This window comes from Zeugodacus cucurbitae, chromosome 6 (genome assembly GCF_028554725.1).
Source record: "Zeugodacus cucurbitae isolate PBARC_wt_2022May chromosome 6, idZeuCucr1.2, whole genome shotgun sequence".
NCBI classification, from domain to species: Eukaryota; Metazoa; Arthropoda; class Insecta; order Diptera; family Tephritidae; genus Zeugodacus; species Zeugodacus cucurbitae.
In genome coordinates, this window is record NC_071671.1 from 16,955,985 (window position 1) to 17,017,048 (window position 61,064).

The 61,064-nt window shown below is 37.1% G+C and overlaps 10 protein-coding genes across 10 annotated transcripts; 1 reads left to right on the forward strand and 9 right to left on the reverse strand.

Annotated features, from left to right (window-relative positions):
* Positions 1 to 11,845: 11,845 nt before the first annotated feature.
* On the reverse strand, positions 11,846 to 12,564 carry LOC128922717 (uncharacterized). Its single transcript, XM_054234197.1, has 2 exons — positions 12,492 to 12,564; positions 11,846 to 12,393 (listed from the first exon to the last, which is right to left on the reverse strand). The coding sequence occupies exons 1-2, from the start codon at positions 12,492 to 12,494 to the stop codon at positions 11,959 to 11,961; spliced, it is 438 nt and encodes a 145-aa protein (XP_054090172.1). The 5' UTR covers positions 12,495 to 12,564; the 3' UTR covers positions 11,846 to 11,958.
* A 2,198-nt stretch (positions 12,565 to 14,762) lies between these two features.
* LOC105213279 (nematocyst expressed protein 3-like) lies at positions 14,763 to 15,512 on the reverse strand. The gene is made up of 2 exons (XM_011185988.2): positions 15,373 to 15,512; positions 14,763 to 15,274 (listed from the first exon to the last, which is right to left on the reverse strand). Exons 1-2 carry the CDS (start codon positions 15,373 to 15,375, stop codon positions 14,846 to 14,848), a joined length of 432 nt encoding a protein of 143 aa, XP_011184290.2. The 5' UTR covers positions 15,376 to 15,512; the 3' UTR covers positions 14,763 to 14,845.
* Positions 15,513 to 18,203: 2,691 nt separating this feature from the next.
* On the reverse strand, positions 18,204 to 18,879 carry LOC105213258 (LIM domain-binding protein 3-like). Its single transcript, XM_011185958.2, has 2 exons — positions 18,770 to 18,879; positions 18,204 to 18,631 (listed from the first exon to the last, which is right to left on the reverse strand). The coding sequence occupies exons 1-2, from the start codon at positions 18,770 to 18,772 to the stop codon at positions 18,251 to 18,253; spliced, it is 384 nt and encodes a 127-aa protein (XP_011184260.1). The 5' UTR covers positions 18,773 to 18,879; the 3' UTR covers positions 18,204 to 18,250.
* Positions 18,880 to 20,507: 1,628 nt separating this feature from the next.
* On the reverse strand, positions 20,508 to 21,267 carry LOC105220557 (cyclin-dependent kinase inhibitor 1C-like). Its single transcript, XM_054234106.1, has 2 exons — positions 21,130 to 21,267; positions 20,508 to 21,022 (listed from the first exon to the last, which is right to left on the reverse strand). Exons 1-2 carry the CDS (start codon positions 21,130 to 21,132, stop codon positions 20,588 to 20,590), a joined length of 438 nt encoding a protein of 145 aa, XP_054090081.1. The 5' UTR covers positions 21,133 to 21,267; the 3' UTR covers positions 20,508 to 20,587.
* Positions 21,268 to 22,972: 1,705 nt separating this feature from the next.
* Positions 22,973 to 23,712, reverse strand: LOC114805262 (nematocyst expressed protein 3-like). Its single transcript, XM_054234180.1, has 2 exons — positions 23,613 to 23,712; positions 22,973 to 23,514 (listed from the first exon to the last, which is right to left on the reverse strand). Exons 1-2 carry the CDS (start codon positions 23,613 to 23,615, stop codon positions 23,059 to 23,061), a joined length of 459 nt encoding a protein of 152 aa, XP_054090155.1. The 5' UTR covers positions 23,616 to 23,712; the 3' UTR covers positions 22,973 to 23,058.
* Positions 23,713 to 27,508: 3,796 nt separating this feature from the next.
* Positions 27,509 to 28,146, reverse strand: LOC114804109 (cyclin-dependent kinase inhibitor 1C-like). The gene is made up of 2 exons (XM_029040997.2): positions 28,071 to 28,146; positions 27,509 to 27,946 (listed from the first exon to the last, which is right to left on the reverse strand). Exons 1-2 carry the CDS (start codon positions 28,071 to 28,073, stop codon positions 27,572 to 27,574), a joined length of 378 nt encoding a protein of 125 aa, XP_028896830.1. The 5' UTR covers positions 28,074 to 28,146; the 3' UTR covers positions 27,509 to 27,571.
* A 1,543-nt stretch (positions 28,147 to 29,689) lies between these two features.
* LOC105213256 (uncharacterized) lies at positions 29,690 to 30,371 on the reverse strand. Its single transcript, XM_011185954.2, has 2 exons — positions 30,299 to 30,371; positions 29,690 to 30,198 (listed from the first exon to the last, which is right to left on the reverse strand). Exons 1-2 carry the CDS (start codon positions 30,299 to 30,301, stop codon positions 29,770 to 29,772), a joined length of 432 nt encoding a protein of 143 aa, XP_011184256.1. The 5' UTR covers positions 30,302 to 30,371; the 3' UTR covers positions 29,690 to 29,769.
* A 1,358-nt stretch (positions 30,372 to 31,729) lies between these two features.
* Positions 31,730 to 42,251, reverse strand: LOC105213280 (uncharacterized). Its single transcript, XM_054235290.1, has 7 exons — positions 42,143 to 42,251; positions 41,363 to 42,065; positions 36,298 to 36,338; positions 35,754 to 36,149; positions 34,489 to 34,603; positions 34,082 to 34,227; positions 31,730 to 32,251 (listed from the first exon to the last, which is right to left on the reverse strand). The coding sequence occupies exons 1-7, from the start codon at positions 42,143 to 42,145 to the stop codon at positions 31,823 to 31,825; spliced, it is 1,833 nt and encodes a 610-aa protein (XP_054091265.1). The 5' UTR covers positions 42,146 to 42,251; the 3' UTR covers positions 31,730 to 31,822.
* LOC105213255 (nematocyst expressed protein 3-like) lies at positions 39,618 to 40,199 on the forward strand. The gene is made up of 2 exons (XM_011185953.2): positions 39,618 to 39,738; positions 39,809 to 40,199. Exons 1-2 carry the CDS (start codon positions 39,736 to 39,738, stop codon positions 40,130 to 40,132), a joined length of 327 nt encoding a protein of 108 aa, XP_011184255.1. The 5' UTR covers positions 39,618 to 39,735; the 3' UTR covers positions 40,133 to 40,199.
* Positions 42,252 to 45,191: 2,940 nt separating the features above from the next.
* On the reverse strand, positions 45,192 to 46,575 carry LOC114804108 (uncharacterized). The gene is made up of 2 exons (XM_029040996.2): positions 46,416 to 46,575; positions 45,192 to 45,869 (listed from the first exon to the last, which is right to left on the reverse strand). The coding sequence occupies exons 1-2, from the start codon at positions 46,416 to 46,418 to the stop codon at positions 45,324 to 45,326; spliced, it is 549 nt and encodes a 182-aa protein (XP_028896829.1). The 5' UTR covers positions 46,419 to 46,575; the 3' UTR covers positions 45,192 to 45,323.
* Between the last annotated feature and the right edge of the window lie 14,489 nt (positions 46,576 to 61,064).

Below are 61,064 nucleotides of genomic sequence, written 5' to 3' on the forward strand. Positions count from 1 at the left end.
GGTTATTTCCGGTGACCCCTCGGAAAATAGATACGTACGCATTATCAGCTCCTGACAGGATTATCCAAAATGAAAAAAAACCATAAATAAGTGTTTTAGTTAAGACCATAAACTCGTGCTTGAACCTAAAAAAAGACAAAAAAGTAAATATTGGAATTATGGCGGACATTTTTCCAAAAAAATAAAAATTTCGCCAAATTTGACACACATTTTGTTTTCTTTTTATACTCTCGCAACAAAAGTTGTTAAAGAGAGTATAATAGTTTTGTTCACATAACGGTTGTTTGTAACACCTAAAACTAAAAGAGTTAGATATAGAGTCATAAGTGGGCGTGACCCTGCCCACAAATCGGTTATTTGTATTTAACTCGCAAACTAAAAAGCTATATAAGCCAAACTTTCTGCAGTCGGGTCTCTTACATACCCCACCACACACCATGAAAGTAGAAATCGGATAATAACCACGCCCACCTCCCATACAAAGGTTAGGTTGAAAATTACTAAAAGTGGGTTAACTAACTAACGAAAAACGTCAGAAACACTAAATTTTGCAGAAGAAATAGCAGAAGGGAGCTGTACTCAAATTGGGTCACCATATCTCTGGAACTACTCGACCGATTCGAATGAAATTCGGTATATAATATTTTCTTGACACCCTGATAACACGGACAATGGGTGAAATCGGTTCACAACCACTACTACTTTCCTTATAACTCAATTTTGAAATCCATCTTATTCCTTCACTTTATAATGTAAACATAAGGAACCAATGAAGATAACGGAATTAAACTTTACACAATTAGTGCATATCTCTGGCTTCACTTGTGAAAAAATTGTCGAAAACGGACCATAACTTTTCAAGGCCCCAGATATCGAACATGTTGAACTCAGCGCCTAAGGATAAATTTTAACCGAAAATATGGGTAAATCTCTCAGATATCTCAATTTAATTCAGAGGTAATTGTTTTCTTCTAATAGTGTGTCTCTGTTCCAAAAATTATTAAAATCGTGTCATAACATTTCCATAGACCTAATTATAGGTTTTTCAAAAATACGGTGAGCTTTATTCCGCATATATGTATTGGTTAAATTTCTTCAATAATACCTGACTTGGAGCGCACACCTTCCAAAGGCTGTATCTCCGAAACTACTATTCGGATCGACTTGAAAATTTAGGATAATATTCTTGAGATGTTGTAGAAATTAATAAGCTATCGATAATTAATCGATTTTTTGAACCCACGAAACCCATGTAGCCTCTTAGATGTTGTACAGGTGAGTTCTTTATAACGGTTTCTTTTAGACCCAATTATGAACAGAATTTTCCATAATCCTCCCTTTAATTATGATTTTATCTTAGAAGACATTTATTGCAGTATTCGACCTATAAAGACTGATTCTGTTTATTCATTTTGAACTCATTAACCTCTTTACACAGCTTTAGAACTTGACTGAATTGGGGAGTTCTTATGTAATGACAAAACTCAAATTTCCAGAATTTCTGACATGAATCCTCAAATAATCCATCAAACTATAGAAATGTGCTAAACCTTAACTTAAAAAACTTTACTGTTATGAAATTCTATTACACACCGAATAGGCCACGATTCCATTATTATATTGTTCCAAAAATACTTTAACACAACAAACAGTGACAGAAACAGAGAAAAGTTCGTACCATTTTAAAAGAAACTGTGAACCTGATACGAAAAATATGATGGATTCAATTCGAAACACTATTCATATAATATAGTAATCGTTTTTAGTTGTTTGTGACACCTTCTTGAGGTAACAATGCTTTCTTCAAATAAGAAAGATGATTTAGAATAAACACAACTCAAATGTAAAGCTCTGGCGGGCAACTATATCTCAAATGTTCATTGCTCATCATTTTCTTAAGTCTCGTTAATTTATGAAATTTTCCTATAAGCTTATCTGATCTGTTTATAAGTAGTCAATCATTGGTCTTAGATGAAAGTTCGAGACTCGTTGCATCAACTCAGAATTTTGGTTGATATCTACGATGTATTATAGTCTCTCGCGAAGTAAAAGTAATTAAGTTAATAAACACATTTTGTTGTTAAGAAGACGACATCTTGTATTTGAAATTTTTCCCCTTTTTTGAGTCTGAAATCTTTCTTCCACTTGCCTTCCATACGAATAATGTACTTTGTGTTCGCATTAACCACGCTAAACTACAAAACAAAACAATTAAAAACCCGAAACATACGTAGTAGTACAAGTGGAAGCAACTAATAGTCAATAAATTTATAAGTGTGAGTAGCTTAATGAAATTCGTATAATGCAGCTCGTGCCATAAAATATGAATAAATATTTGGAAAGATACGAGCAATTAGACTAATGGCATTTCAATGCGATGGAACAGGTTTGCCAACGTGTAGTATTTAATTAAACATCTTTTAGCAAATTAACAGAATCTTTCAATTAATTTATTTAAAAGAAAGAACTAAAAATTACTTGCTTTTTGGGAAAAAATAATAAACAAACTAAGTAATTCTAGTGTACACCAAAGCTTCCACGGATAATACCTTATCAAATATATAAATCCACTGTTTGTCTAATTGATCAATTAATACATTCAAATTGTATCAAATTAAATGACAGTCATAGTCAAGGCCTTGTAAATAACTGCCATATTCTATAGCAATTTATGACAACATATGTCAGTAAAGTCTCAGATAACAATAAAAATGATAAATTTGTTTGTTATTCAAGGAATTAATCTTCCCGACGAAGTGGACACAATGTTGTAGCAATTGTACAATTGTCAAACTAGTGTCATCAAATTTGGCATAATGAAAAGAGTACATTAGTCTGAAGGCAGGAAAGTATTTATTCAAAATAATATGACTCCAGCCGTCAGTGCTTTTGACAATGACAATTTTAGGATTGATGAAATTTGTACTAGTCACTGAAGATTGTCATGCGACCTGAAGAAACAATTGATTAACAATTAAATAATATTTTTTCCATGTAGTAAAATATTCTGTCAACGAAAGTGTATTAGTGTCAAATTAGCGTCATTAAATTTGACATTATGAACACCGCGCATTCTTTACGTTTATCATAACGTTTGCATTGTTACCATTCACTGGACAATATACTGGTCAATTCAGACAGTTTTTGATTTCTTTTCTTAACACATATCGTATATATAAAATAGAATTGCTATAGATATCAGGAAAGAACAGTAAGTAACTCATTCCCTCTAGATACTTATCTAATACGGAACTGAGTATACAGAAGCAGAGGCAACTCAATTCACTTTTGATTCCAATAAAAAATTTTATTGTACTTTTTATTTCATTTTTTATTTTATTTTTTTTTACTTTTTTTTACTTTTTAATGTTTTTTTTACTTATTTTTTTCTCTCGTTTTCCATCTTCTTTTGCAATGAAATGTTAATTAAACCAATACAATTTATACGCGCAAGCCATTTATTTGATTAAAATTAACTTGTTAGCTGTCGAAAACGTAAAAAATGTATTTTTGAGCAGCAGCAAATTTGTTTGGATTGAAAGGAAATTGATGATGCAAAATAAACGATGAATGGCTGACCTACAATAGCGCGCCGCTTGAATGGCCGAATGGCAGTGATTCACAAAAAAAGGTAAAAATAAGCAAACAAAAAAAAAGAATATAATGCGTGCGATTTTTTATGCGGAGTTTTACCTTTAAATATTTTTTCATATTTTTTTTTTTGCTTGTGTTTCTCAAAGTCATGGCCGTCATGACAAGCGTTGAAAGGCACGGCTTATTGATGAGGGCATAAAAATAAGTTAATTATGTCCGAAGTGGTGGAAGTGTAAAATAGCTGAAATTAGTAAATATGTATATATATAGTATGCAAATCAACCTTTTTATAAACTTTTATAGAAACAACCACAAAAAATTAACGACAACTAAATCTAGCGGAATAAATTTGTGAAAAGTGGTATGCAAGTCCATTATTCACTATTTGAAGTAGATGGAAAATCTACTTTGATTTAGTTTTTAATTTTGCAGATATGAACTTGCAAATTTTTGCAAATAAAATCTACATATTAAATGTCATACTTAAAACATTTCAATAGATTATGTTTATTTAAGCTATCTTTATCTATGCAGTTTTAATACTAAAATAGATACTAAATGTCGCATAATATTTTTTCTTAACCCCCTTCATTTTGACACCCATATTGCGATAAATCGATTACATTATCAATTAAATTGAATACAATAAGTGGCAACCCTTCCCAAAACTATTCTCAATTATAAGCTCTCTAAAAACACTTCAGTTTGATACCCATTTTGCAAAATATCATTAATTTTTAAGTTTTATTTAAAAACTATATATACATTATTGCAACCCCTCTCGAATTCATTTTCAACCTCCTTGAGCCTCTTCAGTTGGCAACTCCTCTCAAAAATATTTTCAACTCTCAACTTTTTCAAACCGTTCAGTTTGAAATCCTTATTGCATGCTTCATTAATTTACAATTTTTTATGCTTTGAAATTTCAAATAAGTGACAACCTTCAAACTCTTTTATTATAATGAAAAACCATCCCATTCTCACACCGAACAATAATAATTATATAAATTTAATGAATCAAGTCGGATAGTATAAAAGTCAACATCAAAGAACACACTAGTCACTAACTAAAATTAGGAAAAGAACTAAACACCTGCGAATGATGTTTGTATAATAATAACTAACCGTGAACATAATTCAAAGATAATAAATAACAATTTGAAGTTAACAGAGTGTGAAGCAATGAACCGAAACGAGGAAGGGGAAATAGCAGTTGATTAATAGCCGTTCGGAAGAACAAAGCGAAAAGAAATATTGAATAATGTTGAAAAGTAAACAGAAGAAGAGTGAACGGAAGTCAAGAAGCAACAGCTTCTCACAGCAAACGGTTGAAGTTAAAGAATTACCACATTTTAAGAGCGCAATTAAATGCAATTATGTATTAAAGTAATGCAGTCAAGGCAATTGCAATGGAAAGCAAAGGTTAATAGCCTGAAATGAGTCAATGGAGGTTAGGAGTTTACGAACTTCAAAACGAAATCCATCTTAACTTAAGTTTTTGAATATAATCTTACGAAATTTTCGGTTTCCTAGTTATACTCAATACTATTTTTTTACTCTAACTAAAAATTTAATTCGGAATCAAAAAAGGCTTAATTGAAAATAAAAACTCAATTTTAAAAAACAAAAATAAAAAAAAAACAAGTAAGGAAGGGCTAAGTTCGGGTGTAACCGAACATTTTATACTCTCGCAATTTATTTATTTAACTTTATTTATATTATATAATAAACAATTTGACCCACATATTCGTCATATATATTGTATAACGTCCAATGAAAGTTGGAAACCATAATATTAGGTTAGAAGCACCGAGGTCCTCGTGTTCGATATATGGGGCCTTAAAAACCTATGGTCCGATTTCGGCGATTTGTAGAATGGGGCTGCCACACTATTAACATAGTATTTGTGCAAAGTTCTGCACCGATATCTTCACTAGTGCTTACTTTATATATTGTAAAGTAAACGATTCAGATCGTCTTCAAAGTTCTGGTATATAGGAAGTAGGCGTGGTTGTGAAGCGATTTGGCCAATTTTCACAACATATTATTGGGAGGTAAGGAAACTATTACAAACCAAGTTTCATTGAAATCGGTCGAGTAGTTCCTGAGATATGGTTTTTGACCCATAAGTGGGCGATGCCACGCCCATTTTCCATTTTGTAAAAAAAATCTGAGTGCAGCTTCTATCTGCCATTTTTGATGTGAAATTTAGTGTTTCTGACGTTTTTCGTTAGTGAGTTAACCCACTTTTAGTAATTTTCAACCTAACTTTTGTATGGGAGGTGGGCGTGGTTATGATCCGATTTCTTTCATTTTTGGACTGTATTAGGAAATGGCTAAAAAAACGACAGCAGAAAGTTTGGTTTATATAGCTTCATTGGTTTCCGAGATATATACAAAAATTCTATTAGCAACCTTCCTATGGTGCCAAGAAATAAGTGTGCCAAGTTTCATCAAGATATCTTAATTTTTACTCAAGTTACAGCTTGCACAGACGGACGGACGGACAGACAGACGTTTAGTTAATTCAAACACGTCAAACATTAATTTAATTCCGAGCATAGCTCAAGCAAAATACTCAATTTTAATTCTAAGAAGTATTGACTCAAATAATTCAATCCTAATACCAAACTAAAAGATTATTCCCACTCAATCCCAACTCAAGCTAAATATGTTTAATTTAAACTCAATATCAATTCTAACAAAACTCAATTTGCAAAATAATCAAAACAAAATGTATGTAATTGCGTCGAATGCATAAATATTGATATCAAACATATATTAAGGATGAGATATAAGAGGATGGGATCATGTGTTGAAGTTCACGCAAGTGAGGAAAGTTTTTGATTGTCATTCACTTGGGAGTGGCCAGAAACGATTCTTCTCCACATGGTTCAAGCAGCTCACGACTTCCGGTTTTAGACCAAGTATCCTCTGGGTAGCCAACAGACATCCGTTTGAAGGCGAGCTAAAGTGAGAAGGCGAAGCCCGCTTATGCGGTTGTGCGTAGGGCTTGGGACCCACCACATAAAAACGAAGTACCAATGAAATATCTACGAAAGCCTCGGATGAGACACCCCCCTTTTGATGACGACCCCTGCAAACGTTTTAAGGATAATGATATAAGGGCATGCACCTGGAATGTCCGGACCCTTAATTGGGAAGGTGCCTCTGCCCAGCTGGTTGATGTCCTCATACGACTCAAGGCTGACATCACCGCCATCCAAGAAGTGCGATGGACGGGACAAGGACGGAAGAAGGTGGGTCCTTGTGACATCTACTACAGCGGCCATATAAAGGAGCGCAAATTTGGTGTTGGATTTGTGGTGGGAGAGAGACTCCGTCGCAGAGTCCTGGCATTCACCCCGGTGGATGAACGTCTTGCCACAATCCGCATCAAAGCGAGGTTCTTCAACATATCGCTGATTTGCGCCCACGCCCCAACGGAAGAGAAGGACGATGTGACCAAAGATGCTTTCTATGAGCGCCTAGAACGCACCTATGAGCGCTGCCCCCGCCACGATGTAAAAGTCGTGCTTGGCGTTTTTTAACGCCAGGGTGGGTAAAGAAGGTGTATTTGGCACAACAGTCGGAAAATTCAGCCTCCATGACGAAACATCGCCAAACGGCCTGAGGCTGATCGACTTCGCTGGGGCCCGAAATATGGTCGTTTATAGTACCAGATTCCAGCATAAGAAAATACATCAAGCTACCTGGCTGTCTCCTGATCGAAACACGCGGAACCAAATCGATCACGTTGTGATAGACGGAAGACATGTCTCCTGTGTTATAGACGTGCGTACGCTCCGAGGACCAAATATAGACTCGGACCATTATCTGGTCACAGCGAAGATACGCACCCGCCTCTGTGCAGCAAAGAATGCCCGTCAACAAACACAAGGAAGGTTCGACGTCGAAAAGCTGCAATCGCAACAGACAGCCACGAAATACTCTACTCGACTTGCACTCCTGCTCTCTGAGAGCACTCATCAGCATCTCGGTATAAGGGAACTGTGGAACGGCATCTCAAACTCACTGTGTACCGCTGCAGCCGAAACAATTGGTTTTCGGCAACGACAAAAAACAAGCTGGTACGATGAGGAGTGCCGTCTCGCAGCGGAGAGAAAACAGACTGCCTACCTCGCAACGTTGCAAACGACCACAACACGTGCGGGATGGGATAGATACCGAGAGCTGAAGAGGGAAGCGAGACGCATCTGCAGACAAAAAAGGAAAGAGGCCGAAATGCGTGCGTACGAAGAGCTTGAGAAGCTGGCAGACAGAGGTAATGCTCGAAAATTTTATGAAAAAATGAAGCGACTTAACGAAGGTTTCAAGACCGGAGCAGCCTCATGTAGAGACCAAGGTGGTAATCTGGTAACCGATGTCCAGGGCATACTGGGATTATGGAGGGAACACTTCTCCGACCTGCTGAATGGCAGTGAGAGTACAACACCAGGAGATGGCGAACCCGATCCCCCAATCGATGACGATGGAACAGATGTTCCATTACCCGACCATGAAGAAATTCGAATAGCAATTACCCGCTTGAAGAACAACAAAGCAGCGGGGGCCGATAGATTGCCGGCAGAACTATTCAAATACGGCGGCGAAGAACTGATAAGGTGCATGCATCAGCTTCTTTGCAGAATATGGTCGGAAGAAAGCATGCCTGGCGATTGGAATCTCAGTGTGCTCTGCCCAATCCATAAAAAGGGAGATCCCACAATCTGCGCCAATTACCGTGGGATCAGCCTCCTAAATATCGCATACAAGGTTCTATCGAGCGTACTGTGTGAAAGACTAAAGCCCACCGTCAACGAACTGATTGGACCTTATCAGTGTGGCTTTAGACCTGGAAAATCGACAACTGACCAGATATTCACCATGCGCCAAATCTTGGAGAAGACCCGTGAAAAGAGGATCGACACACACCACCTTTTTGTCGATTTTAAAGCTGCTTTCGACAGCACGAAAAGGAGTTGCCTTTACGCCGCGATATCTGAATTTGGTATCCCCGCAAAACTAATACGGCTGTGTAAATTGACGTTGAGCAACACCAAAAGCTCCGTCATGATTGGGAAGGACCTCTCCGAGCCGTTCGATACCAAACGAGGTTTCAGACAAGGTGACTCACTATCGTGCGACTTCTTTAACCTGATGCTGGAAAAAATTATAAGAGCTGCAGAGCTAAACCGAGAAGGTACAATCTTCTACAAGAGTGTACAGCTCCTGGCGTACGCCGATGATATTGATATCATCGGAAGCAACAACCGCGCCGTTTGTTCTGCTTTTTCCCGCATGGATAAGGAGGCGAAGCGAATGGGTCTGGAGGTGAATGAGGACAAGACGAAATATCTCCTGTCATCAAACAAACAGTCGACGCATTCGCGTCTTGGCTCCCACGTCACTGTTGACAGTCATAACTTCGAGGTCGTAGATAATTTCGTATACCTGGGAACCAGCATCAACAACACGAACAATGTCAGCCTCGAAATCCAGCGCAGAATAACTCTTGCCAACAGGTGCTACTTTGGACTGAGTAGGCAATTGAACAGTAAAGTCCTTTCTCGACGAACCAAAATCAAGCTCTACAAGTCGCTTATCATTCCCGTCCTGCTTTACGGTGCAGAAGCTTGGACGATGTCAACATCAGATGAGACGACACTAGGAGTTTTCGATTTTGCGCAAGATTTATGGTCCTCAGAACATTGGCAACGGCGAATACCGCAGACGATGGAACGATGAGCTGTACGAGTTATACGACGACATTGACATAGTTCAGCGAATAAAAAGACAGCGGCTACGCTGGCTAGGTCATGTTGTCCGAATGGACGAAAACACTCCAGCCCTGAAAGTGTTCGATGCAGTACCCGCCGGAGGAAGCCGAGGAAGGGGAAGGCCTCCACTCCGTTGGAGGGACCAGGTGGAGAGCGACCTGGTTACACTTGGGATCTCCAACTGGCGCCGAACTGCGAAGGAGAGAGAGAGGTGGCGCACTATCGTCGATTCGGCTATAACCGGCTAAACGGTTGCAACGCCAATCACATACACATACATTGCAAACTGAGTCTAAGCGCAAAGTCAACACTTAATTCACTCAAGAATAATTCGACATCAATTTAATTTAATTTTTTCTCAACATTAAACTTAAATTACAATACAAAAATACACATACATCAACAGCCACTCGACTCTTAGGGCGGAATAAATTAGCTCAATGATTTTTAAGAAATTAAATTAAATTGTCATCATTAAAAATGTGTAAAATTTTAATTAGTTGGCCCGCGCAACAACAGCACCGTGCCTCGCATGAGTGTAAATCAAATAATTAATAAATTTTACTTAAAAATACTTTATAGCCGCAAGCGACAAATAATGGTACACACGCGTAACGCGCGGCATAGAGGCGGTCCACAGCTGGCGGCAGCGCGTGGCTAAAGGCAGAGTTGCTTATTTTAAAGCATTTAAAACGAATTTAAATGCAGAAGCGGAGGGAAAAACAAAATAATATGCTAAAATGAAATGAAAGTAGAAAAACCACGCACGGATGCTGACTGGCTGGCTGGTTATGCTGGTGATGATAACGATGGTGTTGGTGTTGGAGCTGAAAAGCTGATATTGTTGGTGCGCAAGTCGTTGCTGTTGGTGGCTGGTGAGAAAGGCAGCGGTGTTGGTGCGCTGCGAGCGGAAGCTGCGAACATATAAATTTAAAACCGATTTAGAATTTATGCAAATCGCAAGCAATCAACGCCACGAACCGGCAGCAGCGTCGCCATCCGCGCGCTCTTCGCCCACACCTTCAGTCGGAGTTTCGCCGTGGTTTGTATGGTTGGTATGACTATGATTGTTGCTGTTGCTGCGTCGTCGCTGGTCGAACGCGTGAAACAATTGGAAGCTGTTCGCACTTAATGAGGCAATAAATTAGTAGTCCGCCGTCGATTTTACGAGGTCCGAAACTAATTTAGTGTTATGTTGTGGTGTCGTGTTTGGTGCGTCGCATCCGCAGTATCCGAGCAGCAGAGCATCAACAATTGGCCAATGATTTTGGCATATTGCTGGTGTTGTTGTTATAATTATTTATATATTTTTTGTTGCTTGATGCTATCATGTTGCATGTTGCGTTCAAACTGGCTGCGGAATATGCTATTAAAAGGCACACACACACACAAACAGACTTCTATTGCTATATACATATGTATGTGCTCAGGTACTTATGTTAATTGCATTGAAAGCTTCGGGCGATTTGAAAACTGAAAAGGCGGAAATTATTGGCAGCATCTTTGAAAATATTTTCGTACCTGTTTTAGCCCGTAATCGGTGCGAAAATCAGAAACCAGAAAATAGAATTAAGAAATAATTAAATAATTAAAGAAGATGACAGGGAGGATAAGCGAGGAATGACTATAGCAAGCTTTCGATTTTCTTAGCTAGCTTTATGAGTTTTATTAGTTCACGCTTTCAAATACACGTCTAATTATAGCTTGTCAGACAAGCAGAAATAATCTCGAGAATAATTTATAACAACATGCTCTTCGGCTTTGATTTGAAGTTTGTGTTCTTGCATGAAATATTTGAAATTTGAAATATTTCGAACTTTCGAGTTCCTTGCAGGTCTCATGTGCTCTTCTTGCAGTCAGTAACTCTTTCGGTATATAACCACTTTTCTTTGCTCCAAAAAGAGACTACAATTGCAAAAACCACACGAATGTTTAGACACAATCAGTTCTTTCTTTTTCTGTTCATATCAAATCCACCTTGCAGTTTGTTGCTGAATTAACCGAACCTGACTTCTTTGATTTTAAAGCTAATATTTTTATCTGAAATCAATTTTTTCGTGAGTTTCAACAGCTTCTTACCCATAATAGAATCTTAAAACATCAGCTGATAAGAATAAGCTTCATGTTTCAATAAAGTCGGCGTAGAATCTACCTGGGATTCTGAATGAGTTCTGAAATCGTACAACTTCTTTTTTAAATAAGCTATGATTAATCATGTTTAAATGCTTTTAGAGTAATCAGTTTCGTGCTAGACGATCTCTTTTAGATAACAAATATGCCATAACCGAACTTTAGCTTTAAATATTCTTTAAATCAGTAAAAAATAGCCTAACTTATTTCAACCTGATCTCTATTCAATAATTAAGATGAGACTCTTGATAGTTTAAGTTCCCTTCTGGTTCAACTATTAGAACATATGGACAAATATTTCGACTAAGATTTTACAGAATTTCCATGAAAAATACACACAATTTTCAGTAAAATATAATTTTTATTTTAGCATTAACACAAGAGGAACAACAATCAATAGCACAAGTCTGATGAGTCAAATAAAATGACTACTCAGGAATCTTAATAAACGAGCTTAGAAGCGACGTTGTTTGTAGACACGACGACGGACAGTGCGGTATCTGTAACCATCTTGAGCGTGTTGCTCATAGACTTCAGAGGCAGCGGGTTGTGGTGCAGGTGGGATGTAGGATGAAACTGGAGCCGAAGGTGCGGGTTGGTAGACTGGAGCTGGAGCTGGAGCGGGGGCTGGAGCATAGGCTGGTTCAGGTGCGTTGGCTGCGGGTGGAATGTAGGATGAGACAGGAGCTGATGGCGCAGGTTGGTATACTGGAGCAGGAGCTGGTGCAGGTGCTGGAGCGTAAGCTGGTTCAGGAGCATTAGCTGCAGGTGGGATGTATTGGTTTGATGGTGCGCTAGCAGCGGGTTGATCGTAACCATAACCCAGGTGGGAGACATCAGCGGAGACGAAAGCCAAAGTGGCGATGAGAGCAACGGCGGCGAAAAGTTTCTGTGGAAAAGGAAGTAGAAAATTAGTTTTACTTCTTCCATTTGGACAACTGCTGTTCTTTATTGCATATCCTTGCTATCGAAGAACTAGATACTCACCATTTTTACTATGCTTGGTGTAGTTTTGTTGTTCTTGTGAATGTTTGATCGTTGAAGCCGCACACTGTATATATGATTTTCCCCTCTCGAATGCAATATTATTTTTAGTGAACGCAGCATTAATGATTTAGCTTCACAACTAGAAATTGCTGTTAGAATAAACAAATCAATTATGGCAAACTCACGCACATATTTCCTCATGGAAGATATGCACACGTTTCTACAAAGAAATGGAGAAGTATTAGTGCAATGGCTAGAAAAGCTCACACTCAAATATAATGAGCTGGTCTTTCGTAGAAACATGTTTTCCATTGAATTTAAAGTATTTAAAAATTTGGCAAAGAAGTATAGTACCATGTTTTCAGCGAAGATATGAATAAACATTTGACAAGGCGATATTAATTCTATAATATACTCGTATATTCGACTCAACTGATCATTTTTAAAACTAGCGTTGTTCAGGCATATGACCACATACTTCAATTTTGCGCCGTTTTTTCATGCTAACCAACCAAGCCTTAGGAGCTTCAAGAATATTTTCTCATCCCACTACTTCCGTTATTATGACAGCTGTTTCGACAGATAAACATCATTTTCTAAAAGATTATCAACTGAGATGCAATTTTCGGGAGAATCTAAAGTAATGTTTATAGAGTTCACAGAAGATATATTTTCCTACAAAAAATTGTTCGTAGATTACACCTGATATTGAATTTGACATCATTATCCACACATAATAAAAGAGCTAACCAAAATATAATAATCATTACACACTTAAGGTTTGCGAGTTACTAATCGACTTCAGGGGGAGATAGGTATGGAATATAGACTGGAAGTGGAACTGTATCATAAGTTCGATCGGGATCGTTCGAGACGGGAAGAATATAGAATGAGACTGGAGCCGATGACGCAAGTGATAATTTGGAGCTGGAGCCGAAGTGTAAGTTGGTTCAGGTCATTAGCTGCAGGTGAAATGTAATGCTTAGAATTTAGTAACCATAGCATAACTCTGAGGTCATCGCCACTTTGGCGTAGAAGTAATGAGGTAATGTTAAAGAATTTCAGTGGATGGAAAGAGTATTTCACTAAATTACATATGTGTGTAACATTATTGAGCTTTCCCTTTATATACAATTTTTCTTTACAGAAATAATGAAAATGAGGATCGATTAAAATATATATACAGTGGAACTTCCATAACTCGAACTTCTATAACTCGAAGATCTTCATAACTCGAACACTTGCATTGGCAATAGCGTTTAGAAGCCAAATTTCATACAAATCTCCTTCCCTAATTCGAATTTCTATAACTCGAAGTTCTTCTTACCTCGAACTTTTGAAGTGGCAATAGAAGACAACTTTCATACAAATTTTCTTCCATAAATCGAACTTATTGGTCAGGGCATAATACAAAATTTAAAATTTTTTACCGAGGTAGAATTTTAGAAGAGTCCCTATATATCTTATGGAGGCGAACAATAAGTATGATATTACACTTATGAATTGCATAAATCATGTAACAAAGGCGTGGAATACAAACGTCAAGAGCCAAACAATTGCAGCAAACAAAATTCAGAATACATGTTTTAACGTATGAATATAAAACTTTTTGCGAATTAAATAAATAAAACTGGGTATAAATCCATATTTTACTGCTTTTTGAAAAATTATATTTTTTAATGAAAATTCTATAACTCGAAGTCTCTCTAAATCGAAGTTTTTTGTGGATTATAGTGATTCGAGTTAGAGAAGTTAAACTGTACTTGGAAGTATTTAAATATCATAGCCTATCATATACTGGTAGTGTATAATGTATATTTAACTCGAATATAGGTATAATACTCCTTGAATTCAAGGGCTCTAACTATAATGCGAAAAGTCAATATCATAGTTAGGGTGTCAGGGCGCCACAGGGATTTTGGTTACTGGGAAAGATTGAAGATGTTAAGCAATAATGGAGATTTTGATTCACATTCTGTTATTATTTTCTTTCGGTTGTTTCTGAGGTATAGTAAGATGGCAGTTGGAAAAGTATGTGTGATAAACTTGCCAATATTGTGTGACATTCCAGATAGATCAATAACGTGGGGATACTAGATATAAGCAGGCTAACAAATTTGGCGTGAGTTACTAACCACATAATATACATGATCGTATAAATAATAATTTGTAACTTGAATAGCTTAGCTGAGAGGACAACTTGAATCATAACTAAAACTATTCGACCATAATTTTTGAGGAATTTCTTAAGTTAATAAAAATTTAAAGACACTCTTAACTTAGTAAAAATTTATTTATTTCAATATAATCACTAACGAAATCAATGAAATCTTCAACAAAAATCAGTCACGAGCTTAGAAACGACGTTGTTTGTAGACACGACGACGCACGGTGCGGTATCTGTAACCATCTTGAGCGGGTTGCTCATAGACTTCAGAGGCAGCGGGTTGTGGTGCAGGTGGGATGTAGGATGAAACTGGAGCCGAAGGTGCGGGTTGGTAGACTGGAGCTGGAGCTGGAGCGGGGGCTGGAGCGTATGCTGGTTCAGGTGCGTTGGCCGCGGGTGGGATGTAAGATGAGACTGGAGCTGATGGCGCAGGTTGGTACACGGGAGCAGGTGCTGGAGCTGGAGCATAAGCTGGCTCGGGAGCATTAGCTGCAGGTGGGATGTATTGGTTTGATGGTGCGCTAGCAGCGGGTTGATCGTAACCATAACCCAGATGGGAGACATCGGCGGAGACGAAAGCCAAAGTGGCGATGAAAGCGGCGGCGGCGAAGAATTTCTGTAGAAAAAGAAGTAGAAATTTAGTTTTACTTATTTTCATTGGACAACTGCTGTTTTTTTATTGCATATCCTTGCTATCGAGTAGGAGATACTCACCATTTTTACTAAGATTGGCGTGGTTTTGTTGTTCTACTGAAGTCCGTTCGACTTGTGAATGTTTGATCGTTGAAGCTGCGCAATTTATATATGATTTTTCCATTCCGAATGCAATAGTATAGTGAACGCAACAAATAAACATATCAATTAATGCAGACTCACACACATTTCTTTATAGAAGGCATAAATACGTTTCCACAAATAAATAGAGAAGTATTAGTTCAATGCACTTAAGGAAAAGTCAACATACAAAAAACATTAGCTGTTATTTCGTAGAAACAAGTTTTCCAAACAAATTTAAATATTTTTAGAATTAAAGAAGATTACACGCTTTAAAGCGAATATATGAATAAACATTTAAAGCGTCGAAATTAAATATATGAGTATATTTGCATATAGTTAAGTAAAAGTGGATCCGTATTTAATGACGAAGTTATAAATAATTAGTTAGAAGCTGCAGTTTATTGCTGAATGTGAAACGTACTTTTTTAAAGGTGATTATGATAATAATATTGAACTTCAAACAAGTGGCAGCATGTTATGGGGACCAATTAGAACCACTTTTAGTTTATAGCATTTTATTCGGTTAAAAATTGGACGAACGCTGGTTTCCAACTGGTTAGTCACAGCTGGGTAACTACAAACCGCACGAATTCGGAAGCACCACAATGGATGTTCGGGCTATACATTTTAAACATACATTCTAAAAAGCCATAGAAAAAGGTAGGTATTTATTCTATATAGCGTCGTTCAAGATGTGATCCGGATCTTCTTTGGAGTACATACTTATAACCAACAAGAAAGGAAGGGCTAAGTTCAGGTGGAACCGAACATTTTATACTCTTGTAATTTATTTATGAAATTTTATTAAGATAACACACAATTCGTTCCGTATGTGTGTGTGTGATTGGCGTTCAACCTTTTAGCCGGTTATAGCCGAATCGATGAGAGCGCGCCACTCCTCTCTTTCCTTCGGAGTTCGGCGCCAGTTGGAGATTCCAAGTGTAACCAGGTCGCTATCCACCTGGTCCCTCCAACGGAGTGGAGGCCTTCCCCTTCCTCGGCTTCCTCCGGCGGGTACTGCATCGAACACTTTCAGGGCTTGAGTGTTTTCGTCCATTCGGACAACATGACCTAGCCAGCGTAGCCGCTGTCTTTTTATTCGCTGCTATGTCAATGTCGTCGTATAACTCGTACAGATCACCGTTCCATCGTCTGTGGTATTCGCCGTTGCCAATGTTCTGAGGACCATATATCTTGCGCAAAATTTTCCTCTCGAAAACTCCTAGTGTCGTCTCATCTGATGTTGACATCGTCCAACCTTCTGCACCATAAAGCAGGACGGGAATGATAAGCGACTTGCAAGGCTGACATTGTGTGTGTTGTTGATACTGGTTCCCAGGTATACGAAATTATCTACAACTTCGAAGTTATGACTGTCAACAATGACGTGGGAGCCAAGACGCGAGTGCGCCGACTGTTTGCTTGATGACAGGAGATATATCGTCTTGTCCTCATTCACCTCCAGACCCATTCGCTTCGCCTCCTTATCCATGCGGGAAAAAGCAGAACAAACAAATTGCTTCCGATGATATCAATATCATCGGCGTACGCCAACAGCTGTACACTCTTTTAGAAGATTGTACCTTCTCTATTTAGCTCTGCAGCTCGTATTATTTTTTCCAACATCAAGTTAAAGAAGTCGCACGATAGTGAGTCACCTTGTCTGAAACCTCGTTTGGTATCGAACGGCTCGGAGAGGTCCTTCCCAATCATGACGGAGCTTTTGGTGTTGCTCAACGTCAACTTACACAGCCGTATTAGTTTTGCGGGGATACCAAATTCAGACATCGTGGCATAAAGGCAGCTCCTTTTCGTGCTGTCGAAAGCAGCTTTAAAATCGACAAAAAGGTGGTGTGTCGATCCTCTTTTCACGGGTCTTCTCCAAGATTTGGCGCATGGTGAATATCTGGTCCATAGTTGACTTTCCAGGTCTAAAGCCACACTGATAAGGTCCAATCAGTTTGTTGACGGTGGGCTTAAGTCTTTCACACAGTACGCTCGATAGAACCTTTTAGGCGATATTTAGGAGGCTTTCCCACGGTTATTGGCACAGTTTGTGGGATCTCCCTTTTTATGGATTGGGCAGAGCACACTGAGATTCCAATCATCAGGCATGCAAAATCGTTCCGTATATTCCATATATAAAATCTACCAGAATAACAAAAATTATTATATATAGTATACGAGGGCTGAAGTAATTTCTGAACCGATATCACTCATTTTCATCATCAAGCTACACTTTATCCAAGTCTATAAGGTAATTTAATTTTGATAATATATCTCACACATAAACCGATATATGCGGTATAAATCCCACCGGATGTCTGATAGCAGATGGATGAGAGTTATGACCCGATTCCCTCTGAATTTCTTTAAAATATCTGAGACATTTACCGAAATTTTCGGCAAAAAATTAGAACTTGGGTCCACGTGTTCGATAAATGGGCCTTTAAAAGTTATAATCTGATAACGGCGAATAATAACGTTGAGGTGCCAAGCCTGCTAGAAAATGATGTTTAAGAAATATTTCGTATGAGGACAGAAAACGGTAATGGGTTAAAACCATAGGTCCTTAAGAGCCACGTACTCACCCTTATCCACATATGGCTACAACAAAGCCAACCTAAAGATTGGTTATGATATTAACCAAATTTCATATAGCTCCAAATCCACAGACTCTAAATATCAGAATCTTATAAATCAATATTTTCATCTACATTTATGTCAGACCCTCCACCTTTTGTATCAAAATTTCAAAACAATATGCATTTCGGGTTAATTAACAATTTATTTTGGAATATTCCTTAGTTCTAGCTTAGAAACGACGTTGTTTGTAAACACGACGACGGACTGTACGGTATCTGTAACCATCTTGAGCGGGTTGCTCATAGACCTCAGAGGCAGCGGGCTGTGGTGCATAGGCGGGAGCAGGAGCTGGAGCGTAAGCTGGTTCAGGAGCGTTGGCGGCGGGAGGAATGTATGATGAGACTGGGGCGGATGGCGCAGGTTGGTACACTGGCGCTGGAGCTGGAGCTGGAGCTGGAGCGTAAGCTGGCTCGGGAGCATTAGCTGCAGGTGGAATGTATTGGTTTGATGGTGCGCTAGCAGCGGGTTGTTGATAACCATAGCCCAACTCTGAGACATCAGCGGATACGAAGGCCAAGGTGGCGATGAAAGCGGCGGCAGCGAAGAATTTCTGTGGACGGGAAGAAAATTTCAATTATTGATATGTTCCAGATTGAGATTTTTTACGGTTAATTTAAGCGGTGTCCTTGGAGGATGTGTCCCTGGAGGATATTTCCTTTTGTATAAATACTTAGTACGAAATATTTACCATTTTTAGTTTTATTGAGTTGCTCTGTTGCACCCCGTTCGACTTGTGAGTATTTTATCACACTTACTTCTCTGTTTATATACAATTTTTTCTTTACTGAAACATCTATTAAACGAAATATATGTGAGTATGTTAGGTTTGTGCAAATGCAAATTAATTGCAATATAGACATTTCAACTTTCCGCTTTTAATGTGGTAGCAGTTTGAAAGCACTTAAATGAAGAATCAACTGATAAGTGTAGCTAAAGTGATTAAAACTTGCTTGACATTTTCCGACTTTCAGATGGCACGCTTTTGAATATATTAATATGAATAAACATAAAGATATCAAGTCATCACATATGCTCGTACATAACATATATAATGGGGAATCTAAAAAACAAAGTATATTTGGAATTTTGATATGTTATATAAGATTGCGTCCCGAAAACTCGCTACCGGATTAATTTTTATATGGTGTAAATTTAGTTAAAGTGTTGTTCCTTGAACCCCATGTAAAGTAGAAGATCTACGTAATTGATTGCGGTGCATACAACCCATGAGATTGCAATTCATAATCCTTAAAAGAGGCCTATTTTGGACATAAATGCTCACCTAGACCACCTAGAGGACGTTGGTAGTTGTCAAACTATTATATGAAAGTGTGCAGACTGCTTCAATTCATTGTAAGTGATGAATTCTTGACGAAGATTCACATTTCCAAGACATTGTATAATGACAAATGGAACGTTGTGATAAAGAGAATGAATGTTTGTCCTAAGTTGGGTCTGTTAAACTCACACCAGAAGGACTGGATCGCTAGTTACCAGAAACGGAATTTCAAATTAACATCACTCTAACCAAAATTTATTTTATGAGGCATCTAATTTCATAAAATTTAAAACTATAATACCAAATTCGTTATTAATAGAGTCCGACCGATTAATCGGCCTTGGTATCGGCAGTGACCAGTGTCGGCCAAAAATTAGATATCGGTCGGCACTAGTTATTAATACTCAGCGGAGTTTTTAAAATATCCGACTTAGGTCGATACATATGTAAACTTCGATCAGGCTAACAAATCCATAATACTCGACTTTGGTATGGGCTCTAACAGGCAAAAAGGTTCACATTCGCCTTTTTACAATTTTTCAGTATTTCATAAGGTGCTACTTTGGACTAAGGAGACAATCGAAAAGGAAAGTCCTCTCTCGACAAACCAAAACCAAACTCTGCAAGTCGCTCATTATTCCCGTTCTGATATATGATGCAGAAGTGTGGACGATGTCGACATCTGATGAGACGGCAATGGCCCTTTTAACGGCGAATACCGCAAACAATGGAATGATGAGCTGTACGAGTTATATGGTGACATTGAGTCGAATAAAACGACTTGGCTAGGTCATGTTGTTCGAATGGATGAAAACAATCCAGCTCTAAAACATATGATACAGTACCCGCCGGTGGAAGCAGAATAAGAGGACGACCTTCTCTCCATTGGAAAGATCAGGTGGAGAGCGATCTAGTATCAATTGGTAGTTCCAATTGGCGCCAAATCGTGGGGAAAAGAAACGAATGGCGGGCTATTATTGATTCGGATAGAATCTCTTAAGCGGTTCCTGGAGCCAATTACATATATAAACGTTCAGAAACGTTGCATATTCTTTAAGTATCAAGGACAGTTACAACAGCACAACAAAAGCCGTTCGTTCTTAATTTTTAGCGAATTTCTTAAGCTAGTAATAATTGAAAGACAATCTTTACGTACTAAAAATTAATTTATTTCAACATAATCACTTACGGAATCAATGAAATCTTCAACAAAAATCAGTCACGAGCTTAGAAACGACGTTGTTTGTAGACACGACGACGCACGGTGCGGTATCTGTAACCATCTTGAGCGGGTTGCTCATAGACTTCAGAGGCAGCGGGTTGTGGTGCAGGTGGGATGTAGGATGAAACTGGAGCCGAAGGTGCGGGTTGGTAGACTGGAGCTGGAGCTGGAGCGGGGGCTGGAGCATAGGCTGGTTCAGGTGCGTTGGCCGCGGGTGGAATGTAGGATGAGACTGGAGCTGATGGCGCAGGTTGATACACTGGAGCAGGTGCTGGAGCTGGAGCTGGAGCGTAAACTGGCTCGGGAGCATTAGCTGCAGGTGGGATGTATTGATTTGATGGTGCGCTAGCAGCGGGTTGTTCGTAACCATAACCCAGATGGGAGACATCAGCGGAGACGAAAGCCAAAGTGGCAATGAAGGCGACGGCAGCGAAGAGTTTCTGTAGAACAGAAAAAAGGAGAGATGGTATTAGTTAAGTTTTAGTTTTATTGGAAAATACATGCTTTATATATATATATCCTTGCCATTGTGGAACTAGATACTCACCATTTTTACTAAGCTCGAATTTGTTTAGTTGTTCTATTGAAGTCCGTTTGACTAGTGAATTATTAGTCGTTGAAGCCGCGCTCTTTATATATGATTTTCCCTTTGAGAAAACAGTATAATTTTAAGTAAACGGAAAACAAGTAATTTAACTTCTAAACAAGAAATTACTACTAGAATAAACAAATCAATTAAGTTAGCAGATATAGCATACGCACATATTTCCACATAGAAGACATGCATACGTTCACACAAATGAAGAGAGAAGTATTAGTTCATTGCTCTTAAAGAAAAATCAACACAGAATTAACAACAGCTGGTCTTTCGATGAAACATGTTTCTAATATAATTAAATACACTTTTAGATTTTTGCGAATAAGTTTAGCAGATTAGACGAATACAAATATTTAAAACATCGCTATTAATTAACCTAAGCTTATGCTTGCATATATCTAAATTCAAATAAATATAATTAAAGTAACCTACAAAACCGGCTGACCGGCCCTTTTTATTCGCATGATTCAGTCGCCAAATGTTGATAGCTCTACAATGTTCATCATTCGCCATTCTGCTGGAATCACAAAATTTTGATGTTGGACATGATAACCAAAAACTTGCCATTTTACGACGATAACGTTCATTTCCGGTTCTAACAAAATAGTGGAAAAATTCCTTTCACCATGGAAACCATAGCTGGCAACGACTTTTCAATTTAATAAGAAAACCTACCAAAAATGTTCATTTTAACTGTCTTTGCATGGTTTATCTAGGTGAACTAGAGGTAGATATTTTCCTTATGAATCACATTATGTCGACCTCAGATATGAAGGCAATATATTTCGAATTATCTCTCAACTCCTATTAACCAATTACTATCATCGACGATAGTACTTTAGACTGATCCGCAAAAATACTGATCATACCTAGAACAAAAATGACCGACATTCCCCAAACTTCCTACGGTCAGACTTAATCTGACCCTCTCAAATACCATCATTTCAATACAATCTATTATTCGAGTTGACTAAATATTTCTTGAAGAATATGAGGAAGTTTGGCATGACATCTAAGGTAAGATCCTGGAAATATCAGGCTAGGCTTGGTTGTGTTACGGTTGACTAGAATATGTAAATTTCCTTGTGTACTCAAGCGCATTCACCATAATGAAGCTTCTTCAGCCAATTCCTGCTCGTCCCAGTGACCTAATAGGGTTTATGTGGACTCTGTGTGGCCCATTTGCTTCACTTTTTAAATTCTCAATACTTCGTGAGTGATGAGTTGGTGCTCGTTTGACTTACCAACTGCATAAAGAACAAACAATTTGTATCCGATAATATAAACCCCGAACTAGTGGTACTCACTGATTTACATGAGTACGAGAGAACACATATAATTGGTGCACACCCCTAAAACTGTTAATAGGATCTGCCTTACAGTTGAGGCAATATTATTTAGATCATATGTAAATCAGTCCTAGAGACTTACCAACGCATACCTGCTGGTTTTACACTCATCATTATTATATTCTATAACTGATTGGTACCACAAAGTATTATTTGGATTATTTATGAAAGAAGAAGAAACGAGAGTATTTGAAAATTCATAAAAAAAGATATAGTTATGCTAAAAATGTAACAGCACGCAATTTTGGTATTGTTCATAAACAGATTGCAATTTGTTATCGGTGAGTCAAATTCTTATCTCTCCCCTCTGCTTAACTGAGATGACAGTCTAAAGTCCGGTCTCTGACGGGCTTAATGCCTACATTTTGGCCAACATTTTGACCTACTGAATTTACGGCCACAATTTTCGGTAAATTACTTAAAATAAAAATAAAAACTTAAAGTAACTTTTTACGCAGTAAAAATTAATTTATTTCAACATAATCACTAAGAGAATCAATTAAATATTCAACAAAAATCAGTCACGAGCTTAGAAACGACGTTGTTTGTAGACACGACGACGCACGGTGCGGTATCTGTAGCCATCTTGAGCGGGTTGCTCATAGACCTCAGAGGCAGCTGGTTGTGGTGCATAGGCGGGAGCAGGAGCTGGAGCGTAAGCTGGTTCAGGAGCGTTAGCCGCGGGTGGAATGTAGGATGAGACTGGAGCTGATGGTGCAGGTTGGTAAACTGGAGCGGGGGCTGGAGCATAGGCTGGTTCAGGTGCGTTGGCTGCGGGTGGAATGTAGGATGAGACTGGAGCTGATGGCGCAGGTTGGTAAACTGGAGCTGGGGCGTAAGCTGGTTCGGGTGCATTAGCTGCAGGTGGGATGTATTGGTTTGATGGTGCGCTAGCAGCGGGTTGATCGTAACCATAACCCAGGTGGGAGACATCAGCGGAGACAAAAGCCAAAGTGGCGGTGAGAGCAACGGCGGCGAAAAGTTTCTGTGGAAAAGAAAGTAGAAAATTAGTTTTACTTCTTCCATTTGGACCACTGCTGTTCTTTATTGCATATCCTTGCTATCATGGAACTAAATACTCACCATTTTTAATAAGCTCGGATTAGATTCGTTGTTCTACTGAAGTCCGTTAGACTAGTGATTGTTTACTCGTTGCAGCCGCGCGCTTTATATATGATTTCCCCTTTTAGAAGGCAGTTTAATTTTTAGCAAACATACCATCAATGATTTAGCTTCGAAACGAGAAATTGCTGTTAGAATAAACAATCAATTAAGATAGACTCGGATACATATTTCCTCATAGACAACATACATACATTCACACAAAGAAATGGAGAGTAAATTATTAGTTAGTTCCACTTAAGGAAAAGCGAACAAACAGACATCGTTCGTAGAAACCTGTTTTCAATACAACTAAAAATAGTTTTGAATTGTAGCACTTTAAAGTCTTTAAAGCAAGCCATGTTAAACATTTGGAACATTATTTAAAAAAAAAAAAAGTATATTTGAAGTGACTGCATCTGTATCTTATATGAATTTTAATATAGAGGCAACAATATAAATTTTTATAGAGAGAAATAGCATAGTTTATATTTAAAAAATTAGTCACTGGGTCCAACTGTCTGTGCGATCGGCCAATCGTTCAACCGATTACTTAGTTTCGATATTTTTATAAAGACATGGAGAAGTTTGGTATTGTCGATGGTCAAAATCGGACTATTGCAACGACTACGGAATGCAGTTAAACAAAAATTAGATTTAACAAAGCGACAAATTAAGCTATAAAATTTGGAACAGAGGATCACGTACGGAAGGGCATTTTAGGTAAATTTTCGAGAAGTTAGTTTTGTAATAAGTAAATGGACGAAATCAACTACATCTTCCAATATAACTTAACTTTAATTTCTGTCAGCTATTATAATATAGGGGTAGGGAAAAGAAGTTATTCGGTATAGGTGCTTTGAGTTCAATATTCGAAAATAGCAGATCTAGTAAAAAGAAATCCGTTATTTTTCAACGAGATGACTATGTACATATAACACGATAGTAGATGAGTTGTGTTCTATCAGGATAGCGACAGACCACAAATTTTGATAGTGACTCGAAAGAAGCTTCATTAGGTTGTCTGGAACGTTTTTTTGCATACTTGGATCTTAAGGCCCTTTGAGACGATGAAATAATCACGTCAAGCATTGCATATGTGTGAGTAATGTTCACTCGCGTTTTGTCCGCAAAGGATCAAATAAACACGTCAAGGGTCATTTTATATTTGCTCTGAGTGAGTTCGGTTGTCATTTAAGCATCGGATGGTGATATGCTTTTATTGGAATCTGCTGGAATTTTACTTAAAAAAGATGATTTTTTTAAACAAAATCCCTAAAATATATTTCCATTGCTTCCTCTTCTCATCCCAATTACTACATGCTTAATTTTTATTGTCTTATAATCAGTGGCGGATCCACGGGGGGAGGGGGCTGGTTTTGGTGTTAAAACACCCCCTAAACTCAGAGAAAAATATATGTTTGTTGATATGGGTTTGGAATGAGGTTATTGATCAAAAAAATCACATCAAATTATAAGCAATTATAATAATTTACAAGATTTTTGTTGTTATTCACATAATTCGAACTTTCTCTACATTTGTACAAGCAGTATCGCTGAAGCTCAGTGATTAATTGAGGATTACACGGAATCTCACATTCCATGTTACATTTTCCTTGGTTTTTGAAAGAATTCTTCTAGTATTTCATCAACTGACAGATCTATATCCCTATGAATATTCATTGATGCTAGACCATTAAGCCTATCTTGACCTGTCGTATTTCGTAAATAGGTTTTAATTATCTTTAAACTTGAAAAACTTCTTTCCGGTGATGCTAGTGAAACAGGCAATAACGCCAATATGCGTAAAATCTTGCAAACATTCCCAAAAGACGTTTTGTTTACTGCTTCTAAAGCTGCGAGACCATTCCGAAAATGCTTGCCTGAAGTTCGCTGATTCCACATTTTTAACTCCGCAAGAAAGTTTTGTTCTGAACAGTTGATCACCGTTTCATAAAAAGAAAATATTTCTCGAGCTTTTTTAGCGTCAAATTCGTACTTTGGGGAAAATACACAAAAACAAAACGTGTCCTATAATAACTGAATTTTCGCGAAGGAACTGATATATTAAAACTACGTTGAATAATAAAACTTTTCGTAAATCCCCCGCCCGACCCAGAAAAAATTTTCTGGATTCACCACTGCTTATAATGATGGCATTGCTGCGTTTAATATATCGCAATATGCAATTTAATTCGTCCGCGCACCCGTCCATGTTGAACGTCAGAAGGCAAATGAGCTTTTTTCGTCAAGCATGAGTGGAGATGATTAAATTTGCGCCCGTCAAATTAAAATAAAAAAAATTTTGATTTTCATCAAGCAGAGCCGACAACAAATCTTGCGTATGTGTAGCCGACAAACCCCGACGGCCTCAAGAGAAACTTTTAAAAATCGACTTCCCAATTTTTAGCCAATAGCAAAGAGGGTTTCTATAGGAGGGGTATTACGATTTTATCTTCAAAATCTCTACAAGTCGTTGAACAAACGACTAAGGAAATCCAAAAATTAAAAAAAACATTGATTGATAGGGGACCATCCATAAATTACGTCACACGAATTTAAGGACTTTTTAACCCCTCCCCGCCTCCTTGTCACAAGTTGTCACATTTTGAACTCACCCCTCCCCTGACGTGACGTCACCCATTTTCCAATTTTATGGATTTATCATAAAATAAAAAGAAAAACAGGTTATTCTATTTATTCTTATATTTATTGAATAATCTTTAATAAAATCAACATTTAGTTAAATATTAAATACTAGTCAAGAAGGAATAGATACTTAATTATGCTAATTAAAAATACAAAAACTTAATCATCTTGTTTCCATGGACTTTTGACACACCCCTCTTCTTCTTCCATCCATAAAGCATCGTCATCATTAATTAAACAGAGAATCTCTCGAGCACGTCTAGCCGCAATTCTTTGAGGACGAATTTTCGCGATAGATAACAGCTCTTGTTTTTTATGTGATTGTTTGTGTTGATTGGTGGCTTTATATGAAGAAAAATATAGGCCACATATGCTACACGATCTTTTAAATAAGTATGACTCGACACTAGGGCAATAACTATCATATAGAACTTGTTTCAAATGGGATGATGCTTGGAGATTTAATATCTGTAGTAATAATGGAGCAAACTTTGCGTCGTTGTCATCACTCCCTGTGACTCCATAACCTTCTGCAATAGCAATAGTTTCACATTTAACTATTTGTAAAAAATATTGTGACTCACGTACATGTTTAGCGTACCAAGTAGCATTATTTTTCAACATCATAGCCTGTTCAATATCCAGTCCAGTAACAATTGGTGCAACAAATTCAGCAACGACTGGAAAATTATCAATGACTATCTTGCTCCAAATCTCAGCCAACACACTGCCCCCACTTTCGAAGTTTCGTTTTTTTAGTCTCAGTCAGTAGTTCGATTAATTGAATCAAGATGTGACCCAAAAGCATCATGTTTTAATAGTACACCAGTAAGTTCGCGACTGAGAGGTGCCATGCGACGTGGTACAGAGCAGCCAGTCGTCTAGCACCAGGAGCGCAGCAGATCGGGAAAAGATATTGCAATGTGATGTCACAAAGCTTTTAACCCCCCTGCCTCTTGTCACACAATGTCACTTCTGAATGATACCCTCCCCACCTTCAAGGTGTGACGTAATTTATGGATGGCCCCTAGGTTAAGGAGCTGCCAAATAAAGCCTATGCCGATGCCTAGGATGATTAACTGTTCAGGTTCTAGTATTTAACAATCATATCAGGCATAATAGTCAGCACCAACTCTACTTTATATAACTCATGAACTTAAAATAAAGAAAATGAGTTCAAAAATCCGTATTTCTTTAAATTTATGTAAAAATCCCTACAATACAATCATTTTAAAACAATATAAATTTCGTGTTGACTAACAATTTATTATGCGATATTCCATAGTTCTAGCTTAGAAACGACGTTGTTTGTAGACACGACGACGGACAGTACGGTATCTGTAACCATCTTGAGCAGGTTGCTCATAGACCTCAGAGGCAGCAGGTTGTGGTGCATAGGGGGGAGCAGGAGCTGGAGCATAAGCTGGTTCAGGAGCGTTAGCAGCGGGAGGAATGTGAGATGAGACTGGGGCAGATGGCGCAGGTTGGTACACTGGCGCAGGAGCTGGAGCTGGGGCGTAAGCTGGTTCAGGTGCATTAGCTGCTGGTGGGATGTATTGGTTTGATGGAGCGCTAGCAGCGGGTTGTTGATAACCGTAGCCCAACTCTGAGACATCAGCGGAAACGAAGGCCAATGTGGCGATAAAGGCGGCGGCAGCGAAGAATTTCTGTGGACGGGAAGAAAATTTCAATTAGTGATATGTTTCAGGGTGAGATTTAGTACGATTAATTTTTGAAATGTCCTTGAAGGATATTTTCCTTTGTTATAAATTCTTGGTACGAGATGTTTACCATTTTTATTTTTATTGAGTTGCTCTGTTGCAGTCCGTTCGACTTGTGAGTATCTTATCAGATTATCTTCTCTGTTTATATACTATTTTTTCTTTATTGAAACACCTACTGAATGAAATATATATGAGTATTTTGGCTTTGTGTCAAATAAGTAAATGTTATCGCGAAAATGCAAATTGGTTTGCAATATAGACTGCTTATGACTTAGCAGCAATTTGAAAGCACTTAAATAAGAAAGGAACTGCTAGGTGAAGCTAAAGTGATTAAAACTTGTTAGCTTGATATTTTCCGACTTGCAGATGGCACGCTTTTGAATATATTAATATGATTAAGAATAATCGTATTGATCGAAAACATTTAGTCTTATATTCATAATTGGGGTGTAAATATTTATATAGGGTGTCAAATTGATCTAAAGTTTAAAGCCACTTTCGAAGTGCTTTACATTTCATAAAGAATTATATCCAAGTTTGATATGTTGAACTCTGGATACTCGCTGTCGGATTAAGAGTAATGACGTCAGTAGTCCCGGAGGTGCCTCTAACTGTTCCTGTAAAGTAACAAATCTGCATTGATGATTGGGTGAATGTAGCTAAATACTAGTTATCGCTCACGATCTTTAAAGAAGTCTGAAGACCTCTTTAGAAGCTCACATGTTCTGACTCAATAACGAAGTATCCTTAATTTGGTTTGATGTCTATGGTATAATGAGTGTTCATATCATCGATTCAACCACGGTAGATAAATATTGTGAAGATATAAGGGCACTAGAGGGATATTTTTGGATCTGGATAGATTTTTTATATTAACCAAGAGTCCAAAGATTTCAGCACCCTTCGTAATACCTTAAATAGGTTTACTAAGCACTGAACTTTTACTCGAAATCATTCTGATAAGTGAGTATTTCTCAACGAAATATTTTAGATTTCAGAAGTGCATATTAATTTTCTGGAGGTTTTTCAGCTGGAAATTAAATGAGGATTCGAGAAATACGATGCATAGTAATTGTGTCTGGATATCCACTGATATACAACCTAACCTAATGGATTTCACTGCTTTTGAAAAGGTCAAATCTTCGTAAGCACTTGTGTTGCGTGAATACCTGAGTAAAACAAATCAGGAAATCACTATAAACAATACCGATACTCTCACAGACGGCTCCTATTATCTATGGACTAGCTACTACTGTGATTTTCATTAAAATATTTTCATAAGGTTTGCGCTTCAAATTAACTTCCTGAATACCGTTTTATTTTTGATACCCAGTAGAAGTTCTTTTGACTACGCTCAGGACCACAAAGACAGGTTGACAAGACTAACATTGCAACAATATTCAGCGTTTGTTAGGGTTCTAAACAGGCGAGATAAATAGATCGAATCAAATGTGTAGTCTTAAATAACATAACGACATAGCAGAGACCACAACAATAGTTTTTGGAATTCGAGATACATGACTCATGCATGATTTTATCAACCACACACTCCCAAAGCCGGTCTCCATAATATTAAGGTCACTTATTTTTATATAGTTAGGACTCTGTGCCGTGTAAAAAACTCAACCAACTATATATTCTTAACTTTAAATATTTCCTTAAGCTGGTAATAATTGAAAGATAGTCTTTACGTAGTAAAAATTTATTTATTTCAACATAATCTCTAACGGAGTCAGTTAAAGCTTCAACATAAATTAGTCTGGAGTTTAGAAACGACGTTGTTTGTAGACGCGACGACGCACGGTGCGGTATCTGTAGCCATCTTGAGCGGGTTGCTCATAGACTTCAGAGGCGGCGGGTTGTGGTGCAGGTGGAATGTAGGATGAAACTGGAGCCGAAGGTGCGGGTTGGTAGACTGGAGCTGGAGCTGGAGCGGGGGCAGGAGCGTAGGCTGGTTCTGGTGCGTTGGCCGCGGGTGGAATGTAGGATGAGACTGGAGCTGATGGCGCTGGTTGGTAAACTGGAGCTGGTGCTGGAGCTGGAGCATAAGCTGGCTCTGGGGCATTGGCTGCAGGTGGGATGTATTGATTTGATGGTGCACTAGCAGCGGGTTGTTCGTAACCATAACCCAGATGGGAGACATCAGCGGAGACGAAAGCCAAAGTGGCAATGAAGGCGGCGGCTGCGAAGAGTTTCTGTAGAGAAGGAAATCGAAAAAGTGGATTTATTTGATTCTAATGTAAAATTGTTGTTCCTTTATTTGATATCCTTGCTATCGAGGAACTAGATACTAACCATTTTTACTAAGCTCGGATAAGATTTGTTGTTCTACTGAAGTCCGTTCGACTTTTGAATATTTGATCGTTGAAGCTGGGCACTTTATATATGATTTTCCATGTAGAATGCAATATTAGTTTAAATTAACGCAGAATCAAAGATCTCACTACAAAACCAGTAATTGCTGTTAGAAAAACAAATCAATTAAGGTACTCGCTAAACACATATTTCCTCATAGACGACATGTATGCGTTCATAAAAGAAATATAGTAAATTATTAGTTCAATGCACTGAAGGAAAAGCGAACACACAAATAACAACAGCTGATCTGTCGGTGAAACAAGTTTCCGTTCAAATTAAACTATTTTTAGATTGTTGTGAAGACATTTAGAAGATTTCACGTTGTTGGCAAAGATATGAATAAGTAAATGAAGCATCGGTATTAATTAAACAAATGCATATGTATTAAAAGTGGTTCTCATTAAGTAGTTTATGATACCGAGCTTAAGTTGCTAACGGCACTACTGATAAATTTATATATTTATATATATTATATTAATATGTATGACAATTATATCACCTCCGACTATGAATACGTTTTAGAGTTATGTCATCTGTTCTATATTTCTCATGAATATTATATACCCAATCTTCCGAGACCATTAGCGGGCATAATATCTGGGCTGAAAAAAGCTTAAAATGTGGTGCTGATAAATGTGTAAAATCATATTGGTTCCCGATGCAGATAAGGAAAATACTGGATCTTAGCACATTACTCGATTACCTTTCATATCTTATATACTTATTTTACTATACTTATATTTAATGATTTCTAAATCAAAGTCCCGACTAACTAATTCCAACAGCTCCATAGATTATAAGGACGACGTAGTGAGAAAACTCATTTTAAGTTATATTTGTTGAATTCTCCAGCCTGATGAGGTGATCAAATCATATTAGCATTGCCTTGTCCCGGTTATAACGACTTTCGCAGTTAGTGAATATGAACGAACACATTACCATATCAGAGGTTTAATTCTCAAGAAAGTATTTCTTCTTGAAAGTTGGTGACCTTTTGAAGTTTGCTAACTTATAGCATTTAAGTGGCAAAGGGAGCTACTAAGCTTAGATTATTCTGGAAGAGATACCCTCTCAGAATATCAAATTTGATTTACGGATATTATTCAAATGTATCTACGACATAGAATCATATATATCATGGATAGCATATTCAATCTTAACTCAATACCCAGCTGTCAGAGTGAGTATTAAATTCAGTGTAAAGTGTTTTCAAATTTCATTTCATATATAGTGCCAAAGAATTAAATGTGAAGTTAAATATTTTTAATCTAAACTAAAAGATCTTACATTGGCTGCTTCACTAAATTTCAAAACCATGAAAGTTTCGTCATTGTTTACCTTAAACTAGTAAAGATTGAAAGTCACTCCTTACGCAGTAAAAATTAATTTATTTCATCATAGTCACTAACGGAATCAATAGTACGTTTTATATGAAATCTTCAATATAATTCAGTCTCGGGCTTAGAAACGACGTTGTTTGTAGACACGACGACGCACGGTGCGGTATCTGTAACCATCTTGAGCGGGTTGCTCATAGACTTCAGAGGCAGCGGGTTGTGGTGCAGGTGGAATGTAGGATGAAACTGGAGCCGAAGGTGCGGGTTGGTAGACTGGAGCTGGAGCCGGTGCGGGGGCTGGAGCATAGGCTGGTTCAGGTGCGTTGGCCGCGGGTGGAATGTAGGATGAGACTGGAGCTGATGGCGCAGGTTGGTACACTGGAGCAGGTGCAGGAGCTGGAGCATAAGCTGGCTCTGGAGCATTAGCTGCAGGTGGGATGTATTGATTCGATGGTGCGCTAGCAGCGGGTTGTTCGTAACCATAACCCAGATGGGAGACATCAGCGGAGGCAAACGCCAAAATGGCGATGAAAGCGGCGGCGGCGAAGAGTTTCTATAGCAAAGGAAAGACAAAGTATGGTTTAATTTATTTTTCTTGGGGTTCCTTTGTTGGATATCTATCCTTGCCATCTAGGATCTACCTACTCACCATTTTTACTATGTTTGGTTTTGCTTAGTTGTTCTACTGAAGTCCGTTCGACTTGTGAATGTTTTATCTGATATTCGCAGCTGTTTATATATCATACCTCAATTAGTTAAAGATATTCATTTCTATATATAAAACTAGAAGTTAATTTTTAAGCTCATTAATGAAAATGGCAAGCAGAGTGTGCCGTCTGCAAGCACTTAAAGTAAAAGCTGAATGAAGAAACCGGATCTTTCATTGTTGTGTAGACTTTAAATATGTAGGAAATCATAACAACAAATAGTTTAATATTTTCCTGAAGCAGGCGTCAGCTTTGGTATATAATACTAACAATTTATTCTAGAGCTGTTTTGTCATCTATTGATTAACTAAACTGTTTAGTTAATTATACTTTAATATACTAATACGTCTTAAATATAATAGAAATTGTAACCCGCCTCATGGATTGGAAATCTTTTTCCTTGCCAGTCATTTCTTTTCCTTTTTACAAGTTTCCACCAGCTCGAAGATGCGAAATTCTTTCCAGTTTATCGTTTTCTGGTAGAAAAGCCTGTCTTTTCCGGGTAGTTTTCCAGGCTGTCATATATAAGAGAGTAAGGATTATGTTGTCTTCTGCAGACACGTACTATATATCACTATTAGTTATATATCGATTACATTGCAAAGCAAAGGAGAAATTTTTCCTCAGGTATTTCAATTGAAACAATTGACACTGTAAAATTTTTCGGGAGATTGGAAGTCCTTATGTATATTTAAATATGTCTTATTTTAACTCATTCAGATGAAGTTTATCGAGATATATACATATTCATTACTGTTCACTCTTTTAAAATTTTTAGAAGGTTAGGGTTCTTTAAATCGTCACGTCTCTGGTGGAGTTTGCAGAAAAATAAGAACAAAAAATTAAAAACAGTTCAAACTAGACAAACTTTAGGACAATACAAATATTTTATGAAATGTCCCAAGGAGCACTCCCTCAGTTGGAAACGGATTCCCTTCTATGGAATGTATTTAAAAGTCAAAGGGTTCTTACTCTGATGGATATGTTGATTAAAGGATAGGACTTTGTTCAGTTAAGAAGTCTCACCGTGGATCTCCTCTCGTCGTTGTTTTTGTTTGGAGTCCATTATGCCTGGTTTTAGTAGTCTTGAAAAAACCCTTACCCATTAGGCTTACGGCTCAGGGCCGAACCAACACAAATTTTCACAATTAAGAATAGAGATTCATAGTTACCTTTTTTGAATAATTCTAGTTGAAATGGCTTGAAACCAAGAGAACATCTTAATACATAGCATAAAGACAAACCGAAGAGATTTTATTACGGTTTTTATCAGAAGTTAATTGAAACTAAATAAACTGTGATATTGGAATGATATTGGAATGATCTATGACTAGAATGTGAGGATCTTGAATCTTATCTTAAGATAGCAAAATTCAAGTATAAGGGGCTCCAAAAAACAACTTAGCGTCACATCTTATATATAACTTCTTACTTAATGGATGTCTTGGCCAAGATCTTATTACTTAGTCAGTGCTACTAAAAATAAGAAGGCTATTTCCGACAGTATTGACATTAACATCGCGTAAAGTTCTTATAAAATAATAATGTTTTTCAAATAAAATTGAACTGGATTTCTTGGGATTCTAAGGAATAGTACCCAATTTGTTTATCTAGGTTTCTATTTTAAAACAGTCTAGAATTTAGAAGCGACGTTGTTGGTAGAAACGACGACGCACGGTGCGGTATCTGTAACCATCTTGAGCGGGTTGCTTATAGATTTCAGAGAGCAGTTGTGGTCCAGGTGGGATGTAGGATGAATCTCGAGCCGAAGGTGCGGGTTGGTATACTGGTGCAAGAGCTGGAGCGGGGGCTGGAGCGTACGCTGGTTCAGGTGCGTTAGCCACGATTGGAATTTAGGATGAGATGGGAGCATTAGCTGCAGGTGGGATGTATTGGTACGCTGACAGCAGGTTGGTTGTAGGAATAACACCAATCTGAGACATTAGCGGAGGTGAAGGCCAAAGTGACAATGAAGACGACGATAGTGAAGAGTTTCTGTAGAGTTGGAAATAAAATTGTTATATTAAATCCTTTTTATAGAACATACTAATAGCTTCCAAGCGTCGATGAACTAGTTACTCACCATTTTCGCTTAGTTTGCTTGAGTTGAGTTGCTCGAATAAGAGCGGTCGTAGCAGTTTAAAGCGTTTCAAGTATAAGCTTCCGAAATAACGGTTAGCTAATCGTTTAAACTGGTTCTGAATGGGAGTATAAAAAATGGAATTTAAATTTGAACTAATTAGCATTGTCTTGATTTCGGCACGCTTTTTTAAATGCATTGAAAATTGTAAATATAATATTAGACAGAAAACAGTGATAACTGTAACAACTTATTAATAGCCGATTGCTTTTGTTTCTATATAAACAGAGGTAAAGTATTTGATTGCTATGAACAGCTCGGTTGTTAAATTGAACGGTTGTATTGCCGGGAATTTGCCTCTGTTTTAGAGTAATCTATATCATCTGCCAAGGAAAATCTCTATATCTCTTTACGCCAACTGAAAACAACTATTTGGGTAAAAGTATTTAATACAAATAAAATTCCTTCAGTTAGAACTTCCTGCTGTTATGCTTCTGAATATATTCTGTGAATGTAAGCTGAAACCAGGAATTCCAACTTTTAATGAGATTTTTTATTGAAGGAAATCCTTACTGATAGCGGTGATAGACATAAACTGCAGCTTAGTAGCTTCCACGAAAGGAGTTCTATGCTGTTGGTGAATAGCTTTCACGCAATATATTCAATACTAATCTGTGGAGCTGTGATCGGAACAGAAACCGATCGTCTTTAAAATTAAACGTTCGTATTGTTCAGTATCCGTACATTGATTACAAAATCAAAAGTGCAGTAAAAAGACTAAAAAGTTTTTACTCTTTCAAAGCAAAATTGAACTATAAAATCAAACTGACAGTGGAGGACAAAATACTTGATTTGATGCCGACCCTCTTCCGGCATCATATAATACCAACTAAGGTCCACAAATCTATCACAAATCTTATTTAAGCTGTTTTAAAACAGACACTGATTTGTGGATGCTAATAGATTTTGAATATGAACTGCTCTGAAAGCAATATTCAACTACATATATAAGGGAAAGGATCACTTTGACTCGTATTTAACATATGTACTTCTGACGAGAAAAGCCAGCACAGCTCCAGTTAGATAGGGCTAAATATCTCCATTTAGTCCATGACCAATTATGTGGTCTTAAGTTTTTGCTGTTTTGAAACTGCGGACGAATTCGTAAGATCCCAGCAAAGTAATATTCCTTAAGAATGTACAAATATTTAAACTCATTTTTTGACCAGTTAACAATACATTTATTTCGCAAATCAATTCATAGTTTAGAAACGACGGTGTTTGTAGACGCGACGACGGACAGTGCGGTATCTGTAACCATCTTCAGCGGGTTGCTCATAGACTTCAGAGGCAGCTGGTTGTGGAGCATAGACTGGAGCTGGAGCTGGAGCGTAAGCTGGCTCAGGAGCATTGGCGGCGGGTGGGATGTAAGAAGAGACTGGTGCAGATGGAGCTGGCTGGTAAACTGGAGCTGGTGCTGGAGCTGAGTAAACTGGAGCTGGTGCTGGAGCTGAGAAGACTGGAGCTGGAGCGCTAGCTGCTGGTGGAATGTATGAGTTTACTGGAGCGCTAGCAGCGGGTTGATCGTAACCATAACCCAAGTGGGAGACATCAGCGGAGGCCAAGGCCAAAGTGGCGATGAAGGCGGCAGCGGTAAAGAATTTCTGTAGAATAAAACGAGATTTGTGTTAATAAGCGAGGCTGTGGTAGTATTCCAAATAATTTGCTAGAGATTTCTTCTTTTTCACTATGCACTCGCAATATCCGTTATCCTTTTCAAAATTTTTAATTTTTTATAATTAAAATATTTACCATTTTCACTGAATTTGCTTGAGTTGAGTTGTTCGACTGAAGTCAGTTCAACTTGTGGATGCTCTATCGTTCTTGGCATGCGCCTTTTATATGATTTTGAAATGCATTCTAAAACAATAAATTTGGGTTATCTAATTCTTAATTTGCTAACTACATAATCATAAAACCAGTAGTTCTAAATAAAAAAGGAACTCGACTCACTAAAAGTATACATTCACCTATTTTTTTTTAATGTTTCGCTAAGCAGATGAGCGGTAGTGCTAGTTCAATGCACTTAAAGTAAAAGTTGTTTTTCAAAGCGGAAACTAGTTATTCGAGGAAATATAGATATCGTTTTATTTATGAAAGCTCATCACAACCTAATAAAAACAAAAAAGTGGAGAACTGCAACCACTTTAACACTTGCTCTACTTGTTTGGGAGCATAATTTTTTATTGTTCAGAAAATTAGATCAAACATGAAAAAAGTTAGATTAAACATGTTAACATATGGTACAAATAGGCATTGTTGTCAACTGACTAATCAACTAAACGAAAACTTTCATATTTGCATCGAAAGGCTAATGAAATAGAATGTTTGAAATACTAAATTTAGTAATTCTAATTAGAGCAAATTTGAGTGATTTGCTTTCTTCATTTTGATATTATTCTAAAAAAATCTACTAAAAATAACTCTACGAATTAGTTAGTGCATTCAAATTCACAAAGAATAGGCTTTAAGATTTCTTTATGATTAGCAAAAGTAATTATTAGTTCGTTTTTATAATTTCTTGATTTTTCTATAGCTTCCAAGTCAAGAATGTGATGGTAATAGTGTAACTGATCTGAATGCAAAGTCTCATGGGATCATTTTATCGATTCTAAAAAAGGAAAGACTATCACTTATTTAGGAAAAGAATGACAATGACGTATTGTCTTTGAATGCAAACGTTTTGAAAGAGATCAGAGTTGACATCATCTCATTTAAAGCATCGAGTGGATTGAAAAAGTATTACCTCTGAGAGGTAACCTATTCTTGTCGAGATGAAACAACCGTCGCTTATTTTAATATATCGTATACCAGTAGAGTTCTTCAAACCATAACTCTTTTATGCAAAGCAGAGATACTTAAAGGTAGTTAGTTGCGGTAACTCCTAATTTGTTCTAGCGTGATTTTTAAGGAGCACATGTCCAAGAAACAAATTGCTTTTATTAAGACCTTCGGTTAGTTCTAGTGTTTTACTTCTTATCATTATCTTCAACATTACCATTGCCTACCAACGATTTGCTGTTCTACAAATAGGTCGGAATCTGGAACTCAACTTATGAATAAGGGCAATGGAAATTACTGTAATAGGTTTAACTCAACTGGGAATTAATGACCTCAAATACAAGTTAGGTGCCAAGATATCCTCATAATACTTAAAAAACAGTAACAGTATGCGGTATAAAATATATAAAGCTGATTAAAGGAAGAACTTAAACCAGAGTCCTACTCCACTATCAATAATCAAGTAGATTACATATTTAAACTATATAGACAGATATATTTATTTAAAATGGCGATGAAGGCGGCGGGGGCGAAGAGTTTCTGTGGAAGTACAGGAATATATTAAACTATTTATCCTTAACGCTTGAAGCGTATTGTTTTATATTTCCTTTAAAATATATGGAATTGTTTACCATTTTAATTAAGTTTGTAGTTTTTCTCTTGAAGTTTATGCGACTTGTGTCTGCTTAGTCGTAGCCGTTCATGAGTATTTTTTCATAGTATATTTTCAAGTACTATTATGATTTGCTAAGTAATCTATTTTTAAACTACAACAAACACGCATATGTTGTTGTTACAGTGAAGCTTCAAATTAAGTATATTGAAATGTGTCTAACCACTTAGAGCATTTTATTTCAGTGACTAATAGTTATTAGCATTGACAGTTCGAAGCACTCAGACGATTCTCAAATATAAACATATGCGGTTGAATGAAGGCTACTGCGTGCATATGTACTTAGTGATCTTTGAAAAATGATAGTTTACCTTACTAGATTTCATGCAGCATATATCATAATAAAGATATCTTTCCTTTATGCTCCTAAGGACATCTATTATAGTAAGACAAACACATAACATAGATGAATTAGGACTAGACTAACATTAATCTGTCATTAGATTTCACTAGGACTAGACCAAGGCTTAAGCTTAGATTATAGTAAGACTAAAATAGAGTTAGATTTATAATATGTTAAAGCTAGACTAATTTAGACTAGACTAACTAAACAGTAAGACTAGACTAAGGAAATCCTAAGCTAGACGAAGGCTAGGCTATCACTTAATTACGACTAAAAAGGGATAGACTAGACTAATACAAATACCAGAGTTAGATTTAGATAGGTTAAAACTAGACTAAGTTAGACTATGCTAACTAAACAGTAAGACTAAGGAAATCCTAAGCTAGACGAAGGCTAGGCTATCACTTAATTAAGACTAAAAATGGATAGACTAGACTAATACAAATACCAGACTAAGGCTAGGTTGGGTCTTAACAAATATTAAGACTAGACTAAGACTAAATTCAAATTAGGTTAAGTACCACATAAGATCTTGTCTTAGTTCGATAATGATTTGACAAAAACTGTCAATGCACTTATCTAATTACTAATACAAAAATGCCTGGTAAAGACTAAATTAAGGCTAAAAGTATGATTAAACTACGATTTGACAAGATTAAACTAAGGATACACTAAAATCAGACAAATAATTGTCTATAACTATGTGAAATATTAACGTGTATGAGAGTATAGTAAGACGATAGCAAGGCTTGACTTAGACTAGATTAAGGCTACTCAAAAACGAAACACACTATCATATAACTGAACTGAATCATACCCAGGTTAGACTAAACGCAGAAAATTATTAAACTAGGACTTGATTAAGGCTAAGCACAACACTAAGTAAAGATTTAATTAAACTAGATTAAGTTATTAAACTAAGACTAGGATCTAACTTGAATAAGACTCAACAAAAACGAATATAAAACATGTATAAAAAATTTAAAGAGTTATTTGGATCAAATATTTCAGCTCAAACTATCGTTTGTAAATATTTCGTACGTCCCGATCATTTCCTACCGGGTATGTCTACAATCACCGCTTAATATTGAGCCGCATTTGCTTTTGCACTTCAATGCCTTGATATGTCACCGTTAATCTTATTTAGAGAATGGAAAGTTGTGCAAAATTTAAGAGTTTGCACTGTCGTTTATTTTTATTTTTTCTTATACTTTGCTACAAAACAATATTGTTTTATTAATGATTTTTATTAAAAGTTCATTTGTTAATTGTTGAAACTAATAGAGCCACCTTTTTTGGGGAGCATATATAAAAGCCGACGAATGACCGTGATTAAGCAGATGCACTTCTAGCAGAGTTCTGTAGAGCAACTAAGAAAATATACTAAAAGAAAATGGTAAGTTTTTATTTAAAACTTTTCAAATCTAAATTGGATTGTTAAGGATTTTGATATCTCTTATTTCTAGAAATTCGTCACCGTCGCCACCTTCGTCGCCGTGCTGGCCTTCGCTTGCGCTGATGTCTCCGAGCTGGGTTATGCCTATAACCAACCGGCTGCCAGCGCTCCTGTCAGCTCTTATATTCCACCAGCTGCAAATGCTCCAGAGCCAGCCTACGCTCCAGCACCAGCTCCCGCCCCAGCTTACCAACCAGCACCTGCTGCATCTGCGCCATCTTCTGCATACCTCGCGCCACAACCAGCTGCCTCTGAGGTCTATGAACAGCCCGCTCAAGATGGTTACAGATACCGCACTGTGCGTCGCCGTGTCTACAAACAACGTCGTTTCTAAACTGTGTTAAAAACGGTTTAGCTTTGGTGCTGCAACCAAAATTTGCTCGATTTTTTTTGTAAAAAAAAATAAATGAAGTAAAAAATTAAAAAAAAAAGTTTAATATTTTAAGCATAGTTAGGAGTTAGGACTATAAAAGCAACAAAATGGGTAATGCCGAACTGCCTTCGAACTTAATGAAAGCTTCTCATAAAATACAAATAGTGTTCCAATATCCACACAACAAATATGAGAGCCTCGACACCAGTCTTAAATGATACAATTCTCCCAATGATAATTGAAAGACTCTCTATTCCGGAGCTCTGAAGATAGTATTGCTAAGTTCGAATTACTGATTAGCACGACTTATTCTTCCGACGGATATTGCTTACAGTTTCTCACAGAGCCATACTGCAAGATTCCAATACTTTGTCTGTTTAACTATTTAGTTATCCCTTTCCACATAAGTTATAGTCACAACTTAATCATTCCGAGGAGACAGTTAATGTAATACATTTTATGGTTATTCTTGTATCAGCTGTTTTAGGCTTCAGCACTGTTCCACTTAAGATCTTCTCAAAATCAATGAATCTTAATTGACGAGACTTAGCATCAACATTTGAGTTACATTCTTTCCGGAAGCAGATTGCATGCAAATACCTTGACTCAAACGATTACGACTGGATGCTGGACCGATATTATCTTATTATTTTTTAAACCATATCCAATTGATAAAGATTTGTTGCTGTCGGCCGATGGGGATTGATGATGATGGGGGAATTGAAGTTGATAATTTTGAACTGATTGTAAAATTAATAGTTTTAAACAAACATAAATAAACTTCAAGTGGTCTAGATTATAACAAATATCACAAAGCTACAATATAGGTCTGGGTGAAAAACGTTCTCAGGGCAGTCGAGTGTTCGAGAATAGTTATGCCCTACAACAATATAACGGCTTTTTACTAAAGATCCATGATCAAGTTGAGGTGATAAGTAGTCTTGTAATGGCAAACTAAATATGATAACCTAGTTCATCTAATAGTAAAGTTTGTAGTTAGTTTTAGTAAAGAACTTAAGTAACATCCTACATTATGACTGGCTCGTCTGACGCTATGTATTACTATCTTTTGTTTGGGGTCTCAAAAAGTTTATTTTTTACTTATAATTAAAGAAACAAAGGTAACAATGCATTTCGAATGAATTAAAGAAACGGTATTCTATATTAAATCCATTCAAGCTTAGAACCGACGTTGCTTGTAGACACGACGACGAACGGTACGGTATCTGTAACCATCCTCAGCAGGCTGCTCGTAGTCCTCAGAGGCAGCAGGTTGTGGTGCAGGTGGGATGTATGAAGAGGCTGGTGCAGATGGGGCTGGTTGATAAACTGGTGCTGGAGCTGCTGGTGCGGGAGCTGGATGGTAGACTGGTGCAGGGGCAGCTGGTGCTGGAGCTGGCTGGTAGACTGGCTCAGGTTCGGCGGCAGCTGGTGCAGGTGGGATGTAAGAGGAAGCAGGAGCTGATGGAGCTGGTTGGTATACTGGCGCTGGGGCAACTGGTGCGGGAGCTGGATGGTACACTGGTGCTGGTGCAGCGGCAGCTGGTGCAGGTGGGATGTATGAAGAAGCTGGAGCAGATGGAGCTGGTTGGTAAACTGGTGCTGGGGCAGCTGGTGCGGGAGCTGGATGGTAGACTGGTTCAGGGGCAGCGGCAGCTGGTGCGGGTGGGATGTATGAAGAAGCGGGTGCAGATGGCGCTGGTTGATAGACTGATGCTGGAGCTGCTGGTGCGGGAGCTGGCTGATAGACTGGTTCAGGGGCAGCGGCAGCTGGTGGAATGTACGAGTTAGATGGCGCACTAGCAGCGGGTTGTGGGTAGTTGTAACCCAGATGGGAGACGTCAGCGCAGGCGCAGGCCAAGACGGCAGCAAAGGTAGCGGCTGTGAGGAATTTCTGCAATGGAAAAATATATTTTGGATTTAGTTTATTTGTTTATCCTTTTAAAACACTATAAAAAATCAAATATTCACCATTTTTGCTGAATTGGTTCGCAATTAGTGCTCTATGGATGATAACTGTTCGACTTGTGTCTGCTTGATCGTTAGCGTCTTGCAGTTTATATATGATTTGCCATTCAGCAAATCGCTTCATTAATTATTTGCAGACAAACATTTTTGCTCGATAACAACAACAAACAATGAAGTACTTCAATGCAGAAACTCTAAAAATGCGTGTAAAATGGAAACAAAACGTTAAAACCAATATAAAAGAGAAACAACAACAAAAGCGCATTCAAACACACACGATTCGTTTGAAACTGCGAAATTTCTAATTAAGATAAACGAAGACAGCTCAAGGCATTTAAGGCCAAGCTGTGTTTAATGTGAGATTATCTCTTAAGCAAACGGAATGAAAATGAATATGCATATGGATAAGTAAATGTATGCCGATTATTTGCTTGTTTTTGTGATGACAAACACGTGAAATTTAAGTGCCTCTAAGTGCTAAGTTAACTGACCTCTACGCTTTAATTCTAAAGTTAATGTTTTATGTTCAAATTTGATTATAATTATGTACGCATATGGACTAAGACTTCCTGTACTTTATTTAATGGACGAGAATCTCATTGAATCTTGAAGCCGTTACTAGCTAGCAGGAAGGTGAATAGAACATGCATTAAGAGCATTAAGAGAGAGATAAGCGAAAATCATACTTATTTTGAAAGAGAGATGGGGGTATACATATATAACATATTTTTAATATCATACTTCGAATTAGATTTTATAAATAAAACCCTAAATCTTTGCACCGTCTTGTCATTTCTGCCTTTTCATTTTGTTTGTCTTTTCTTAGAATTTTTCATGAATATTTTCAATGGTTTAACAATTATGCTGTTATTCGAACAGAGACGAATTCAACAAATCGGTGATCATCAAAATCGATCGAGATGTTCTTCAGATATAAAGATTAACTAAGCCGCCTTATACATATATGTAAGATAACTGTAATGCACTGCCGCACAAGTAGTTGGAGAAGATCTGGAGCTTCATGTATTATAACCAAAAATGATACTCAACAGTTTAAGTACAAAAATAGGAGAAAGGCTTTTCTTTTGTTAGACTCAAAAGAACTTTATATACGTATTTCATACAACTTTCATCATTGAAACAGCCTTGAATAAGTTAATATTTACTTCAATAAGCAAAAGGTAACATTTCTCTATTAAATATAAAATCTTAAGATCTTTCAAAAACATTTACTGACTTTTTAAATCCGTAATATATCCTCTGCCCTTTCAAACAAAGATTTGGCATGGGGAGAGTCTAGCCAACCTGATCTTATTTATACATACTTCCATATATATGTATATATATATTTGGCGTATGCACCGCTTCTGCATAGGCGAATATATTTGAACGCGCTAGTCATCCCTCCTTTTTGCTGTTTGGCGCCAATTGGAAATACCAATAGCAAGCAGGTAACTTTTTCCTGTTTTTTTCCAACGGAATAGAGGGCTTACTATCCATCGAACACTTTCAGAGCTGAAGCACTTTCGTGCATTCGAACAACATGACCTAGCCAGCGTAGCCGCTGTTCTTCGCTGGACTACGTCTATGTCGTCGAATAACACATACAGCTCATCGTTCCATCGTCCGCGGTATTCGCCGTTGCCAATGTTTAAGGGACCATAGTCTTCCGAAAAACCTTTCTCTCAAAACTCTTAGTGCCACCTCATCGGATGTTGACATCGTCCACACTTCTGCACCATAAAGCAGAACGGGGATGATAAGGGACTTGTAGAGTTTGGTTTTGGTTCATCGAGAGATGACTTTAATATTCAAATGTCCAAAAATTTGGGACAAAAGTCAATTTTAAAAATTATATGAAATTAACAAAATAATTTTGTTTTTTATTTAACAATACTTAATTTTAATTATTTTACTTCCGATTGAACTAGGTTTAGGTTTAGCATCTCATACAAAAAATATATGTATTGTCCGAAAGTTAAATAAAAATTAGCAAGGGGACAAGAAAGACAAACAGAGACTTTTTTAGACTTTGTAAGGAATTTCAGGAAATTTTTTTTTAATTATGCAGTAAATTGTAATGTTATTTAATACACTACATTAATATGATGTGATTCATTCAAAAAAATAGCAACATTAAGGACAAAAACAATGCTTTAAGCTGATTGCCGCACAAGTTACCTCTTATCGTAGAATCACCCGTATATAGTATTTGAAGAAAACCATCTCGTTTTAGGTAAATTTCCTCCCTCGAGTTATATTGAGAAATTTGGAACTATTGTTGAACAAGAGAAACTTCTAAAGAAGGCCATATATTTTATAATTTACAACCCTTTTCTAAAATATATACATCGAAATATCTAAACATATTATTAAAATTAAGATTTTCACTCAAGTTCCTTTCACATCATTAATGCACTTTCATTATATTTTCTTTCTTTTTGTTTTCTTCTAAAACTTTATGTAACGGTATCCAAGGAAATAGCGGCTCTAACGTTTATGTATACCCTTATGATAATACGGAGAGACATTTGAAACATTTTTATGTTAACAAGCGATAAATTATCATAAAAAAGTGAAATGCATCGATTGAATGTATATTGGTTTCAAAACCGGCCGGAAAAATACTATTTCGAATTTTTAATTGATTCTCTAAAGAATATAGATTAATAACTTCGACTTATGCCAGTGAAGGTGGTATAAGACGGGGAACAGCAAAGCCCCTATTTAAGAAATAATCTCAATACCTCAATGATAATAAGGTCATGTACAATGTTTAATTATGCAAATATTGTAAGATCTGGTTTAAGGATTATAAGGTAGTTCTCATCCAAGTAACGACACATTTTTTTAGTAAGGGCAGATAATTAAGGAAGAAATTTTAATAATTTGGCGTGAGGTCGAAATGGATATGTTTTAGCATGGAAATTTTCATGCAATTCAACTGGACTGTTCAGATTTTCGGAAAAATTTCAGAACAGGATCGAAATTCCTATGATCTTAAATTCCTATGTTCTATATCAGAAGACTATGTTTTTTTTTAATAAGAATTTATTATCGCAAAAAATAATTAACAACACAATTCGAACGAATTAAAAAAATGAATTCGCCTCGAAAGCCTCTCAGTTGTTCATTTTCATCATTTGAGAGCTTGTTAAAGCTTTACACTAACGGATCGTTTAGTTTAGAAACGACGTTGCTTGTAGACGCGACGACGGACAGTGCGGTATCTGTAACCATCTTGAGCGGGTTGCTCATAGACTTCAGAGGCAGCTGGCTGAGGTGCGGGTGGGATGTATGAAGAGACTGGGGCAGATGGAGCGGGTTGGTAGACTGGAGCTGGTGCTGGAGCTGAGTAGACTGGAGCTGGAGCTGGAGCTGGCTGGTAGACTGGAGCTGGGGCAGCTGGGGCTGGTTGGTAGACTGGAGCTGGGGCAGCTGGGGCTGGTTGGTAGACTGGCTCAGGGATGGAAGCAGCTGGTGCAGGTGGGATGTATGAAGAGACTGGTGCAGATGGAGCTGGCTGGTAGACTGGAGCTGGTGCAGGAGCAGAGTAAACTGGAGCTGGTGCTGGAGCTGAGTAGACTGGAGCTGGAGCGCTAGCTGCTGGTGGAATGTAGGAGTTTACTGGAGCGCTAGCAGCGGGTTGTTCGTAACCATAACCCAAGTGGGAGACATCAGCGGAGGCCAAGGCCAAAGTGGCGATGAAGGCGGCAGCGGTGAAGAATTTCTGGAAAGAGGAAAAGTTTCGGTTAATAAAGATAATAGAAAAAAGAATTAAAAACTCTGTTTTTTGTTTGGAAAATTTAAAATTTTCTTAACATTGGATTTACGAAAAATTAAATTTCTCAATAATAAAGAAAAAATATTTAAACCAAAAAAATATTGTTAAATGTTATTTAAACGAAAAATAATTAGTAACAATTTTTTAAATTAGTTTTACAAAAAAGTCTCGAAATTATTATTAGAAATATTATGCCGAAGTTATAAAAATTTAAATATTTTTATTTAAAATATTTTTTCAGAAGATTTTTTATTTTTAGATTTTTTTTTATTTTTTATGCGGTTTATATTTTTTATATAATTCTTTTTTGCTTTTTAATAATTCCAAACATTATTTCGCCTTTTTCACTCTTGCAAAGAATTATTTTAAATTGTGTTTTAATAATCTTTATAAAAAGATATTTTTTATAATATTTTTACTAAAAAAATATTAAACACCACCATTTTCTGTTTCAATACTATTTTTTTAACTTTTTCACACACAAATATTTACCATTTTTCTAGAGTGTTTCAAGCGAGTTGTTCTATTGAAAACTGTTCGACTTGTGTCTGTCTCTACATTGATGGCTCACAGTTTTTATATGATTTCTTGTCAAAGCGCGCCAATCATTATGCTAATTTCTGCAAACCAAGCAGCATCACACATCCAAAAAAAACCGCAATAAAAAACTACTTTTGCCAAAAAATAGTTGTGTGATGTACATGCGAGCGCCAATCCCCGCACCGCGCTCTCTACACACATATCCGTTCCGCAGGTTTCCTCTTTGCGATAGTCGTTTCGCAGATTCACACCAGCTATTTTAAGTAGCAACAGCTGCATAATTAACCATACCCATACCGGTATCGAAGTATCTACGCGCCGGAACCGGTTCAACGGTACACACGCCTTACAAGATGCTTCTTCAGCACTTTGGGCAGCAAATTAAACAAGAAATCAAATGGCTTGTAGACAAAACGAGAGCAACTTGAAAAACTGCAAATGCTCACACACGTTTCTTTCTTTTTGTTCGAAACTAAATTAAAGCACAACAACAAAGCATACACAAAGTGACGCGTTAATCTTATGCGATAATCTCGAAAAACACGTAAATATTGTGATGGATATGCAAATGCCGCCAAATGTTTGCCGTGTGGTGTTTGTTGTTACTAGCTGCGCGCCCACTCAAAGCCGAAGTGTCGTACGTGCGACACTTGTGCATTCGGCGCAAACCAAAAGTGGGACCAAAGACCTCAATTAGAAGCCATTTTCGTAGTTGCAATCAACCGCCCGTCTTCTCTATGATAAGAAAATTGTTAATTTTTAAACCCAAATTAGCTAAATAGCAGACAATTTAAATTGAATATTTGAAATGTGAAAATCTAAATTTCAATTAATTATGCAGAAGATAGAGTTTGGTAGCCAACAGGAATACTCGGCTTGCAGAACCGGTCTCTGTGAAGTACAAGCGAATGCTTCAAATATCAGCCGCTCCGTTTATTTTCGGAATGAAAACGCTTTTGAACAGTTGTTCGATGCGTTTGTTTCCGGGTTCTGTTATTTGCGGTGATTTGTCTTTTAAGTAAGTCTCATTAAATGCAAAGTAGCATGACACTTTGCACACAAGTTAAGTGCTGCAAGTCCCAATTTCTGTTTGATATAAACAGTGTTGAGATTAAGTACGGTTAAATTAGATGGTAGTTCAAGAATTAAGTTGTTTACACTACTAATTTTACTAACTTTCGTAAATATTGCCGAGTTGACAGCCAATCCGCATTCTACATGATAGACCATATATAAATCGGTGTCCATTTGGGTTTCGTAGTCCCGAATATCGTCAGGACAATACTAACAATTGTGTTGGACATCAAAAAGCGAAATAATGTTTGCTGCAGTAACTCAAAAAAAGGTGGAAATGGAACGCTGTGTGTGACTTTTTACTGTTCTTTAAAAAAAATATTATCCAATGATGGTTTTGGTATAACGCTAGTCCAAAACATCAAATATTGGTATTTTAATGGTGTCACATGGATCTCGAATGTTTTTTTGTTCTCCAAATGCCTTGTCTTCCTCATCATTTGGCTCAAAACTCTTATCGTTGAACTACTTTTGAAAAAATTTTCCCAAATAAAGCAAACTTGGGTCAGATTGAATATTTGTATAGTCTGAATTACAATTGTCAGATCCAATGGAATTCACGAAAAGAATTAGAAGAAACCTCTCCGTAAGCACTTTCAATTAAAATTCAGTTTTTGTGTCTAAATTATATTCGGAAGCATCTGCGTACATATAGTATATATTACTATACCCAATCTTATGTACTTGGAATGAATAAATCGAATCATGGCTTCTGGTATTTTTTCTCCACCCATTCCTCCACTGTTTCATAGACAAAAGTCCAGCCGATTTTGAGATCCTTTATTAGATCGATACTCTTCAAAGACGTTTTGAGTTTAACACCCTACAAAATCTAAAAGAGGTTCACATGGCTTTTTAGTTCAAGGGTGCTATAATATTACGGATCTGAACGACTCCCACTGCAGCCGTTTCTACGTTGCCGGAGTTGACCCGGATATTATCCGGTCAAGGGCTGCCCTTTCGACGATCTAACCCTGTTTGGATCAGTATGTATTACTACTATCGCGGAGCTGAAATACAACAGCTGTTTTTCTCATAAAGATGCAACCTGAGATTGGATTTGAAACTCCATTTAGGGGAAGGATATTTCAGTGTTTGTGTTACCAAAAATTTCTTCGATAATAGAGACCTAGAAATGTATTCCAGCTTGTCAAGAGGTCTTTCCACCGAATACTTCGTGCAAACTTAGAATCTACTTAGGATCTAAGTCTTCAAATACCAAATATTTGACGTTACTTGCATATAGCTGACTTTATACCAAAAAAAAAAATAAACGTATGATAAATAAAATAAAAGTTTGTCAGAAGTCTTAATGAAATTTAATGGTGATATTTTCAGGATTATGATGTAACTTGTTTCTAAAAATTTGTAAAATCAGTTCAGTATAACTAACTAACCGCCAAATACCTAATACAATGATTTTCGAAATTTCAGTTGAGTTAATAGTTGTGAGTAGTCTTAATGAAATTTGATGAACAGATTTTCTGGAGCATACATTAGTTCATTTCCAAAAGTAAATGGAATTAGTTGAGGTCTTCTCTAACTTTAATACAGCAGTTTTTGATCTTGCGGTGAACTTTATATCGCTTATAACGCCCAATGTGTAAGAAATGAAGTTAAGTGTATAGAAGTGCAGCTTTTTCATGACAATAATGTGATCTGTTATTAAAACTTCATAACAAGATCTTGCAAAAATTTCAAAGTATTTCACAGTTATACCACCTAGACACAAAATCCACGTTGTCTGCCGACGCGATGAGCTCATAAATAATCAATGGAATAGTACGGACAACCAACAAGCGATAAAGAAACAAAATTAGAAAAATGGTATAATAAGACAACAACAAATACGAAAGAATCAAATTTATTTAAGATAAATTTGCATAAAAAAGCTGTGTGTCTTCACATTATCAAACTTAATTTACTATTCTTGGAATAGTAGTAATTGTTGTTGTTTTCAAATTTTGACTTTTGATTTTTAAATTTTCTATTTTTGATTTTTTCTATTTTATATTTTTTAATTCTTTTTTATCGTTTTTCGATTCTTTTATTGATTTTTTCATTCGCTTTTCGCACAATGCATTGACCATTCAGCCTTCAAGGCGTTCAAAACTCAAGCAAATAATGATAATTTTGATTTTTTATTTATTTATGGCACATGCGATTCATTAAAGTTTATTTATCTGCATGAAAATAGAAAAATGAAGAACGAATGAGGTGAAGAATATAAAAGCAAAAGGTTAAAGATACCTAAAAGTGGAAGTAAAAATATTTTAAACGGTCATTCATAGTTATGTAAATATGTATGTATGTTTGTACTCGTACTATCATTTATGTGGCTTGTTTGTCCTTACTCTTAGTCACAACCAAAATCAGCGAACAAACGAATTTTAAGTAAACACAAAAGCAATAGATTAAATGACTACAACAACAGCAATAACAATGTAAATGCAAATAATGTTGAACTCTTTTTAACTGGCATGTGAGTAAGTCAACGAATAACGGGTTGTCTTTGGGCCACATGTTCGTTCGCATAAACACACATATATATATACAGACATATGTACATATATGTATGTGTGTTCTCAACACGTGACAAGAGGATAACAATAAGCGTAGGACATATGGCTGCCAGGCTCTTAAATGCGTTTGTACAGCAGATTAAAAAATGAGAACTTTATAATTGAATATTGAAAAAAATTACAATAACAAAAACATCGCTGATATTAAAAATCAAATACTAAAAGCTTTGGGCAACGAAGTCAGTTGAAGCATTTTTCTACATTTATGCCTCAAGGTGCGCAAATTTTATGAACTGGTTCACTATACCTCGAGTATATGAATGTTATAGGTCACAAGATAACTTAGTTTCTTAATATTCGAAATAGTTGGATTCAAATCAAGCCGAGTAATATAAATCCATGTATTCGACATACATATGAGGACTATAGGAAAGTTTGAATCGATTTCAGTAATTTTTGGTACCACATGCTCTCATTTAGATATCACAGATCTTACAAAAAACAAGTAAGGAAGGGCTAAGTTCGGGTGTTACCGAACATTTTATACTCTCGCAATTTATTTATTTAATTTTATTAAAATAATGACTCACATATTCGGCATATATTTGGCATAAAGTCCATTGAAAGTTTGAAACCCTTAATATTAAGTATATGGGATATAGGGGAAGTTATGACCCGATTTCACTTATTTTAGGCACGGGGACATATTATTAGAAGAAACATATTCCCTCTGAATTCCTTCAGAATATCTGAGAGACTTACATATATTTTCGATAAAAAATTTGTTAGAAGCACTGAAGTCCTCATATTGGATATATATGGTCTTGAAAACTTATGGACCGATGTCGGCGATTTTTAGACGGGCGATGCTACTCTTTAAATGCAGTATGTTTGCAAAGTTCTGTTCCAATAACTTCACTAGTGCTTACTTTATATAATAAAAGTAAAGTAAACGATTCAGATCGCCTTCAAAGTTCTGGTATATGGGAAGTAGGCATGGTTGTCAACCGATTTGGACTATTTTCACAACATATCATTGGGAAGCTAGGAAGATATTATATATGAACCGAATTTCATTGAAATTGGTCGCGTAGTTTCGGAGATATGGTTTTTGACCCATAAGTGGGCGGAACCACGCCCATTTAAAACTTTGTATACCATTTTGAGTGTAGCTCTTCTGTACCATCTTTATAATGCAATTTAAGGTTTCTGGTGGTTTTCCTTAGTAAATTAAAGCATGTTTAGTAGTTGTCAACTTAACATTCTTATGTATCCAAGAAATACGTCTTCCAAGTTACAGCTTGTACGGACGGACGGATAGACAGTCATCCGGATTTAAACATTACTCGTCACCCTGATTAGTTTTATATATATAACCCTATATCTAACTCGTTTAGTTTTAGGACTTACAACCGTTATGTGAACAAAACTATAATACTCTCTTTAGCATCTTTGTTGCGAGAGTATAAATATTACTGAAATATACCAAAGAATCGATCGTAAAAAGATATGCACCGATTCAAGAAAACTTAAATGTTTTTATGATCATTAAGTTATCTCCGAAATATACCAATATTTCGGTAAAAAGTCCGTCGTAAACGGCCAGAGGATGGATGCTATAAAATATAAAAAATATATGTACCGATTTTTTATTAAAATGTTTGATGGCAGCGCCACATGACATCTCTTATCTCTCTCTTGCTTTCTCTCCATCGTTTTCTTTGTATTTCTATTTCTATCTCTCTCTTTCTATTTCTCTTTTCTATTTCTCATCCATTATCATCATTATTTTAATAGTCTACTGAAACAAATCCCCTATATCTTCGAAACGAGGTGTCGTCATGTTCTGTACTCTAATTGCGGATTAGATATCTATTCAATATCCATTCGGCCATTTAATTAGTCCACCAAAAACGACCAAATAGTTAAATAATTTGTGTTGAAAATATTTCCATTTCAGCACTTTTTCCTCCAATTTCATTTAAAATATCTGCTTGTTTTTCATATCTCCCACTGTAATCACTTTCTATTCTGCCTCCGCACATTTGTCACAAACGGATGCGGTTTGCACTAAATCAGCGCTAGATTTGCGAAAACGAAAACACGCACATTTAGACGGCGCCACCTAGATTTCGTCTCTTACATTACATAGCTTTACATTTTACATATCCTCAGGCCCCGCACCTGTGCATATTTTTAAACAGGATTAAAATTTTGGTGAGCACTGAGAAGTGTGAGAGTTTGTAACTCACAACCGATTATTTTAGGGATTTTTATTTAGATATGAGTTCGACCAAATGAAGGGCATAAGAAATTTTCGCCTTTAAATTTTGGAAGTAATAATGAATGGTTGAAAGATACCTCGACATATCACTATGAACTGATCTCTGATTCTCTAGGCTTACAAGTAAAATTTTTGTCTGATTTGTAAAGAGGTTTAGATGAAGTTGATGGTTGATCGTAACCCCTCTTTGATGGGTCCGTGGGTTTTAAAAGAGCACAAACCTGAAAACAGAATGACTTCAATATAGAAACAAATAATAATTTCGAAGTGGGGAGAAGCAACTTTAACACTTAATTAAATGAAAATTGAATTGACAACACCCCCACACGCCGCACCCTTAAATGACAACAGACGAAAGTGAATCACCCGCTGACAGAACTTTACACAACTTCAGTAAAGCTTTACATTTGAATTTACCAATTGGCGCCATTAGCAAGTACAACAACAGCAATAATAACAATATCAGCGAGTAGCGGGGAGTTGCCATACAACAAACAAACAATGCAAGCAATAAATTGGTGAGCGTGTAAAACTAGCAAAGTCCAAAATGTGAAACTTGTGTTGTTTATGAGCCAATTTCAGTAATTAAAATTTCAACTAAAACTCATTTGCGAATTAAACTGAGCACTTTGAGGCAAAGTGTGGGGAGAGAAGGGGAGAGTATCGGCAGCGCCTCAATGTAGGCGTCACACCAACGCTGCAGCGGAGCTACGAATTTGTCACGCGCTAACAGAAATGAGACACTTGTATTGACACATGGACTTACAGCAATAAAAAAGGGTTGTTGTTTTTGTTTTTTTATGACTATGTAACGCTTATCCCTCCCCCTCGCATCTTTGCTTGCCTGCCGCTAATTGCTGTGGCATGTTGACGGAAATGTGCAGTCGTGTGCGTCGCCGTTGTCTTTGTTGTAATTTTTTTTATTTACATTTCTATTTTTGGCATTTGTTTTTCATTTCTCATTCTTGGCGTCCAGCAAACTGGCGTCACATTCAACTTTTGACCTGCAAATACTTGAAATTGGTGCGTGCGCTCACCCAGCAGGGGGGAGGGAAGCGCGCTCTGCGTGGAGAGTGAAATTGCGAGAATTATATTTCAATTAGGAAATCCTTTCATTGGCATCACTGTGAGTCAGTGGTTGCCAACAATTTGCTTTGTGAACTAATTTGCGAGTATTTGAGATTACGCGCTTTTTGTGTAGTTAAAAGGAGAAGGGTGTTATGATTCCTAAATTTTTATAGCCTTCGACTATAAAATTCTATATTAAGACTTTTGAAAATGTATTCGGCAAGTCCTTGGTAAATAAAATAAGATTTAAAATACTAAACTTAGAACCTTCATTACTTTAGTGTCATGTCAATGAGGTCTTTCCTCAATGCGCTGTACAACTACAAAAGAACTCGGAGCTATAATACAAGGCTCCATAGCCTTACCATACCTATGTATTCGCGGAATAAGTCCGATTTCACTTCGGTTTTGGTACCAAGAACAAACATTTGCAAGGAAAAAATAAACTAAAGCGTATAGTAAGAGTAGCCGCGAAACTTACGAGCCTACCAACATTCTTTAGATCCAAAGCAATCTCATGGTCTAAAAGGCTAAAGTACGGCTGATTGTTACCACCGATTAGCAAAACTAGACCAAGGCAATCCAAAAACTCCTTGCAGATAATCTTTCAACCAACTTGGACTCTTAGATTCGAACTATTTGTCGGTGATTTGATTTAGATTTTTGGAAGAGAAGTCGAAAGATGAAGTTATAAAATTCGATGATTCGAAACAGACGGCATGTATCATATCCTGTATGCAATATTGGATATGAGAAAGCTTTGAAGTTTGAATGTTACTCTGGACAACAATCCCCACCGTAAAACGATTCGTAGATGTGATTGATACTCCTTAAGCGGAATCCGAAGAACCTCCTTGGTCATTTCATGGCTGTCACGGCGACGTCATGAATCCATTGATACAAATTAGACGGAACAGAAACAACATACGAAACAGTAGACTTCATGCGGTGAACATGTTCCAGAGTAGTCGTTGATTGTCTTATTGAGCCGAAATAATAAACGGAGGGATCTGGTTTCCTGTATTCACAAGAAGCGATCTGAAGAATGGCAAAGCGGTCAATGGGCTTTACTATAACGTATTATTAGACCCCGACGACGCCAATAGCCCCGTGGGTCTTTTTTATTAACAAACTTGAATGTATCATCTCGCTCGCTAGATTTAAAGTGAAAGGAGGAGGAGAAACTTTGCAGTTCTGCAAATTTTTCAGATCGGTTAAAGAAATTTTTAAAATTTTCTTTGTCTTTATATAGTTCAAGTTCATACTCGAAGAAGCGGTAATTTATAATGTAAACTCATATTGGCAAGAGGCGAAAAGAGTGAAAAACTTTCAAACTGTAAAAAGTTTTATAGAAAATATCTTATTAATATTTATATGGAATACAACTTTTTAATTGAAAATTTAAATCAGCTTTAATTCACCTGGTCTAAGCTTAACTTTAGGAGTTTTAAATTATTTCCAGTTACAGGCCTATGAATCTCCACTTTATGAATTCACCTTTCACTCACCACTTAAACCAATATCCTCACCCTACATTTCCCACAGCATGTACTCAATTCAACAATCCTGCCACGAATTGTTGTCATTGCACCTGCCACTGCAACAACTGCTGTTATTGCCACTGATGCAACTGTTGTTGTTGTTGTTGCGGTCGATTTTCGATTTTTCGTCGCCTGTTAATTTATTTATGAGCGCATTGGTTGATAAATCAGTAGCGCAAACGAATAAACTCGAGCCACTACCCAGACTGTCAACTCTCCTCCCCACGCCTATACGCCTGTTCGTCCACTCAGCGGCATGAGCAGAGCAAGCAAAGCACAGCGATTAATATCAGCAAATGAAGTATGTGTGATGGCATATTTGTGGCGTGGCGTGTATAACTGGACGGCCTGGAATGCCAATGAATAATTCGTTTTGGCCGCGCAACCCTTTCCCCCTAACAGGCATGGCTGCACTCCAATTGTGTGTGTGTGTGTGTGTGAGAGTCTATGGAGAGGAAGAGTGCAAAATTCACCAGCCAATATGTAGTAAAAGTAAATGTGCCAGCAGGATGAACAGTAATAACAGCAGCAACAACAACAAATATCATCATTTTTACTAGAGCAACAACAAATAGCATGATTACAATAACAATAGCAAAAAGTTTCAAACAGCAATAACAACAAGCAATATCATGATTACGAGAACAACAAAAATAGCAACAACATATGCATGCAACAGCAACAACATTAAATCATATGCTTTCTCGTTGACAGTGTGGCATAGGTTTACACTGCCAACGTTATCGACGGTATTTATTCACCTTTTGGCAAATTGACCTCAAGCGAGCAAATGAAGCGTGAAAAAAATGTAAAAACGTTGGCAAGAGAGAAAAAGAAAAAATGGCAAGCTGGCAGTCAGAGGTCGTCGTATCGTGTATTTTGAGTTGTATCGATGTTGTTGTTATTGTTGTTGCTTTCATTCTGCACTTGCCAGTTATTGCATGTCAAGCTGCCATATTTATTGCACTCATTGCAATGGTTAGTTGTTGTAAAGTTGAATTTTGCTTTTGCAGTTGTTGTTGTAATTGTTATTACACAAGTAATTATGGCGATAGCGTCAATTGCTGTGAGCTTCGTGGGCACACACACAAGTAAACATGAAAAAGTGTTGCACATACACACATACTTATCTACATGGCTGCGTATGTGTTGGTTTACTTGCGTTTTCGCTCGCCTGCTTTCAACTCCTGCTTTAATACACTTTTGGCACGACACTTCATTGCCACTCTGCTGCTCATAGCAATTTCATTTTTTTGCTTCCACAAAATTTTGCATTGCATACTTTTGGGCGCACAAGCCTTGCTGCCACTTAATGTGCATAATTTTGCATGCGCTGGCGCCGAGTGACGTTGCAATTATTGCTGTTGTTGTTTTCACTTTTCAACTGCTTTCCTCTTCTTTTTGTTGTTGTTATATATTTTGTGCTCTTCTTTTTGCACTCTGTGCTCAATTTCACTTTTACTGCACACGCCACATTCAGCGGCTGATAAATTTCATTTCACTGGCATTTTCCGTTATTTTTATAATCATTGCACTTGTATTTTTTTGTTTTTGTTTCCTTTGTTGTTATTGTTATTGTTGTAATCGATGCTGTTGCAGGTTTAATTAGTTGTATCTGTCACAATGACAGCTGCTGGTTGGCGTCGGTTGTTTTTGTTCTGGCTTACTGTTAATGCTTTGTTGGTTTTGTTGTAAAAAATTAACAAAAACGTGCAACAACAACTACAATAAATTGCAAAAACAAAGCACTTTAAAAAGGTATTAAAAAGTTTTAAATTTTAATTAAGCGCTCGAACTGACAACGGCTTTGTAATCAAGCGCTCATACAATCTCATACTTATACACACATGTACATTTTCATATATACAGGGTGTCCAAATTGTGCTGCACTATATGTGAAAGCTGCAAATTCGCACTGGGAGACATTCGTTTTCTTTAATAGACATGAGAACTACTCATAAGACATGTGTCAAACTCTAATTTATAGATATAAAATTTCATGAATAATCTTAAGAACTCTTCACTTCTTGTAATTACAGTACTGGCTTAGCCCTGAAGATCCTATTCTTCGACATTCCTTGATCTACCATCTTCTGTATACCTTATAGAATTTAGAATAAGTATTAGAATCGGTCTCATCGTCGTAACTGCTCCACCTTTTCTAACGGTGTTCTGATGGCTTCCACAACTCAATGCTTTTAAAAAATATATATATATATATATATATTGATTTGAATCGGCCTCGTCTCTTAACCTTATATATAATATACAACTCCTCTCTAATCTGTCTATCAATTCGGTCTTTGTTCAATACTATTTGGCCTGACTCCAATGTATTCTAATTTAGCGACAAGCCCCTGATCCCTAAATCAGTAAGATATATATAGTTTGGTCTTTAAAGTGTAAGGCCCAAGGATAAGCAACGAGATACACTAAACATATGTATATGATGACAAGAGTAACACATCTATGATCTAATGAATACTTCCCTAGTGGATTGCGTCAATAAACCGTATATAAGAATCGACGTTCGTGGTTCATGAATTGATCTTCGTTTTGTAGTTTTACTGTAGCCCTTGATCAATATGCTTTCAATATGGATATCCGAACACTGACTATATAAATTATAAAATTCTCATATCCGGACACTGATTGTATTTCCATCGGGAAATGTTTTCTATACTTCAATTTTATATATGTATTTACATAATTTTATAATTCGGACACTGATACAGACGAATTTGGTCCGTTGCTTCACAACGTCTCTCAATTTGGGAACAGATTTTTAGTCCGCGGACCTTGACACCGTTGGAAATGGTTCCATGGTTCAAACAGTTTCGTTTTGGTAACATTCTTTTCGTCGCCGGAATATGACAGTAACCGATTTAAAAACCAGGAATATGATAGTTGAAAGTCACATGTTATAATTTAAGATATGTTTCGGGAGGTCATAAAGTGTATCCTACATATCTTCCAAATAAAACTTTCATTATGTCCAAGTGCCTGTTTTCAGATTTCCGCCCAACTCAGTCAAACTTTTTTTTCCGATTCTAGTCAACGATTGTCTCCGAACTGGCACATTTTGATCACCCTGTATGTATATACGTTTGATTTTCTTTATCCAATCACTGCGGTGCCGTTAATCAGGTGTCATTAAACACTAATTAAATGTGTTAATTTCAATGCAATTTAAAGCACACACACACCGCACCTTTGACTATTGCGGTAAATACAGTTGTGCGGAGCTTTGTACGAGGGTTACTCGATAAACAAGAAAACACGTTTTTGACAATAGTTCGACAGCATAGTAGACAGGTTTTCGAAACAAATCTCACGTTGAAGTGAGTTTGATGAATAAGACACTGAAGAAAGAAGTTGTTAATGAAATTGCAATTTAAAATCAGAGCTTGTTGGACTTGCTGAAGAAAGCAGAATTATTATAAAAGTTCAAAGAATTTTTGATTATTTTAAAACGTTAATGAATCGGATTTCATGAACCTTTCCAGCCACCCTCATAGCTGCCTTTATCAACCAACTGTGCTCTCATTACGTAAGCGCTCAATAATGAAGTGTCAAAATGTTGACAAGCTAAAGCTGGTATGCATTTTCATTTTCATCGTTAAATAGTTTGCTCTTCTGCCTGCATTGTTGTTTTTGTAATTTGCTGACGAGCTGGGATTTTATGTATATCATAGGTGGTAATTACTCAATATATAATATGAACTCGCGGTCAAAACGATATGTTTTACTACATAATTATAAGCGTCGGCTTAAAGTCATACAATTTCTGGAAATATGTTGAAAGTTCTGGCAAAAATCCTTCATATAGAATTTATGGAACGTAGTGGTCTCAAAAGCTATGGTTGAAGCTTCTGTAGATAAAAGACAATGAAAGGTTTTAAAAAAAGTATTCATCCATAATATTTGGTTGGCAAATATCTCCCTTCTTTTCATTTTTTGCTCTTTATTTAATGCTATATAAAAGTGTTACAGTGATCGGATTTAGTTTTCGTTCGATAATCTGTTTCTATCTAGACGGCAACTTCATAATACTACCCTCGTAGAAGCCCCCTCCTTATTTGCGAAGAACTCGGACGCCCCTTTTCACAAGACTCTTTTGAGTTCAACTTTACACCAACAAAGGCGTTCGCCATGGACCGGAACAGCTGGTAATCACTTGGCGCTATGCCCGGGCTATATGTGGATGCGATAAAATCACCCATCCGAGCTCCCGTAGCTTCTGACGAGGCGTTGTCCTAATGGAACACTACACCCTTACGGTTGGCCAATTCTGGACGTTTCTGGTCGATCGCCTGCTTCAAGCGGCCAGTTGTTCGCAGTAGATGATATAATTAAGCGTCTGGCCAAATGGGAGCAGCTCATAGTGGATGATTCTCTTTCAATCCCACCAAACACACAGCAAAACCTTCCTGGCCGTCAATCCGGCTTGGTCACTGTTTGGGACGATTCACCGGCCTTCGACCATGACCGTTGTCGCTTCATATTGTCGTATATGATATGTGCGGCACCCAAACATCAAACTTTTTTGTGCAGCCAGCCTTCTGTCTTCGATATCTTGAGATTCCTCCGCAGTTCGAAGTGATAAAGTACCATCCCTCAAAACACCACGGAACGTTTCTCTAGCGGATTTGCCTTTAACGAAGGAAAACTTTAAAATAGCGCGAATTTCGGCGTAGTTAACTCCATGTTTACACGTCTATAACTGTTCCACGTAATATCCACGTAAATCCACTAATCATACATAGCGTCGCTTTGTAGGTTATGTCAAGACCTTTCAAAGATGTATAGTACGAGCTCTGTAGCGCTTTATACATAGCCGCGAAATTCAAAAGACAAAAAGGTGGAAGGGAGATATTTGCCAACCTGATATATTAAGCGCGGCCTTCTACCACGCAGTGAAATTGGAACCCACTACTCAATTTGTGTAGAACCAAATAGTTCCGAGGTTCATAACGGCTCCCATTTGTAAGCGAAGTCGCTGTTTCTGAACACTGAGAGAGGTTCATATATTCCTATTTAAGAACAAAAATTTGGTTCGAACACTGGTAGGGATGAAAGACATTCCGAATTTCACAACTAATCTAATATAATTTTGGTTTTCGGAAACATGATTCTGGAAGTGGTTCTTATGTTCTCAACGGCTTTCATTTGAAAATTATATTTTAGCTTCGGAACTATAAAAGCGATCAAAAACGTCCAAAGGTTCACAACGGCTTCCATTTAGCTATCCCTTGTGGAAACCAAAGTTAAGACATTTCTTACATTTGTTAGTCTTTGTTAATTTCTTAAGGTGTATTCAGGCTATCGAAATAATGCTTCCTTTGGAAGGGCATGTCATATCTATCAGTTCATTCCATGAATACTATTCAAACCCTCGAACACGTTCGAGTTAGACGAAGTGACATGAAGGTCAAACACTAAAATCTAATCTAAACTGGTTTTAAGACAAATTCTAAACTCTTCCTAGTCGATGCTCAAACCAATGACTAACGTTATTGACGTATTCTAGTCACCATCGACGCCTGCATGTCTACAGCGGTCACACCCTACACAAAAGCGCACCACCATTTTAACTAGATTTAGAAATGAAAAGTTTTCTCAGCATGAGCCGAATGTCAGCCCACCCAGAACCGCAGCAATATTTATATGCGATTAGAATCATAATTAGCTGCCATCAGACTCATTAACACGTCAAATTTTTCACGGCTAATGGTAAAGGGCAAAAGTTCACTAATCAGCTGGTGGATAGTGGTAGCGAAGGTGTCGGCGCTCGAACGGTTGGGCTAACAGCAAGGGTAAGCAAATATACAGCAACAGAGACAGTGAGCGGATGAGCTGAAGCGCGGATCGGCATCAAATTAACTGTGCAAAGTGTCCAAGTGAAGTGAGCGGTTATTGGACAATCATGCAATTGGTTTTCCAACTCATTGACTCGATAACTGCACAGAGCGGGGAGAGGCTGCCGGTGCGCGGCCTGCCTGAACAATTGATTGCTGTGGTTTTAATGTTCAAATTCGTTGCGCTTGTAATTTTAATTGCCTGTCAAATTTTTCACACCTCCATTAGTATGCTCTACACACACTCAAAAAAT

Coding starts and splice junctions, on each gene's coding strand:
- LOC105213280 (XM_054235290.1), bottom strand. Junction 34,604..35,753: donor TCTACAAACACCGTCGTTTC/TAAACTATGAAT, acceptor ACTCCCATTCAG/AACCAGTTTAAACGATTAGC. Junction 34,228..34,488: donor AAGCAAACTAAGCGAAAATG/GTGAGTAACTAG, acceptor CACCTGAACCAG/CGTACGCTCCAGCCCCCGCT.